Source organism: Natator depressus, chromosome 5 (genome assembly GCF_965152275.1).
Source record: "Natator depressus isolate rNatDep1 chromosome 5, rNatDep2.hap1, whole genome shotgun sequence".
Lineage (NCBI taxonomy): Eukaryota > Metazoa > Chordata > Testudines > Cheloniidae > Natator > Natator depressus.
This window is the reverse complement of record NC_134238.1, coordinates 91,494,264-91,566,352: the sequence shown is the minus strand read 5'-3', so window position 1 is coordinate 91,566,352 and position 72,089 is coordinate 91,494,264. Positions and strand designations below refer to the sequence as shown.

Genomic DNA, 72,089 nt, shown 5'->3' with positions numbered 1-72,089 from the left:
TGAGACTAAGGTTAAAGGACACCATAGATGATCATCATCAAGAGAAGATTGCATCAGAGTCTCTTTACTGGCAAAATGTTCTGAAAAGGCTCATTGCCATTGTGAGAATGCTTGCTCCCCAAAACCTAGCACTGTGTGGCACTTCAGATCAGCTGTATGTGCCAAACGATGGGAACTTCCTTAAAATTGTGGAGCTGATGGCTGAGTTTGATGCTGTACTCCGGGAACATCTAAGAAGAGTCACCACCCAAGAAATGTACACACACCACTACCTTGGAAAAACAAGTCAAAATGAGATCATACAGTTACTGGCACCAAAAGTCAAACAGAAGATTGTGGCAGATTTGAAGTCAGCAAGATATTAGTCTGTTATTCTGGACTGCACACCTGACATCAGCCATATGGAACAAATGACTTTAATGGTGCGTTTTGTAACAACAACAGAACTTAGTGAAAATGTCCCTGCAATGGTGACTGTCAGAGAGCATTTTCTAGAATTTATTGATATTGATGATACTACAGGAGCTGGTATGACAAACGTGCTTCTTAAAAAGCTGGAAGATATGGGAATTGCAATAGCTGACATGAGAGGTCAGGGCTACGATAATGATGCGAACATGAGAGGAAAGAACAGAGGACTGCAGACACGGATCTGAGAGTTAAACCCTCGAGCTTTTTTTGTCCCATGCAGTTCTCATTCATTGAACTTGGTGGTCAGTGATGCAGCATCAGCTTCTAGTGAGACTGCTGAATTTTTTAATGTAATTCAAAGCATCTAAGTCTTTTTCTCTGCATCAACTCATCGATGGCAAATTTTGAAGCAACATCTGGGAACATCCTCTCTGACACTGAAACCACTGAGTGCCACACGATGGGAAAGTCGAGTGGAGGCAATAAAGCCTATCAAACACCAAATTGGGAAGATAGATGATGCCATAGTTGCCATTATGGAGGATAATGCTATGACAGGAACTGTTCATGGGAGAACAGTGGCAGAGGGAAATGGAATCACCAGAAACATACATAACTTCAAATTTCTGTGTGGCTTAGTGTTGTGGCATGACATACTGTTTGAAATAAATGTTGTGAGCAAGAGACTCCAAGGTGAGCACCTTGATATATCTGGAGCAATGGAACAACTGGACAAAGCAAAGTCATACCTACAGTCTTACCGGTCAGATGAGGGATTTCAAAACGTTCTGAAGAGTGCACAGAAGTTCGCAGAGGAACTTCACACTGAAGCTATTTTCCCACCCATTCAAGAATACAAGAGTCACCAAAGAAGACATTTTGATTACGAGGCACAGGATAATCCCATAAGAGACCCCAAACAACAATTCAAAGTTGAATTCTTTAATCAGGTGCTAGATTGTGCAATACAGTCAGTTGAGGAACATTTCATGCAGCTCAAGGAACACAGCAGTGTATTTGGGATGTTGTACGATATTCCAAAACTCCTCACTATACCTGAAGAAGACCTACACCAGCAATGCAGGGCACTACAGACAGCGTTGATACATGATGACATGTGCGTTATTGATGCGAGTGATTTAGGTGATGAACTGAAAGCCCTTTCAGGATACATTTCAGCAGAATCAACTCCAAAGGCTGTTCTGGAATATATGTGCACAAAGAAGATGACCACCCTCTTTCCAAATGCTTTTGTTGCTCTGCGCATACTTCTAACACTTCCTGTAACAGTTGCCAGTGGAGAACGCAGCTTCTCCAAGCTCACGTTAATAAAAACACATCTACGCTCCACAGTGACACATCTCAATAGAGCATGAGCTGGCCCAGACTGTGGACCTTCAGAAGAAAGCAGTTCAGTAACCAAGAAGGCATGGAAAGCACCGCTTTGATTATTCAAACAGATAAAAATGCCAGTGTTTACTATGCAGACAAGAAAAGTTACATTTGCCATTCAGACATTTGAAAGTTAAGTGTTACTTAAAATTTTTGAACAAGGCATTTTAAGTTGTTACTTGTCCTTTATTGGGATAGGTAGCAGAGCAGTACCATGAGAGGAGTAGAACAGGAAAAAGGCAGAATTGAGACCTTTCAAAGTTTTGGCCAAAGCAAGGGGGCATCAGGGCGTCATTTAAGCTCCCCGCCTCAGGTGCCACAATGTTGTGGGCCGGCCCTGGTGCCAGCCGTGATGATGGTTTTCATAATTTGGACTCCTGTTCAGTAGAAACTAGCTGGATATCACCAAGTCATTCCACAGAGACCAAGGGACAGCAATTCTCTCGTAAACACTTTATATCACTAATGACCCTGCCCACATTTGAGCCAGTGGCCTAGAGGTGAAAAAGCTATATACTAATAACTCACTCATGAGCCACCAATTTCCTATCAACTCATTAATTGTTAAAAATAATCAAAACCATGTTTTCATGAATTTTGTGGTCAGTAAACAGTAGCAGCAAGCTCTGATTATGTTAAAGAGATTGTAAATTTTTCCAAATAACTTTCTCAAGTAAATTAAAACTAGTACTGATAAACTAGTATTGACATCATACTAACCATGTTATTGTGTGTAAAGCTAAAATCGAATTTTATCCAGTCAAGTGTCCTGCATACATTCTTCCAGTATGATTGACTATAGTCAGTCATTTTCACTCCTCTGATGTAACAGCATATATTCTGTTGGCATTTAGTTTCTTGTCAATCGCTCTGGTATCTGAGTTCCATACAAAAGACATATAACGACTTTTTAATTTAGGTCACTTAATTCCCAGTCTAATCCCATTGAATTTAATGGAAGCAAGCCCTTAGCAACAAAAGACATTTTTAGAAGCATGGTTAATAAAAAGTAATATTCAGTACAATAAGAATCATAGATAAGCAGCCAAGTGATAAAGTGATGTCAATGGACTAGAATGTTGTTGCGGGATAATGGTTTCCTGCTGCTACATAAATGCTGATGCAAAGCTGAGATGTTTGTTTTCAAAGCAGGGAACATTGTTCCTGTGCCAATATTGTATCACAATGACTTTATTTCTTTCATGCTAAATGACCAATGTACTGTAAATATAATTATTTTATCTGATGGATGTTAGTACAATAACTGTTGCTCACTGTACTATTATTGTCCTCCTGCATTATGATTGGCTTAGAGAACATATCTATTGTGTGCTTCAGGCACTCAGAGACCAGATGATATAGACAAGTAGGGGGTTTTTTGTTTGTTTTTTTTTAAACTGTAAAGTGCTGCTGAAATTTTGTATTATGGAAAATTTGCATGTAAAAAGTACCAAAGCTTAATGTTCACTTACAAATAAGATGATTTGTGATTAGCTGAAGCACTCATTTAATCTTTTGTTAGTAAATAGAGATCAACAGCCCAATTGGATAAGACATGCCAACTAGTGAAACAAGCAAACAAAAAAGCATATACATGTGAATTCAGAGGCAATGGTCCTATGCTTGAGCAGAGGGCCTAATGGGCATAGACTTGTTCCCTTTTGAACCTGGTCCAGAGCATGTCCATCTTCTGGATCCAAGTGGAGAAAACACAAGAGAGAAAAGGAATCAGAACCCAAATGAAAAAGAGAGCCTGAGGCTGCAGCCAACATATAGCCAAGGTCCTTTGAAATCAGTGGGAGAGGATCAAACCCACAACTGGTAAAAGAACAAAACTTAAAACTTTTCAGCAGAACCACACCAAACAATGATGAGTGGCAGTGCTTGTCATTATAAATATCAAGCCTCCAGCCCAAGAAACAGCCAGACAGAAAGTGAACAAGAATATTCTGCCCACCTTTCACCACTGAGCCTACAGTAGCATGAGGGTCTTCAGATCACATGCACAGATGCATGGACAGGACACAACCAATGACTGGAAACAATTATTAGAATAAACCATTGTAATTTACTTTAGAAACCAAACAATGAATTTAGAGGTGCAAATTAACCATCTTTGTCACTCACCCTACAGACAATTCCATGACATGCGATTTAAAGGAATACTTGTTTATAAATATTTTTATACAAATGTATAATAAAATTACAACTATTTGTTGTAATTCTCATTCTTATTCTTATGCACCTGCAAAATATAATACTTTCTTTTTAAAAATACCTGCCCCAGGAAGTGCTAATAGGAGTAATAGTCTAGGAGCATTGGAGTTCAATGCGACATTGGTGCAGACAGGGTAATCTTTCTCAGGAAACCAAGAGTGAAATCCTAGCCCCATTGAAATCAATGGCACAATTCCCACCGACATCACTGGCACCAGGATTTAATTTCAGGTGTGCAGCATGGAAATACTGCACTTTCTAACAGCACCATGGCACAATCAATACTTGCCTGCACCATTTACTCTTGTAACTGTGCATTTGCCTAGTGTAGACAGACTCTGAATTTCACACAGCCCTACTCTTGTCTTTCCTCCCTTCACCAAAAACTAACTTCAATGGGAGTTGCAAGAACTCAGCATGCTCCAGGATCAGGCCCTGAAATTGCTTTTAATTAAATGAATAAATCAATGAATAAAATTGTGGCATGACTATGAGTCATCAAATAGCTAATGCTATTTTTCTTACTCTTTCATAATGTCAGCTCATCATTCAAAGCAAGATAAAAGTAAAATTGCAGAAACTCACACTGTTTGCATCACGCAGAACAATTCAAAAGAAAATAATTCTATGTGCTCCTCAAGAATCTCTATGATTGACACGATTAGTAATAGAAAGGGGTTTTTTTTGCATTTTTTAAAATTTTGGTGAATTTTGTTTAGCATTCTTTTTATTTTTTAATCTATTCAGATCACAAAAGGGTAAAAAAAACCCATAAGAATTACAAAGGAATGCAAAAATATATTTAGAAAAGGAAAGCACCCTGGTGAGTACCCTGTAATGCTATTCCATCCAATTAACACAAAAGCACCCCATCTATGGGAATGATTTCCACAAGTTAACCTGACATTTGGTCAGCTGTAACAAAGAAGAAAAAAAAGTCTGCAGGGCCACGGCTTCTCTAGGAAAAGAAAGGAGATTACCTGAACTAGTTACCCTGCAACCAAGCCAAACAGAAATGTTTAAGGCTGTCAGGGATTCAAATGAGTAAGAAATAGCCTGTAAGATTGCTGGCCCAAAAGACCTTCATGGGCCTCTGGGGCCCCTGTACTGCATACTTCAGAGGAAGACAATTGCAATATTTGGCTGCTATAGAACAGTATATTAAACATTACTCCCATTGACTTCACCTTTGGTCTCTTTACAGTGTGAACTTGCCATACAATATAATCAACCTTTAGATACCACAACTAGATAGCATGGTGATTGACTGATACTTGATAAAAACAGACTAATGGGTAGGCAGAAAATTAGATGCCAATACAGACAGAATAAACTGGTAAAGTAGTTCCACTGATTGCTCAAAAAATATCCTCACCTACAGAAGAGGACTCTTCCCCAGCTGACATGTTCCTTTGATCAGCTACGATAGCTGTATATGCCTAACACCACCCTTCCTCACCTCTCACCTAAAGGCGATGAGTAGCTAGAATCAAATGGCTTGCACAAACTAGACAGTGCTCCCTGGCTAACTTCATAGGAACTGATAATCAATTAGCCAGGGAAGACCATGAAAGGAACTAAAACATAAAGGAAGATTTTGAGGTGGAAATACCACAGATGTCAGGAAACCCTGCAATAGCTAGATTCTACCTTCGCTCCATTCACTGCCCTATACTCAATCTGGCCAGTTCATTTTAAAATTTATTTGTGAGATGGACCACTGAGCCATCTTAGCCATCGCTGGTTATATGATCATACAGTTCAGAGTGCAGCCATGAATGAGGAATTAAGGTGATTGCTGAGTCAGGCACAAAGATCAGGAACACTTTCCTTTCCACGTGAATCAACACAGCCACCTGTATTCTTTCTAAAACAGGTGTCTACTGACCAACCCATGTCTGTTTGCCATGGATCCAACTATGTGCCCTTCAATAATTTGTCTGTCAAGAGGTCACTGTAGATGGGAGTTAGCTTTCTAACTTTTGTGTTGATTGGAGTTTGGATTTGGGCGCACTGGCTCAGGACAGGCAAAATGTAGGCAGGGCAGTTTGAAAGCTACTGCAGAGTTCTGCCAGTGCACATCAGTCCTGAACTTTTATTCCTCTTCTGAGTTTTCCTTGATATGAAACTACCAGTCATACCAGCCCTGTGGTTGTTTTGTGGACATCCATTAGGAGTTAGATGGACAGCATCAAATTCATTCTCACTTATGATGTGCCTGGATTGAACCTTTGTCCCCCAGACGCAAAAGGCTGCATAAACTCCTGAATCCCTATGTGGTAGAAGCTTTTAACAAAAGGACACCTTTTGTCTATTGGGGTTCCCACTTACACATTATCTTTCTTAGTATTACACCCCCTAACACTGTGATCTTCTCCAAACAAAGAAAAATCTGGAGAGTAATTTAAAAAACAAACAAACCTCAAGACAACTGACATATCTTTTAAACAAACATGAAAGGTTCAATTTTGCCAAATACAATCACACACGTTTAAAAACCTTACAGACCTTGACTACGAAAGCTGAAAATTATCATTTTCTTAGGAATAAAAATAAAATTACATACATTTCAACATCAGAAATTGTATTATAGCGAGCAAAATAATTTTCCAATACCAAAGATACAGAAAGCAGCTCACTGGGTTAATGCAGTGTATGTAGCCTTTTACCTCTTGAGCTATAAATAAATTTGACCAGCTTAAGCCACAAAAGCAAATGAAGTTGGAGTTTTTCTTCCTACCCTGTTTGTCCACATCACAAATCAACACATGGTTTGGCATGACTCTATGTCTCCATCAAGACAAGCACTTGACTACAATATCAAAGGTATTCCAATACAATAGGATTGAGGTGCAAAGGCACAGCTTTCCGGGCCATGCTTGTAGAGAACTTTTCTGTGTAACAGGCTCAGAGACACTGAAGGCCTGAAATAGATTCAAGGAGGATTGTGGAGAGGCTATCTTTCACCAGCTCTTTTTGGGGCCTCATGTTTACCAGTCTTCATGGTGCCACACTCTAGCCAGTACTATTGGTTCTTTAATTTCACAAGCATTAAATTTACTTAATATGTTATATATAAAGTCATATAAAGAGGAATCCTTCCTCCCAGGTCTGTGTGAAACTCCCCACTCATAGCCCAAACACTTGTTAGTACTGTAATAATATTCTTGTATTGTACATCATGTTTGTATTGATGTGCATTGAAATTTATATAACAATAAAAATATAGCCCTATCCTGAAGAATTAACAGTATATGGGGCTGAATCTCCGCCCTCAATCACTTTGAGCAGCATCTTACTCTTCAGGTGGTTCCACTGATTTTGCAAAGTAAGGTACCATTCAACTTCATTAAGGGTGGCAGAACAGACATTGAAGTGCTCGATATGGCCTAATTCTACTACCCATATTCCAGTTGGGTAATATGTTACCATGCAAGTAATTCCATTGATTTCATCAGGACTACTAGCTGAGGCTTAGAGACTGCCACCCTTACTTGTGCTGAGCAGTACCTTATTCCAAGAGGCCTCCCATTGATTTCAGTAGGACTCATGTTGGAGTAAAGTGCTACTCAGAATGAATCAGGGTGGTAGAATCTGGCTCAGTGGGATTAGGATTTGCTGCTATGGGGAAACAGAGAACCTATCCAATCCCTTCATCATCATGCTTGTGACAATTATCAAGACCATATATTTTAGCCAGAACACTCCAGCTGACATCACAGTGTCATTTTGACTAGCTCATTTATATCTGGAGCGCATCACTGAATAGTTTCAATTGCTATAGTAACATACTTGGTTTTCTAAATGGATTCATTTCACATGTTGCTCTTGATGGAACTGGCTTTTGGTTTGTCTGCAGAGAAGGAGCTCATTTTATGATAAATAAAGTATCAAGGAAAACATAAAAGGCAATGTAAACCCTGCACAGAAAAGACAGAAAGAGAAAAAAACACTGCCTTTGGTGATGTGCAAGTCCTTCTATGAAAGGACATGCATTCCATTTTCCTTTGCACAATAAACTCAGTAACATAAAAAGGACTAATGTATCTTTAAGAACAGCTCTTCCCTCCCCCTCCACCCGAGCCGCTGCACGTGCAAATACCTTGGCTGTAGTTCTTTTTCCAAGGTGATTTAAATCGCGATAGAGTGCTCCAAGGAGAGATGTCCCTGATACTTCCCATGGTCATTTTGCTGAGCTAGCCAAAGTATATACTCATGCCATATATCACTTTGGCACCATTAAAGAATTACAGGGCATCACATGGTCTCGCAGGAATTAATCACTGCTTAACAGTGGGTGCTCCTGTGTTTATGAAGTCATTTGGAATCTGCATGTAACCACTGGCACTACGAGGAGAGAGTATATGCAGGTAATGAACCATGGCATTACGTTATGGTTGAGCTACATAATTTTCCAATTGGTAATTAATATTTCTGGATGATAGTCTTATATATTTTCTTGCACTGGAATGCTATTTTCAAATGGTGCCTAAACACTACAGTGATGGTTGTATTAAAAATATCCCAGATAGAGAGATGAAACAAACATTGACTGACAGTATGCTAGCTTTTTAAAGTGCCATTATATAAAAATAATTTCCAGACTGTGTTAATTTTAAAATTAACACTATGTGCCAAATTCTCCCCTTGTGTAACCCATACTGAGAACTAAGAGAAGCCTATGGTTCAATAAGTGTAGGTATCTTCATATAGTGACTTGGGTATGTTGTGGAATACTGAATGAAAAGTGCTTTTTAGTGTTATCTGGGTAGTAAGTATGATTTTAGAAATCAGCTTACACAACCTTAGACTTTTATTTCCTTTTTGGTCAAAAATAAACAAATATTACTCAGTTTTTAACACCAGTTTCAAATATCCATCAGAATAAGACAAAAACTGCAAAAAATATTCTGAAGAGATTCTGTAAAATATTAGTTGCATTTGACTAAGTCCCTTTAATGCTAATGGCAGCTGCATGTGTACACTGAGGTGTATTTTGTGTGTAATTCAGGAGCAATAGTCAGTTTTTAGAAAAAGGAGACAGTAGTCAGTTTTTAGAAAAATGTCTGCAAGTGCTATGCTGGATTTCTCAAAGATTACACAATTTCCCACTTATAAATATTTATCTTGCTTGTATGATTCAATGATACACTTGAGCATCAGTTAGCTCTCCCAATAAAAGAGGAGAGAAATGTGAAGGTTTTTGTATTGCTTTAAAGCTAGGTGTTGCTAATTCATTCCGCTTTCAAGTTGTTTATCATTATTGCACCTCATTTTTAAAAGTAGTGAAGAAGTCTTTAAAATAGAAGCATCTGGAATTTGTATATAACAAGTGCCTTAGCATGAGTCTACTTAAGTTTCACTAGAATTCAGGGCCAAGAAGTAATCAACTTGCTAAGAACTGAGATGGTTATTAGAAATAGCTGGCACTGTACTTCTCTGACTCATTTAATTCAGATATACAAGCTGAAGATTTTAATAGATAAGGAGCTATTGAAAGTATAAAGAACAAATGTGTTCCAGAGCTGTTTGCATAAAAGATAATGTACTTATAAAAGATGTGAAATACTCTACCTGACCTGTTGCTTTTATAGTTATTTGAACAGGAGGAAAAATCAACTGAAATCAGAAAAGCTCATTTATTGGGGCATCCTGAGGGGGAAGTGGTGATCCTGTATGCTTGCTGCTAAAGTTTAAAATGTATCAGGTAGTTTGAAATGTTAGCAAGGAATATAAGATATGCTAGAAATAAAAAAAGAACTTTGAGTGGGATATTTCCATACTGGCAAACAGTGAAAGATACAAGTGGCTGACCTTCACATTCAGTTCTTCATTACACCTTTAAGAAGCAATCCATTGTGCTGTCCCAATTGTACTAGTGGAGAGTAATTTGCAGCAGCAGCTTATCAGGATGCAGCATGCTCACCTCCACACCACCAGCCCATTCTGGGGCCTGTAGGTATGTGGAAGAGCCATGGTTTTTCCTATTCCCTACATGTGCCTGCCCCCGTACAAAGAGTTGCTCCCAGGAGTGGGCAACTGGGTAGCAGCAAGAATGGGTCAGGTATTTTTAGTCAGAAAATGCCAATTCATCAAAACCAAAACTTTGTGGGAAAAGATTGGTTCCAGCACATTTTCTAGTTTAGAAAATTTTTGAAAACAAGTTTCAAAATTGATGAAACATGTTGCAACATTTCAAAACTAAAACTTATAGTTCTGCTGTTTGAGATGACTTTTCATTTAAAAATTTGAGCTACTTATAGTAAAAAAATATTTTAAAATGGTCAGAATCTAAACAAAGCATTTTGATGGACCCAAACTGAATTTCTTCCAGATTTTCAGCTTTCAGAAATTTGAAATTTTGACTTTTTATCTCTATTCAGAATGGGATTCCGGCCTATTAAGGTTTCTCATTAGCTAGGTACTTGTATCACTTCCACTATTGTTGTATATAAGCACCTAAAAACATGAAATAATACTTTTTCACAACACCCTTGTAATATTGGCAAGAATTTCTCCCCTTGTACCAATGGGGAATGTAGGCACTTGCCCAAGGTCACACAGGAAGTTTGCGAGTTTTATGACAGACCAGAAATTGGAACAAGATCTGCAGGGTCTCAGTCCTATACCATAACTATGAGACTAAGCAACAAAGCAAACCCTGGCAAGTTTATAGTAGAAATGATGGTCATATCCAAGCTAGAGTATGGAGTTTGGGTCAGAGGCTGACCTATGTTGCTGACAGACTGAACAGTGCTGAAAAGCTAGCAAGCTGTTTTTGTGAGATTTTTGGGCTCCAACTGGTAAAATGTTGCAAGATCTGTTACTCTTACAAGCTTTCCACCATCTTGATCCACACCTATACCAGATCTAGAAAATGTGAATCTTATGAATCTGACCTTCAAACAAAACAAGGATAATTTCAGAGCCACAGATTTTAAATGTAACACATTATTCCCCTCAGCAATTCAGGAAGTGATAAGAATTTGAAGTGCTGTCTCAGGCCTCTCTATAGTTTATTGATTTACGGACCTATCCTCTTGTAGGATACTTATCTAATTCTTTATTGACCCCAGTTATACTATTGGCCTTCACAACATCCCCTGGCAATGAGTTCCAGGGGTTGACAGCACACTGTGTGAACAAGTACTTCCTTTTATTTGCTTGAAACCTGCTGGCTATAAATTTTATTGGATGACCCCTAGTTCTTGTGTTATGTGGAGGGATAAACAATAGTTTCCTATTCATTTTCTCCACACCATTTATGATTTTATAGACCATCATATCCCCCCCTTAGTTGTCTCTTTTCTAAACTGAACAGTCCCAGACTTTTTAATCTCTCCTCATATGGAAGCTGTTCCACACCCCAATAATTTGTGTTGACCTTCTGTGCACCTTTTCCAATTCAAATATATCTTTTTTGAGATGGGGTCACCAGAACTGCATGCAGTATTCAAGGTGTGGTTATACCATGAATTTATATAGTGACATTCGGATATTTTCTGTCTTATTATCGATCCCTTTCCTAATGGTTTCTAACATTCTGTTAGCTTTTTTGACTGCTGCCACCCATTGAGTGGATGTTTCAGAGGACTATCCACAATGCCTCTAATGGTGTGTCTACATGGAGATAAAAGGTCCGCAGTGGTCAGCTGACTCGGGCTCATAGGGCTTGGGCTGTGGGGCTAAAAATTGCTGTGTAGACATTCTGGCTCGGGCTAGAGCCCAAGCTCTGGGACTCTCCTCCCTTGCAGGGTCCCAAAACTTGGGATCCAGCCTGAGCTCAAATGTCTACACAGCAATTTTTCAGCCTCATAGCCTGAGCCCTGCGAGTCTGAGTCAGCTAACCCAGGCCAGCCACAGGGTTTTTATCCCTAAGACCTCGTTCTTGAGTGGAAGCAGCTCATTTAGACCCCCATCATTTTGTTACAAGTGAGTTTCACTCAGATGTTTGGTTTGTTTGAATGCACAACTCAAAGTGAAATCTGGGTGAAATTACATGGATTAAAAATGAACAAAATACTCACATAAAACCTTATGAAATGAAACCACTTTAGTTTCACACAACTCTGCTAGTGAATTTCCATTTCCCCAGAAATTTCAAGACTCCAGTATTAGGCCGAACTGAATTTGGACTAAAATACAAATACAAGGTGGGAAGTGATTTTATAAAAATTATGGACAAATGAGGATCAAATTGGCTGAAGCAAAACATCTCTGGACCTCTCCAAACCAATCATATGTTGATATTAGGCAAAAAGTCTCACAACAACATGCTTTTTAGTGGGATTTCCTTTCCTCTCTGGTTTCAGCTGAATCAGAAATACTGGGGAAAAAGCTACATTTCATAGATTTTTTTTTCTGATTTAGGTACTGGAAGCATTTGGGAACCACAAATCTACATGTATATCTTAAAATGTTAACCAGGCACTTTTCAAACCTCAGAATTAAAAAAAAAAAATAGAGTTCAGGTTTCTGAGTGAAGGTTAGCACTATGTGAAAACTTGCTTGGTTTTTTATGTTTCATTCAAAACCAAAGCAGATTCTCTGAAATGTTCTTTAGCCATTCAAGAGTATCTGGCCCTAGTTTTGGGACCAATTTCTGGGGGGGGTTTATTGTTGAAATCATACGAAATTAGCTGTTTGGTATGGTTTCCAACATTCCCCCTCCACCGCAAACAAACTTGATGATCATGGATAAGCTTTCCTTTGAGAATATGAGTTTACTGGAATCCGTAACTCAACAAGAAACCCAGACAGTATCAACCCACCCAGTTCTAAATGGAAAAAAAAAGTACCAAGTTTTCTGCTGGCAGAACTCCATTGACTTCAATAGAGTAACACTAGTAGAGAATGCAGCCCAATGTTTACACAAATTCTTGTAAAACAAAGCTGACAGATTTGGCACATTTCTAATGAAGGTGCTGGTTGGTTCTTACTCTTTCTAAACCTGTTTTTCCTTTCCTAGTTTATGCTATCCTAATGAAATGCATGTAACATGAGGCTAGCATACATAACAGACTAAAAACTTTTAAGGAAGCCCTTCTCTGGGGCATTTGGTGTCATATCCCAGCCTCATTCTGAATCTGGATGCCACCCTTCTCATCTCCCCACCCGCAAACTGCTGGTGTCCTGCCAGGCACAGGCCTAAATAAAAGAGAATGTAACATCTTTCAGAGAGAGAGCCTTCCCTCCCAAACTCTGACCTTTCCCTTGCTACTTCTACTCCTGTGGCTTCTCCCCTCAGCACTGTGAATTCTTGGGAAGGATTTTAAGAGAGCTGCTTTTAAATAAAGTTTGTCACAGCTGAAGACTGTCCTGTCACGAAGCCTTGAAATAACAATCAGCTGCCTTCAGGCAGCCATATGCTCCTGTCAACCACAGTGGGACTGGAGGCAGTTAATAACTTGGTGGAGGAGAAACAGAAGCCACCATTCTATGTTTTACAGCACCCTTCCTTCATTTTAAACTCTAACAGAAATGTTGCAATGTATTCAAACAAATAAAATCATATTTAATGTTACAGTTTTGACTCTCAGCTTTTAAGTCACTTAAAAAGAGAATGTTTAACAATACCTGATTGCAAAGCAAGCATATCCCAGTAGGAATCAGTTCTCTCCCAGGAAATAGCCATGAAGGATTTTACAGGACTACATCAACACTGTTAGGAAGCCAGGTGAAGCATGGAGTCAGGACTGATGGATCCCAACAGACCCGGCCCAGGGAGGAGTTGAGATGTGGTCCAGGTTGGCAGATGAATGAAAGTTCAAGCCAGTTCTGAGTGCACTCAGACAAGTTTCCAACTCCTTAGTTATATAACCACATAACCTGTTGCAAAGGCTGGGTTGTGGTTGAGTCAGAAGATGGGGACTCAGGAGACCTGAGTTAGTTCCTAGCTCTCTCAAAGACTCCGTGTGTGATGGGACAAGACATTTTGTGCCTCCATTTCCTATCTGTGTATGGGGATTGAAACACTTCAAAGGGGTTGTGAGGATACCTGTGTTAACACATATTCAGTGCTTATAAACTGATAAAGGAGGAGTATAGTATATAGTATATACTATAGTAGAGTGCATTCACTGCAGGCATGTCCTCTTATGGTATAACGGGATCTCCTTCCCAAACACTCCCAGGTGATGGTTTCTCCCGTCACATGGTAATCCACCTCTTCTCATGACTGGCCCTGTGGCAAGCTCACATTTAGTTCCACCCCTTCCAAGGTAAAGAGTACAACAGACTAATCTCAAACATACATAACTCTTTGCACCAGGCTCACTCGTCCCCAGACTATTGACTCCTTCCTGAGCTCTGTAGGATTGCTCTCCAACTCTTCTGCAAAGCAATGCCTCCCAGGCCTTTCTCCTTGGAGGCCCAGTTCCAAACCCATTAGTCCTCTCCATTGTGTCAGGGTGTTTCCACTCCACTTTTCTGGTGGCCCAGTAGGGGAACCCAGGCCCTCCCACATCACTGGGTTCTAGTCCCGGGACCCTAGGATGAGTAGCCAAGATAGGCTCCATCAGAGCCCTCACTGCTGCCTCCCTAGACTTCTTCCTACTGTGGCCTTTCTTCAGGCTGCTTCCCTTAGCTCCTCCCTGGGCTCACTATAGACCTGCCTCTCTCTAGACCCTCCTTCACTCAGCACTAGCAAGCAAAGATGGACTGCAGAGTTCTTTCTCTCTCTCCCCACAGCCTCCTTCTCATCTGGGCTTCCCTCCTTTTATGCTCACCACCTAGCTCCTCCCTCAGGTGGATGTTCTCTTCTGTTGGGTCTGGCCCACCGTCTCGGTGCAACCAAGTGCCTTAATTGAGCTCTCTTACTCCTGTTAATCTTTTTTAGTGCCAGTGCAGGGTTTATGCCACATCATAGGGCAATATAAGCTATTAGTAGGCCCTGGGTTGTAAAAATATATATGTTGTACAAAGAGAAAAAGGCACACAAGTGTAATATGAAAGAACCACATGGGCACAGAGGGGTCCAAATAATTGTGTTTATTAATTATATAAACCTGCAAGGCCAAGCTACATATACAAACTGCTAATGTTGTAGGATTCTGGTGGCTTCTGAAACACAGAAGACAGTGAGAGCCACTAGAGGGCTCAAAAACGATTTAGAGTGATACTACCCTATATTGTATACAATATTGAATACTACAATATAGTAAGAGACAGTTCATGTCCCCAAGAGCTTGAAGTCTAAATAGATAAGACAAAGGGTGAGGCGAAATGAAGCATCTCCGTGCTACAGATAAGAAACTGAGGCACAGATATATTGATGTTTTTTCAATGTTCTATAACATAGGGTAAAAGTTGTGTACCATACTGAGGTGAGTTCTCCTTCTAGACAGTGTCATAATGATCTTTTCTGCCTTGTGCTCTATTTCTGTATCCCAGTGTTTGTGTTTGATGATTTTCTCACAGCTGCCAGACAACAATGCATACCTATCTGAAATAGTAAAGTAAGGTGGGAAATAATTTCCTTGTGCTATTTTTGTATTTCTTGTGAAGCAGAATCTTCCATACTACATACCTTGCTGAATAAAATGGAAGTTAATGTAACTTCATATACAGTCATTTCACACCTCAGTTCTGCTTGATTTTTCATGCTCTTTGAACCCTAATTTGGGTTTGAAGTTCAGTTAATTTGAATTTGGCCTTTGTGGGCAACATTTAAAAATTGCTTGTGTTTTGATTTGCAACTTAATCCTTTCTTCCAAGGCTAAAGAAGAAAATTAGGACCAAGCTGAATGGCCAACCTTCAATAAAAGGCGCTGGGTGCTATTTCATTCCACATTGCCCTCAGCCTTTGTTAGTTACACTGTAATCTTGCTTGTATGTGGAGGTATAGCCCCCTTGTTATTATCTACATTCCATCCACTAGCCTTATGGGTTGAGGGCCCAATCCTGAGAATTGAATGTATCCTTTCAGTGGAATTTATAACTCAGGGCCTGCTGATGTATCTTTAAATCTGACTGCATCATACTGTGAACAAGAACTTAATCGTCCTACATACCATCCCACAGTATTATACCCATACTAAAGAACACTAGAATACATTAGTTAGTAAGCTAATAATAATGCTGTTATGTTAGATTCTTTTTCAGTGCAAGGGTAAATAAAAGTTATATGCCTATCAGAAAATCAAGAGTTTTGGAATAAATGCAAGTTCTCTCATCATCTCTAATTGTCACTTGCTGTAGATGTCAAACTAACAGAGTAGCAGAATCTAATTTCCTTGTTTGATTCACCATGAAATTAAACTGAACTGACAATTTTTATTTTCACCTGGCAAATTCGCCCAACACTATTTAAATCTAGCTAATCAAGTACAGTTATCTGCTGCACACACTCATCTCTCCTACCACACCTCTGATTTGTAGTATCCCACATCCAGCTCCCTCTGACAGTCTGGCATTGGATTACATTTACAGTTTTGCAAGGTGTAAAGGAATGCATGGACATAGTTAGCTGAGTTCCCAGCAAGTGTCTCATGTCACAGAATTACTGCTGAAAGATGAAGGAGGCAGAGGAGGGGAAATCCACCCATAGTATGAAAAATGAGAACTCCCCAACAGCACCTTCAAATGAAAATACAATTGGGTGAAGCTCTTTCTTTAGAAAACTTGACTGTATACCTCTCTTCTCATTTGGAAACTCACCCCAAAAAAATCTTTATTGGGAATAGAATACCCTAGTTTAGAAATTACTGAGAAAATTAGAGTTAGCATTATCTGCTAAAAGATTTCTCCTGAATCAAATATACTTTAGAGTCAGTGCTGACAAGACCATTTTAGGAACGTTATCACTTCAACGTGGTGCGGGGGGAGGGGGCGGGGTAAATGGGAGACAATATTTGCTGAATATCCAAAGTGCATGTATTTTTTGCACCATGTGGCAGCAGTGGGTCTCATAGCATTATGTTCTGTCAGGTTCAATACAGTCATAAGCGCAATGTGTCAATAAGCAGCAGCAACACGCTATGGTGTGATGAAGTTCTGTAGTTCAGATCACCTGAATTTCTGAGGGTGGTTTGCAAGTAAGGTCCCAAAGCTTTTCTTCGCACCTTACAAAGAATTTGGAACGTTCCACAGCTATGTAGTCTGTGGGCGAATCCTCCACAGAACCACAAACAATCCACAAGATACAAAAGTGTAATTGTGCCCAATGTGCAAGCTACTTGAATCCTCTCCTTTAAGCTCTTACATTCCCTCTACAATTAAACTTTGATCTCTCCCTTTGATCCAAATACAGCGAAGTAGACTATGGACTTGCACTGGGGAGTAAAAGATAGTAGGAACCACACACACCCCCCTCTGGACACACTTCTAGCTGAGAGCTGAGTGCCCACTTACTCTATTCCCCAGAACAAGTGGACAGGGAATGAACATGCATGTGCGTGGCTGGGAGGGGAGAACAGAGTAGATTACTGCTGCAATAGGCCAGCAGCAAATTACTATCCCTCTTGAGCAATATAGGTGGAGGGGACAGACATGAGGGTGGGAATTATCTCTCTGAGCACAATGTTTCCCTGGAATTCTTCTGTGGCGGAGCAGCTTATTATAGGCAGTGTCCTAAGGACACAGTCTAGCCCAGTGATATTATTTCACTGTGTATCTTCTTAGTCGTCTCTTCCAAGGACAAACCATTTTTCTGTGGAAGAGTTATATTACATACTCAGATTTTATTTTTATTTTTTAAGTATAGCTCTCTCATTTGTGTTTGCCCAAACAAAGAGTTAAAGGGTATGCCTACACTGGAATAAAGAGACCCATACTACAGCCGGGGCTGTGGGGGTAAAATTTGCTGTGTAGATGTTCAGGCTTAGGCTGGAGCCCTGGCTGTAGGGTCCTTACCCCTCTCACTGCTGCAAGCCTGAGCCAGCTAACCTGGGCCAGCAGCAGGTGTTTAATTTCTCTGTAGATGTACCTATTTGACCCATTCCCTCCATTACTGTAATGCTTCAGCTCAGTTACACGTCGTTTTAGTTTTTTCTAAATGTCCTTTGCTGGAAACAGCCCAGCTTTCTCTAGCTTTCCTCATTAATGACATAAATCAGGCAAAATGTTAAGAGTCACCGCTGTAATGGTATTTGATAGAGAACTTAAATTAGACCACAGAGAAAAATGACAGTGCTCCTCTAAGACTGCATGATTCAGGTCTTGGTATCAAACCAGAAGTCTCAAATGGAATGCAATTCCATAACAAAGAGAAGCATAGTGTTTAGTCATCACACAGTTCCCAAAAGAGCTGGTTCCAAAACACAGTCTGGCTCCATGTATTGGGCATTCCACCAGGGGGGTGACCCCTCACCATTTTTCTAGATACACTCTCTCCCCCATCCACTCAATGTCTCATTAAGTTTTCACACACCCCTTCATCCTTGGTGCCATTTTAGCTTTCTTTTTCTCTCTCTCTCAATACCCCAGCAACTCCTAATGCACTTCTGGCTGCTCAGGCAAAGCAAGTAGTGTTTTCCTCCTCCAAGCCTGTCAAATTGTTTCATGGATCATTCAGCACAGGTCATGAAAGTCAGGAATGATGGCTTGCAGCTTGGCCTGGGATCACCTAGCTAACTGCAGCTGGAATCCTTAATTGGCTAGATCACCTGATTGGATGAGCAGCATTATCAGGACTGCTCTCAAGCCCAGCAGCAGCACTTGGCCAATGGCTGCTCAACACTTATACCCACAGTAGTTATCACTCCGGGTCCTGTCTTGTTCCCAGCCTTGCTCAGTTTCTGACTCCAGATTCCTGACCCTCAGCTCTGACTCCTGGATCTTGATGCTGGCTCCCACCCCTAGTCCTGACTGCCCATGCTCTGGTCCTTGTCAATGAGAGTGTGTTGCTTCCATGAACTTATCCAACCCCTAACAATTTCTTCATTCCCTGGCAGAGAGGGTGTGTCCCAGATCTTCCCAGATCCAATTTTCCCTATAACAACATAATGCAAGGAGCTGTCAGCCCTGCTAATTTTGAATGTTTAAATTACTTGTTTGAGGTTACTTAACATAAAACTTCCTGAAGTATCTCAGCTTTACACTCCATTATTAAACCTATTCATATTGTACAGGATGAATGATGAATTTGGCTTGAAGTATTCAAATTTTTAAAAGGATTTTGTTAAAGAAATAAAGAAGACAGCATATTGGTTTCAAAAGAAACAGGACCAGTGTATTCCTATGAACCACTACAGAAATATGGCTTTCTTTAGTATATCTAGCATGTCAATACACATTAACTATACAGCTGTGAGGATAAAACACATGTGAACAGAAGTTATTATAGATTTAAAATTTTTTCTACTGAAGTCACTTTGTAGTTACTGCATTACCACCTCACAATAAATCACCTCATTTCATGATAACCATGACAATTAGCTCATACCACCATTGCATGTCCACTTAAATCAACAATGAACTCAGTGTTCTTCCCCCTTTCCCTCCCTCCCCCCCCATACTCGTGAGTCATCACATTGTCTCTCTTTGGAAGTGACATATCTGAACTAACACAGGAAACATGCAGGTTATTTTCATATTTTTTTTCTATTGAGTAAATGAATTCAGTACCTTGGAAACAGAATACATTCTGGGCCAAAATCATTCCTGATGTATCTTATGTTGAAGGCAATGAAGTTAACCCAGGGATGTATTTGGTCCTGTATGTGCACATAACAGAATGTCAGACAGTCAAACAAGCAAATATATTTTACGGTAAAGCCAAGATCAGCTAATGAAAAAAAGACAATGAATGCTTTTGGAAAAAATGTTCTTGGTATTTTTTTTTCGTATTCTCCTGTGAATTAACTGCATTATATTTTCCTTCTGCAAAATTAAAATTTTGGAAGCTATTAGGAGTCAGGTTGTAGTGTATGTCTGAAGAAAAAAGGCATCCAAACAACACAAACAAAGTTTGGTACCCTGCACTACATATATTACAGGAACAGGCTTTCCTTTTAGAGAACCCATTTTGCAAGAGGCTACAGCTGTACAATTCCAATGGAGGCTGATGATATCTGAAAGTGGGCAGGCAATACTGACACGTAAATATAGGTTCAAAACAGGTAAAGGACACGACTCAAAAAAAGGGTAGACAGAGCCTGCCCTCATTTAACTCAATGCTTCAGAAAGGAGAATAGTTAATCAAAATCTTAGGACCAACTCATGCTCGTATTACCCACCCTAAAAGTCCCAACTAATTCAACTGGACAATTTTGTGAGCATTATTAGCAGGCTTTGGTCTGTACTCCTCCTACACATTTGAATAATGATGATACACAAATTGCTTTTATCAGCAATGAAATGGATTTTAGACCTTAAGGCCTGATCCTGCAACTTGTTGCTTGCAGTTTAGCCTCTGCATGAAGCCCAAGCACAAGTTGCAAGAGCAGGCCCTAAACAAGTAAGAGGCGACATATTATCACTCAGCTCATACCCATGAATACCTAAGCACATCTGTGGCTGGAATTTCATGTTCAGTGACTTTCTACAGCTGCTAATTTCTAGCCATCACTGATAATGAGAATAGGGGTGTTTAGTGGAGCTGACTGATTTCCAATACTGAAAATTAATTAGGCAGAACAGATGATTAAAAGCCTGTAGGAGATATATTTTAATGCTTCCCCTGATTTACCAAGAATCACAGAGCCAAATTAATCTCTGGTGCAATTCCATAGACATCAATGTTTTTACACCAGGGATGAATTTAACTGGAGTTTAATTTAATGTAGAGTACTCACATATCTTACTAATCAAGAAACAAAACAAAAAAGAATTGTCCCCTCTTCCCAATGAGAAATAAAATTGACAATGATTAGATAAAGGGGTGGGGGAAAGTTCTTAGGTCCAGCTGTACTCAAAGTCCGTGTGCAAAATTCAACTTTTCTCCATTTTTCCCTAAAAATCCTTTTAAAGGTCTATTTTTCATTTTAAAAATATTTATTTTTAACATTCACTGAGGTTATTTTTGGATGCAGAGCTTGTGTTGGATCAGACCCAGTTCCCAATCATTATGTTGTAACAGCACTAGAAGGATTTTTAAAGGAGGCCGGGGGGGGCCCTAATCAAACAGGAGAGCAATGTTCTTTATGTGTAAAATTGTAATGAAAATGTGTGTTGGCCGCTTTAAGGAAAAGCTAATAACATTTTACATAACCCCTCCTGAGAGATCGAGTAAGGTCAGGCTGATTCTGTTCCCTTCTTGGAGGATAAAAATCAACAATAAGCCTAGTGTTCTGAAGGTGAGAAGCAAAAAGACCTGTGGATTGTCACTTTTTCCTTTGGGAGTGTATTCCTACCTGCACAGAAAGAGTTTGAATGCCATCTGTAAAGCAAAGCAATCACAGTCAGATATGCAGACTTATCTCTCCATTATACATAACCCAAGGAATTAATTAAGTTAATTACAAAACGCCAGCCTATAAACATCATTCACAGCCTTGCTGCTCAAGTGAGAGCTGGTGGAAAGGTGCTCAGGATGAGCGTATGTATCATATTCCGTTTTCTTGGTTTTTACTACTGTCTCCCTCTCTCTCTCTGTCTTTTGATACTGGAATAAGAGTGGCAGCTTTAGAAGAATCCAGTACATACAAGCCATGGTGTACAGAATCTCAAAGTGTAGGATTTATGAATGGGACTGACCTATTTTTTTTAAAGTTATTTAAAATTGATATGTACAGTGTTCTCCTACATACTCTGAAGCACCCGTAACTTACTTTTACTCTTATTAGAGAATAGACTTTTGACCATTAAAATGGTAATTATAATAGCCTTTAATTTTGCAACATTGTGGTGTTTAGATGTTGCTTGTAATTATTAGAATTGGGAGCACTGGCTGTTGGGAGTCTGAAAGGACAGAAAACAGGAAGGAGGGGGAAGGAGTTGAAGAGGCTGAGGGAGAGCTACTGAGGGTGCAGCAGCAGCTTGGAAAAGAGGTTTCCACTTTAAAAAATAAAGTCCTGTTGAAGTTTGCTAGTACCTTGCCTGGCTACTACAACAAACATATATACAAAATTGCCAGTTGCATGTGCACCAAAATATGGGTACAAATAAAAAAGCCATTTATGAAAAATTAAGCTTTAAAAAGAAGTGTTTAATAGATGTGGTATGTTAAAGAGTAGAAGGACACCTGATCTAAAAAATGTCCAGTCCTCTTGGTATGAAAGCGTTCTAGACATTTTGGATTTTTTTCTTGTAATTTTGGTACATCCTTCATTATAACAAAAAGTCAATAAAAAGGTGAAAGGGTTTATAAACCCTTCTTTGGGGTGTCTTGTCACATGGAAAAGGGGAAGGGCACATTTCCCAATCACCCCAGAGATAATGCTCATAAAAAGAATAAATAAGCTCTTCACCACATCATAGGTGGCTGCTTTTGCCTTGGGCTAGAAAGGATAACTGTCAGGCTATGTTTCAGAGTAGCAGCCATGTTAGTCTGTATCCGCAAAAAGAACAGGAGTACTTGTGGCACCTTAGAGACTAACACATTTATTAGAGCATAAGCTTTCGTGGGCTACAGCCCACTTCATTGGATGCATAGAATGGAACATATAGTAAGATAGATAGATAGATATACATACAGAGAAGTTGGAAGTTGCCATACAAACTGTAAGAGGCTAATTAATTAAGATGAGCTATTGTCAGCAGGAGAAAAAAACTTTTGTAGTGATAATCAAGATGGCCCATTTAAACAGTTGACAAGAAGGTGTGAGGATACTTAACTTAGGGAAATAGATTCAATATGTGTAATGACCCAGCCACTCCCAGTCTCTGTTCAAACCCAAGTCAATGGTATCTAGTTTGCATATTAATTCAAGCTCAGCAGTTTCGCATTGGAGTCTGTTTTTGAAGCTTTTCTGTTGCAAAATTGCCACCCTTAAATCTTTTACTGAGTGGCCAGAGAGGTTGAAGTGTTCTTCTACCGGTTTTTGAATGTTATGATTCCTGATGTCAGATTTGTGTCCATTTATTCTTTTGCATAGAGACTGTCCAGTTTGGCCAATGTCCATGGCAGAGGGGCATTGCTGGCACATGATGGCATATATCACATTGGTAGATGTGCAGGTGAACGAGCCCCTGATGGCGTGGCTAATGTGATTAGGTCCTATGATGGTGTCCCTTAAATAAATATGTGGACAGAGTTGGCATTGGGCTTTGTTGCAAGGATAGGTTCCTGGGTTAGTGGTTTTGTTGTGTGGTTGCTGGAGAGTATTTGCTTCGGTTGGGGGGCTGTCTGTAAGCAAGGACTAGTCTGTCTCCCAAGATCTGTGAGAGTGAGGGATCATTTTTCAGGATAGGTTGTAAATCTTTGATGATGCGCTGGAGAGGTTTTACTTGGGGGCTGAAGGTGACAGCTAGTGGCGTTCTGTTATTTTCTTTGTTGGGCCTGTCCTGTAGTAGGTGACTTCTGGGTACTCTTCTGACTCTGTCAATCTGTTTTTTCACTTCAGCAGGTGGGTATTGTAGATTTAAGAATGCTTGATAGACATCTTGTAGGTGTGTGTCTCTGTCTGAGGGATTGGAGCAAATGCGGTTGTATCTTAGACAGGGCCGGTGCAACCACTAGGCGAACTAGGCGGTCGCCTAGGGCGCCAAGTGGTTGGTGGCGGCGCTGGAGCGGAGGTGAGCTGGGGCAGGGGGGCGTGGGGAGTGCCACCTGCAGCAAGTAACGAGGGGTGGGGGGCGGCGCACAGGGGAACCGCTCCCTGCCCCAGCTCACCTCTGCTTCGCCTCCTCCCCTGAGCACCGCCCCGCTCTGCTTCTCTCCTTCCCAGGCTTGCGCGCCAAATAGCTGATTGGCGCTGCAAGCCTGGGAGGCGGGAGAAGCAGCGGCGTGCTCGGGGAGGAGGCGGAGCAGAGGTGAGCTGGGGTGGGGAGCTGCCGTACACGGCTCCCCGGGCCAAGGGGAGGGAGGGGGCGGTGGGGAGCTGCCATGGGGGGGCGAAAGTCCTTGCATGGGCCCTGATCTTAGAGCTTGTCTGTAGACAATGGATCGTTTGGTGTGTCCTGGATGGAAGCTGGAGGCATGTAGGTAAGTATAGCGGTTAGTAGGTTTCCGGTATAGGGTGGTGTTTATGTGACCATCGCTTATTAGGACAGTAGTGGCCAGGAAATGGACCGCTTGTGTGGATTGGTCCACGCTGAGGTTGATGGTGGGATGGAAATTGTTGAAATCATGGTGGAATTCCTGAAGGGCTTCTTTTCTATGGGTCCAGATGATGAAGATGTCATCAATGTAGCGCAAGTAGAGTAGGAGTGTTAGGGGATGAGAGCTAAGGAAGCGTTGTTCTAAGTCAGCCATAAAAATGTTAGCATACTGTGGGGCCATGCGGTGCCGCTGACTTGAAGGTATATATTGTCCCCAAATGTGAAATAGTTGTGGGTGAGGACAAAGTCACAAAGGTCAGCCACCAGGTTTGCTGTGACATTATCGGGGATACTGTTCCTAACTGTTCCTAACGGCTTGTAGTCCATCTTTGTGTGGAATGTTGGTGTAGAGGGCTTCTACATCCATAGTGGCCAGGATGGTGTTTTCAGGAAGATCACCTGGATCTTGGATTGTAGTTTCCTCAGGAAGCCAGTGGTGTCTCGAAGATAGCTGGGAATGCTGGTAGCGTAGGGCCTGAGGAGAGAGTCCACATAGCCAGACAATCCTGCTGTCAGAGTGCCAATGCTTGAGATGATGGGGCGTCCAGGATTCCCAGGTTTATGGATCTTGGGTAGCAGACAGAATACCCCTGGTCGGGATTCTAGGCATGTGTCTGCACAGATCTGTTCCTGTGCTTTTTCAGGGAGTTTCTTGAGCAGATCGTGTAGTTTCTTTTGGTAATCCTCAGTGGGATCAGAGGATAATGGCCTGTAGAATGTGGACTTAGAGAGCTGCCTAGCAGCCTCTTGTTCATATTCCAACTTATTCATGATGATGACAGCACCTCCTTTGTCAGCCTTTTTGATTATGATGTCAGAGTTGTTTCTGGGGCTGTTGATGGTGTTGTGTTCAGCACAGCTGAGGTTATGGGGCAAGTGATGCTGCTTTTCCACAATTTCAGCCCTTGCACGTTGACAGAAGCAATCTATGTAGAAGTGCAGTCTGTTGTTTTGACCTGCAGGAGGAGTCCACACAGAATCCTTCTTTTTGTAGTGTTGGTAGGAAGGATTCTGTGGGTTAGTATGTTGTTCAGAGGTGTGTTAGAAATATTCTTTGAGTCGGAGATGTCGAAAGTAGGATTCTAGGTCACCACAGAACTGTATCATGTTCGTGGGCCTGGAGGGACAAAAAGAGAGGCCCCGAGATAGGACAGACTCTTCTGCCGGGCTAAGAGTATAGCTGGAAAGATTAACAATATTGTTGGGTGGGTTAAGGGAACGATTGTTGTGGCTCCTTGTCAGGCTATGGCATAGACTTTTAAATGAAGCTTAGTATTCTCAAACATGCAGAGACATGTCATACTGTGTTTCTATTTAATGAGTGTTATTGTAGATAAAGACATTACAGCAATGTTTGTGAAGCTGAGCTTATGGATATACACCCATTGAAATGGCAATTAAATTACCTGAATGATCAGAAATACTATTTCACTAGAGAGAGTCAGGAGGGGTGCTTGTGCAGGGATTCAAGAACCCTCAAACCTGAAGGGATGTGTCTGACCTGCTAATAAAGAAATATTTTGGTGCTTTCGCCACCCTGCTGGTAGATTGGGGCTTATCTTTTTTCCTCTTGGTATTCCTGCAAGCTACAATCTCCCAAAGTCATATTTTCTGGAAAGAAGGTGCTGAATGATGACTTCCAGAAATAGTGCTTTTTGCTAGAAAATGTCTGTAATTCATTCAGACACTAAAAGAGTTACGAGTGTCCTACTGCTGTCTTGTAACCTGATCCCTGACACAGAGAGAGGTTTGCTCCCTGCCATATCTAGCCTGGATTGGAGCAGACAAAGCAAGTACCTCTCAGTGGCTTTGAATCCAGTTATTCCTGTGCTATAAATACGACAGCAGACACCACAATTCACAGCATGGCAGGTCAGTGCACCCCAAGCCAGTTGCGTGTTTTCACAATACGCACGGACAATGCCATGACAAGGAGTCTGAAAAAACTTAACAGTAATACTAATATTACTTTGCATTTAACAAGGTGCCCTTGGTACCCTGATGTCACAAAAAATACTGACACTCATTTTCAGCTTTAAAACTGCTTACGGATGATGAAAAGCTGTACACAAACTTGTAAATGATTAACAACAAGACAAAGACCTTTTAAATGAACATTTTATGTGAGCTAAGTGGGGGATGAAGCTTGCAGTAATTGTTCATATTTCATGGGGACTTGGCTTTTCATGAATTCATCTCAGTGTCATCTTTCATACATATTACACTATCGGTTCATTAAAATTCTTGATGCAGTGCTGAACCTGGTCAGACTGAAATGGGGCTGACAAACCTCATGTCTGCCGCACAGATAACCAGACCTTATGAAGGTGAAATTAGTTTTCAGGAGCTGTACTGTTCACTTGATTGATTCCGTCTTAGAAGTCATATGACTTCATGTTTCCTGCAGGGCTGCCACTGTCATGCAAACATGACCTGATAACACATTGTCAGGAGCACTCCAGAGAGCTAACAGCAATCGAACATCTTTCTACTGAGTGTGAAGTTTCCTCTGAAATGTGCATATTTGATAAGCAGTTCTTCTATCTGTCCTTTTTCATTTTCAGAAAGTTAATCTTCTCTGCTCCAGTGAGCACTGTGTAGAAATGAGCTGGCTCAGAAATGCAGCAGGTGGCCCCAAACTACAGTACATGGGCACTCTAAACCTCCAGGGGCAGGCATGTTTTGACATCATTCCTGGAAGGTGGCACAGCTGGGACTGACAATGCAGTCCCTTTTGAGCAGATGGACTTTCAGCAATTTAGGGTAAGAATGCTCTCTTGCATTTTATGCTCAGTTTTATTATTGTTTGCTACCCAGTTTCAGTAACAGATAACACAAACCATTTTCCTCCTGGAGAGGCTAGGTACTCACTGCAGTCATGTGAACCATACTAAATACAAAGACTTACACAAAGGATCATCATTAGTTTCAGAATGATTTTGATGGTTATAGCATCCATGGACTGCCAACCACCTTCTTTAATATGCCTTTTTTAGAACCTTTATCCCTCAGAATCCTCCTTTCCTGTCCCAGTATCATTTGAAAGATAAGCAGAAAACACAATGTTCAATTCTGCATAATAATACCAGTTCCCTCTACTCTGTGTATTTAATAAATATAAGTAAAATAGCAGGCTACTGCATTAATCTCTAGTTTCATTTACTCTGGTGTCAATGCAGAGTAACTCAAATGAATCCAGTGGATCCATGGTAACCCCATGTGGCTTCACTGGAGTTACTCTGGATTGACACCAGTGTAAATTAAACTGGGAGTAAATGCAATAGGCTGATACTTTATCATAGAATATCAGGGTTGGAAGAGACCTCAGGAGGTCATCTAGTCCAACCCCCTGCTCAAAGCAGGACCAATCCCCAATTTTTGCCCCAGATCCCAAATGGCCCCCTCAAGGATTGAATTCACAACCCTGGGTTTAGCAGGCCAATGCTCAAACCACTGAGCTATCCCTTCCCCCCCCCCCAATATACATATATTTATGTATATATTAAATATGCATGAGAGAGGTATAGTGATATAGGAAATTGGTCACAAAATTCAGTATGGGCCAGAACTTTTCCCTTGTGCTATCCTCTGTGCACCAGCATAAAGAACCAACTGGGGACTCCCCTTGCATAGGGGTATCACTGGCTCTAACCAAGGGGTTCTTAACCTTTTTCTTTCTGAGGCCCCCCAAACATACTGTAAAAACTCCACAGCCCACCTGTGCCATAATAAAAGGTTTTCTGCATATAAAAGCCAGGGCTGGCATTCAGGGGTAGCAAGCAGGGTAATTGCCCAGGATCTCATGCCATAGGGGGCACTGTGAAGCTAAGTTGCTCAGGGCCCCAGACTTCAGCCCCATGCAGTGGGACTTCAGCTTTCTGCCCTGGGCTCTAGCAAGTCTAACACTGGTCCTGCTTGGCAGACTCCCTGAAACCTGCTCGTGGCCCCCCAGAGGGCCCCAGACCCCTGTTTGAGAACCACTGCTCTAAGCCACCTGTTTCTGCCCCCACCTGAAACGGACTGCTACACTCGAAACATTCTGGGCCAGCAGAGGAAATTCCATGAAGCCTTTCAAGCCATCACAAGTTAGAGCAGCCTTGAGGTATTTTGGAGACATCTGAGGCTTTGGTCATATGGTTTTCATAAACTGAGAACACTTCCCTGCCAAGATTGTGTATTTACTTTCAGGTTTTGCAGGTGATTAAAATAAACGTTCATCTTACCTTGTATTTTCTTGGCATATGGAAGAGTAAAATATGAACATTTTGTATTCTTTGGGGCTGCCTTCAAGAAACATTCTTATGGGAATGGCAGCACAGTTTAAGCCAGTCAGCTGACTCCTCTCGATGAGAGCCCTCTGTTGAAATATGATGCAATACAAGAATATCAGTTCAGGTATATTGGCCTCTCTTATCCCATTGTTTAAATTATATTTTTTATTTTATGAAATAAATTATACCAATTAGCACCATGAAAACATTGTCTGTTTTTATCATGTAGTGCAGTTAACGTTCCCTAAAGGTATGCTCTTGAAAAAGGGTAAAATGAGGAAGAGAAGGAAATCAAAGATTCCTTCCCTTGTCTGTTCTCCCCACATCTGTTTCTTGCTATTATGCAATGGCATTGAAGCAAGTGAACAAGTTTTCCGCCTTGTGAACTATACACTTCCAAACAAGAATGGATGCATCTTTATGAATCTTTTCAAACATCTGGTCCCAGTGTTCTGTTTGCTTCAGCACTGCCACACACCTCTCTGTAACAAACAACTGGAAAGTTTCTCTTCCTTAAATCTCAGAAAGGGGCAACCTCCTAGTGGACTGACTCACCAACATTCAGTGACACAGAAGTATTTGTGCAACTTGGCTAGATGTCAGAAGCATGCATAGCATGCACTGCACCAAATCCTCTCCTGGCTGAATGTTTAATACTAGTTGTGTTGCATTATGACAAGACCAGTTGGTATGTCACAAGAAGCAGAAGGGACTTGAAGCTGCCATGAAGCAAACAGAACAACAGGATGGAACAGTGGAGCACAAAAGTGAAACAAATTCTACAGCAGAAGATCCACCTCCCAACCAAATCACTTCAGCCTGAGGAATCATACCACTGTCCCTCCAGCAAGACGCATCCACCCGTTCCTTCAACCGCACAGCATAATACTCCCAGGCTAGCTCAGTAACCAGGCCTCATATGCTTCACAACCATATTGGTCATGCTTTCTTTCCTTCACAACCTAAGGACTTTGCTGAAGTGGGGCCAGAGTGCTGAGCACCTTGTAAAATTGAACCCTTGGTTAGTACTCTACTTTTCATCTCCTCCGGCACAGCTGTACCGCCCCCAGCCCTTCCACGCAGCTCCATCTAGTGTCTCCTGTAGGCAGGGGTCTGTAGGCAGCTGCACCGGAGGACAGGGCTGGGGATGGGGCTGGGGGCAGTACAGCCGCACTGGAAGAGCTGCCGGCATGGGGCCATCTGGTGGCCCCACATTCTGCTCCTTTCGCCACCGTGGTTCCGGAGAGCCCTGCGGTTCAGAAGTCTCAGGCGCACCAAGAGGAGGACAGAGCCTCCCTCCCCAGGTAACATGGAGTGGATCATGGGGCATGCCCTCGCTCCTTTAGCTGGTGCAGTGTACCGGTAAGAAATGAATTCTCCACTGATGACAGGTCAGGAATGACATGTGCTGGCAAAAGCAGCCTGGAGAAGTCTATACTGTACAGCGCATGTTTCAACAACCTCTGATCAAGCTGATGCTATGAGTCCTTCACTTCATGAACAATACATTTACTCAACTTTGTTTCAAATGGATGTACTGCTTCAGAATAGTTTGGATACCTCTGAACACAGGATTAATAGTATTTTAATTGCCTGACCTGTCTTTGAACTGATGGCTGCTAACATCTAAAATGTCTTAATTCCCAGAAGTACTGCTGCTGAAATATGGCTGTAGGTTTGGCTTTCAACAGCATTTAGCCTATTGCAGTGACACTTTTAGCTTTCCCTTGTTATTAAAATAGTTGAATCTCAGTAGCCTTTAGCCATTCTTTCCTTTATCACTCGGGGGGTAGGAGTTTAAATTTTCCTCTCAATTCTTCACTTCTTGGGCTATTGGGAGATGAGAGGACAACTGGTCAAATAGTAATAGAATTTGTTCACAAATAATTGTTCAATATAAAAATGCCCTAATACCTAGATAATGTTTCACAACATATCAACCAGCAATGGTTGGGAGTATTACTGAAGTGAAGTATCTCCACTGGGGGGGTGGGGAGGGCAGCAAAGCATGTCATTCCTGACCTGCCATGCTATTCAAAACCCTAGCGTCTCCTGAGAGAATGCTGATTGTGTGGTGATTTGTAACTAGACCAAGCCCATTTTCATTTATGACTTAATCCAGAATTTGAATTCATTTCCCAGAGATGGAAAGTCTGGGAACTAACCAAAGGCTCAATTCTACAAGGTGCTCAGCACTCTGGCCCCACTTCAGCAAAGCCCTTAAAACACATGGGTAACATTAAACAAAAGTAGTCCCATTGAAGCTAAGGGGATTACTCACCTGCTTAAAGTTAAGATTGTACTTAAGTGCTTTTCTGGATCAAGGCAGAGTGCTCATCACTTGAGGAATTAAGCCCCAACCGTACTCACCAACTGTGCCATGCTTATTACATTTCTGATAACACTATCTCATTATAACATTCCATTGTTTTCAAGAATGAGTGTAAGACATTTCAAAGCACAGTTTCATAAGAAGGGTACTGCTGAGTTTTAAATTAACCCTCTTTATTGTCTGTCCCAAATTTCCTCTCTTTATTTTTCCCGTTGAAAACAAATTTTGCTAATCCTTCCTTCCCTTTCACACCAAAAATATTTTCCCTCATCTTAAAATGTGCATACATGTTTGTTTTTTCCTTTCCTTCTTCAGGTTTCAGAGTAACAGCCGTGTTAGTCTGTATTCGCAAAAAGAAAAGGAGCACTTGTGGCACCTTAGAGACTAACCAATTTATTTGAGCATAAGCTTTCGTGAGCTACAGCTCACTTCATCGGATGCATACTGTGGAAAATACAGAAGATGTTTTTATACATACAAACCATGAAAAAATGGGTGTTTATCACTACAAAAGGTTTTCTCTCCCCCCACCCGACTCTCCTGCTGGTAATAGCTTATCTAAAGTGATCACTCTCCTTAGAGAAAACCTGGATTTGTGCTGGAAATGGCCCACCTTGATTATCATACACATTGTAAGGAGAGTGATCACTTTAGATAAGCTATTACCAGCAGGCGAGTGGGGTGGGGGGAAAGAAAACCTTTTGTAGTGATAAACACCCATTTTGTCATGGTTTGTGTGTATAAAAACATCTTCTGTATTTTCCACAGTATGCATCCGATGAAGTGAGCTGTAGCTCACGAAAGCTTATGCTCAAATAAACTGGTTAGTCTCTAAGGTGCCACAAGTCCTCCTTTTCTTCTTCAGGTTGCATTTTTCAAATCAGCCACCGGATGACTAGATGCGAAACTACTACTATCACAGCTTCCTGAGCGCAGTATTGGAGGCTTCCTAGTTTAGGAATTACATTTCACCCATACATATCCTCAAGGGAGCCTCTATAATGCTTTGTTATATTAGGGTGGGGGAAGGTAGCATGGGGAGCTAGTGGAGAGCTGTTTTGTTTGGTTGTCTTTTTGTTTTCTACAGATGGATTCCGTGGAGACTTCCACTTTACCAGAAGAGGTTCTTAAGCTACTTTAGATACACGTGTATTAAGAACTACTGGAAATAAGCAAAGCTCAGAAAATGTCAAATATTTCACTCAGAATGCAAAGCTTCAAAAATTAATAAATAAATAAATAAATAAATAAATAAATAAAAAGTGAGAGAACCTTAATGTGAGAGCTGCAGAAGTGATTTCAAGCTGATTTCACTAGCAGCCTCACTTCATAACAAACTGTGGCTTTGCATATTAGACACACACAACTGCCAGTTTGAGTATCCCAACTCTGGACTGAGCTATAGTGTCAACATATGAAAACAGGGTCCTCTATAGAGAAACTAACACAGGCAAGTGCAGATTGTCATATATATCATCATCAGGTGCAGAAACTGCCCTTGTCAAGTGTCAGTATTTTAATTTACTTTGGTTTTATACAGGATATTTGTTAATGCAGGTGAATTTGGTCCTCATGAAAGTGAGGCAGACAACATTACCTTGAGCCAGGCATAGCAAGGCCATGTCTGTGTAATCTCCTCTATATAGGACTCCTGAGGGCATTCTGCACGCGCGCATACACACATAAATTCTGCGCACAATATTTTAAAATTCTGCAAGTTTTATTTGTCAATAAATAAATGCAGAGGCTCCAGCAAGGCAGTGGGGAGCACAGGCCACTGGCTCCATGAAGATGATGAGATCACCGTGCAGCCCCCCATCCTACCCCGGGACACAGACTCAGCAGTGAGGCTGCACCTGACCCTGACACAGCACATGGCCTGGGCCTGCCCCAGAAACACCCTGGGGCCGTACCTCTCTGCACCAGGTGCACCAGGTGTGGGGCAGGCAGGCTCAACCAGGCAGGGTCCAAGTGTGAAGGGGCTCAGTGTGGGGGATCCAGGTGTGGGATGAGAGGGTTCTGCGTGGGACAATCTCAGTGCAGGCAGCTCAGTGGGGGATCTAGATGTAGGGGCTTCTGGATGCACAGAGGTCCATTGCAGGGGTGGGTGGGTCGGTGGGAGTTCCAGGTACAGGGGCAATGGGACTCTGCAGGGGCTTCCAGGTGAAGGTGGTTGGGGCTCAGCTGAGGGGTCTGGATGTGGGGGTCTCAGTGGGGGAATCTGGGTGCTGTGGGAGTGGGGCTTGGTGGGGTCTTGGTGCAGCTTGTGGGGGGGTCAGTGGCCTGGGTGTCTAGATGTGGGAGCTCAGGGTGGTGCGAGAAGTGTGGGTTTGAGTGCAGGGAGCTCAGTTGGGGTGGTATGGGGTGCAGTGGTGGGTGTCTGGAGGCAGGGCGTCTGGGTGCAGAGGGGTTGAGGTTTGGGTATGGAGTGCTAGGAAGGTTCTGGCTGTACATGGTAAGGCTTGGCAGGAGTGTCTGGGTATGGAAGGTCCAGATGCACAGATGGGATGATGGGGGAGCAGCTCCCAATACAGTGACCCCTCTCCCCCTGCAGCTAAGGAGTGATGGGTTCAGGAAGCAGGGGGGGATGCTGAGATTCCTGTAGCTGGGGGAGGTTTTTACCTCTCCACCAGCTGTTCTGGGTGCCTGAAACAACGTACCTGTGCTGCTAGGGAGTGGTGTGTTACTGCTCTTGCAGCTTCCCTTCACTTCCCTATCAGAAAGTCATTTTTCTGTGGGGAAGCAAAGAAATCTGCAGGAGACATGAATTCTATGCACACGCAGTGGCTCAGAATTCCCCCAGGAGTAGGGAGAGGTTGTGCACAAATGAGAACTGAGCTCCGTAAGGCTCCTGCATTTAGATATTTGGTATATTACATTTTCAAGGAATGTTAAATGCTACGTCTTGTATGATGCAAATCAGATGTAACTGGAAGTAAAATTGGAGCATGGGGGGAGAAGGAATATTTCAAATTCCCTTTTTAAAAAAAAAAAAAAAAAAAAGAAAACACCAGTCAACCTAAACCTTTTCGAAAGGCACAAATGAGAGTGAGGTACCTAACTCCCATTGACTTTCAATGGCAGTTAGGAATCCAACTTCCATTTGTGCCTTCGAAAGCCTTCCCTTTAATCTACTGCAGCTGTGAGTTAGAGAGAGAAATCCCTTGCTGTTGTTGAATTGTTTGCTATCTCCCTACAAACAGCAATGAACAACTTCTGACAAGTTAACTGGAGCAATAAAGTGTGCAAAAATCACGTTACTTTTGCACTGGCTGGGAAGGAGAAGATAACAGGCATTGCCAATGAAGCTCCTTAACTGGAGTAAAATAAGCCTGTGCACCCCTTTTCCCCGCCACCAACCTTTACTTCATTGCTGTGGTTCAGATGACTAAACCAGCCTTTAGTCTTAATGGTAAGAGATAGCATGGCCTACTTTCTAGAGATGTGGTGTTATGAATGTTCTAGGGGTTTATGGAACTTCCACAAAGGAATGTGCACTCTTATCAGTCTTAAGAAACCCAAATAAGTAGGGACATCGTCTGTGAAGCTAAAGCCCTGGTCACTGTATTACATTCCTGCTAAACGCCTTTGCAAACTCTTCTCCTGTGCAGTTGGGTTTAGTCAGATAAGCACTTGCTTTATCAGAGTAAGAGAGCTACACAGAAAGCAAAATATGCTGTCTCCCTCCCTTTTCTTATTAGTGCTACTGGGGTTGTGTAGCTGACTAATAAAATACTTGACCTTGGTTCAATTTAACCCTTTGTGCTCCAGGCTCTCAGAATGCCCACAGCTACGTTGTTTCGCATAGCACTATTATGCTTAGAAGATTAACAGCCGCTGAATGGTGTCACCTGGCAGTATGCCCTCACTTTGGCCACTTCACCAGCCTGCTGTACATGAGGACTACAGGAGTATTGCTATGCTGGCTGCATATTGGGTGCCCTGAGGCACTCAAGGGATTAATGAGTAGTTTTGTAGCCAGCCCTGCCCAAGAATCCTATGAATAATCAATGGTACTTGAGGCTCCTCAGGTAATTGAATTGCAAACCCAGTAATAACTAGAGATGTATCAGTAGCAGAATTACACCTATGCCTGCTTCTAAATATATATAATAATGAAACAAAAAAGCCACTGGTTGTGAGAATTATTTACCTACATCTATACTTATATTTAAAAAGGAATCTCTATAAGTTTGTGATTCAGATTAACACGTATCCTGCCTGACACATAGTTTAGGGAATATTAGGCAATGTGTCAGCAATTCTATGCACCCGGTGCAAGCAATGGGAAAGCATTAAAAAGGTACTTAATTTTTTTTTTTAAGACTAGATGCTAAAGCATGCAATATAAAGTAGATCTCACTCATACCCTCACATTTGCAACTGTAAGTAACCTCATCTGATTTAAAGTTTGTTTTATATATATAAAAAACTTTAAAAAATAGTGAACTTTATTTTTTTTGAATGACATACTGAAAGATATTCTTTTGTTTTCTGAGAGGGTGGGCTGGGCAACAGTGCTAGGAGATTTTTTGGTAATCTAATTTCATTACTGTCTACAGAATATGTAGATGCTGTGGGTTGATGACTGGAGTGAGGAGTTTGTATTTTTTTTTTAATTTCTTTTACTGTATTTATTAAATCAGTGGTGAGGGAACCAGTGCTTATTTTTCCAGCAGTAAGATCAAGAGGGCTGCTGTTTTAATTTAAATAGTGTGTGCTTTGATAATGCGAGCAATTCTTTGCAAGGATAATAAGCACCACAATTATCTGTGCATTTTTAATTACTGAATGCATAGACAGGCCTTTAAAAAAATGGCATGTAGGTATGCCTGTTGGTAACCATAGTACATGCTGTGCTAAGATGCGTTAGGAGTGAATGCTTGAGGCAAACATGTTTGCTATTGTATTGCCGAGCTGACCACAGTTCTCTCCAGTGACCGTTTAGTAGAGGATTCATACCAACAGACATCAACAGTGGAGTGGTGACTGTCTGTGATAAACTGTTGTGAGAGTGTGACATAAAACAGAGACCAGTGGCTTCAGTCCATCCTCTCAGCAAATAGACAACACAGAGTGATGTATATGGGATGGACGAATACAGCTCTCCAAACACGCTTGCTGGAGCCCTGACAGTCTAGCAATCAAACAAGATGGACAAGACTTAGATCTCAGTGTATGCAAATAGCACACACAATTACTTTGTGTGGATATGATAAGAGACAGCTGAATGTGAGGTCCACTAAACAACCAATAAATCTGCTTTAGTCAGAAAAGAACTCAGGTATTTTTAAATTTTGGGGTCGCAAATCTAGCCAAATTGTTCAAACAAGGACTCCAAAACAATTTAAATGGACTAGAATTCTCTAGGCCTACTTATCTTTCTTTCACCACTGTCCTTTCCAATCCTTCCTCTTTCTGAAAGAATCAAAATACCAATAGTTTCTTCAGCCATATCTGCTGTTTATAAGTCTTAGATCATCCAATCAGGTAACAGCAACAATACCATGTAGCACAGGAGACCAATCACATATCCTGAATATTAAATTTCAAGTACTCCACTGAATAACCACAGCAAAACAGGCTGTGTAAATCATTCACACCCTGAAACGTGTTTCAAAAAGTAATAATTTCAAACAGATCACAATTTTTACAAATGTATCCATTAAAAAGACAATTCACCAGATAAATTATTTTCAGTGAATAATTCAACATCCTATATGAACATTCATGAATTGAGATGCATAAGAGGTAGCAGTAAGTGTATGTAAATACAAACCCATTTTATAGACAAACTATGGCTCACTGACTAAAGCCAACTACACCTACCACTCTGCTCCCATAACTAGACACCTTTCTTTCAACACACAAATCTGCATGCTTCACTCTCTCTCTCTCTGTGCCTACAAAGACTACACACACACACACCGGTGTATACTTATAAGTTAATGATACCAAGTTAATCCTCCCACCAGAAAATTGTTTCTCTGCTCTTGATATGTGAGCTCACACATCACTATTCAACTGCCCCGCCAAACATAAAATTTGTAAAGCATAATATATTAATAAGTCAAATGGTTTCATCTGTCAGATATCAAAAGAATCTGATGGAGCTGCTGATATCTTTAAGCTTCCTTATGCTTTTAGGGCATGGTAAGTTTTGCCTTTAATTTAAGATGTAGATTTCATCACAATGAACCTCCTGACATTAACACAGGGCTTTCTTTTTAAACTTCACTTTAATTGCTATTCTCATTATTTTGCAAGCTTTTGCCCTAACATATCCCAGGGGTCTTGACAACACGCTTTTTCTCTTTTTAAAAAACTGAAGTCCTGATTGTGATAAATTGTTAGGGGCTGTGAATAAACACTAGTTAAATTACAGTATCTAAAATAGCTAATAAGGGAACAATTTATGATGTGGAATTTAAAAGGAATCCCTAATTGCACTTCAGTTTGCAGTGAGGATGCTCCTTCTATAACATTAACAGCTATTTTGTTTTGTGAGCTGGCTTCTCGCCAAGGTTTGAGAGCTAATTGGAATTAGAATAACATTTCTCACAGGCCATTCATTTGCTCAGGCTGAGTACAAATTACTATGCAAGGGAGGATGAGGGTTCCTAATGATACAGGATAATGATGTTTTATTCAGATTTTAACGAGGTGTAATCATTCTGGTTGAGAGAGAAAAAGATTAAGAGGGTGCAACAATTACCAATTTTTACAACTGATTAATCGCAAGCCATTACTTGTTCTTGGTCAAATAGGCATTATAATGACTATTACCATTTTCAGCTATTTTTAATGCAAATTGCATTAGCTTGTAAAACCTTGCCAACTATGCCACATAAATGATGTGCCTGAATGAACAAGAGCAATGAAAGCATTATCAAAAATTCACGCTGACAATGTACAGAGGAAGGTTTGAGTGATGAGCACATATTTCCGAAATGTTCAGCCAGTACAGAGGCTTTTCCTTTAGTCAACACATTTTCTGTCTCTCTCCCTCTCTCTCTCTCCTTGTGTACTTCTTGAACTCCAAGTATACACCATCATTAGGAAAACAACACAACAATGCCTCTATTGAGATGTTCCTTAGAAATCATAACACTCTGCTGACATCCAAACCATTCCAACTACCAAGCTTGGTATACAGGAACTTAACTTGGACAACATCACAAGCAGAGGGCTCTGTTCAGATCATACACTGACTGTAAATGTACTTTCCCTGAATAGGACACTCATGTTGTTTTTTTGTTTTATTTTGTCCTTCAAGCCCTTATGGTAAGAGGACTGGGCTCTTGTATAGAGTATCATGTAAGAACTCCACCCAAAAGGGAATTGATAGGGCACTTTGAAATGAAAGGAAAAAATGGGGGCTGTTGTCACAAGAGGGGGAAGTTTCACCACCAAGCTAAAATGATTAGCAGAACACAAAGGAAATGATTATAAGAGGGAAAGCCAAAGAAACGTAGTATCTGTGAAACTGCAGAGATAGGAAGCGAAATTACCATCTGCTAAATACAAATGTTAGCCCCTGAAAATACTCTGGGAATCACTAGCAAAATGACACTCATATGGATGTTAAACATGTGCCCTGAACTGTCATTGTCATTTGAAATCGCTAGTAGTGAGTGTAGAATCCAAAGAGTTAATTGAAGATATGACAACAGTGTTTATAACTACCTAACAGTTTGCAAGTTTGTCAAAAAACCAAGCATTTTTCACAAGAATTCAGAGACTGCTACAGAAAAATGTATGCCATTATATGAGGTCATATAGAGGGGTCATCATTAAAAAGTCTGAGTTATCACTGTGTGCTGAATGATGATTACCACATTTTCTCCCTATACTTATAAAAGGAGATCTGTTGTAACATTGTAGTAATAGTTAGCATTAAGAAGTCATCACTGCCATCACACCATAAAACAGGAGTTCGTGTGTGGTCAGATTTATGCTTGTGATATTATGGAAGGCACTGAGACAAAAAGACATGCCATCTTAGAAGCAGTCACACTCCTTATGAAAGGAGGACCGGGGTGGGGGGTCAGGGGTGGGGGGGACCACTCTTTCTACTTTTAAGAAAGGGTGGTATTTCTTAGTCCTCCTAAATTCCCTGTGATCTTGTTTGATTTTGTGAGGCTCAGTATATGACTTTTTTCCTCCCTTTGGCTTTTTGAGTTGTACATTTCCATCCAGGCCCAGTGCTATCCTTAAGCACTTAAGTCAGCCAGATAGGGCACCAAAAGTTAAGATTTGCACATCAGCAACCTCAGCTATGTAGTGAATAGCAATGGTCACTATTACAGGATGCTGTGATAGAGAGAGAAATATGAGGCGTGTTTATGACTAATTTGTGATGTGTCACATGACTTCACAAAGACATTCTGGAGATTCATTCAGTCCTGAAATACACACACTGAAAGTTGTTTAGGTGCCTTGCCTCCAACTACTATAACTTACTAGGGGTTATTCTGCCATTCAAGGGTCAAATTTTACTCTCAGTAGCCCATCTGCATAACTCCATTGAAGTCAATACGGTTAACAAGGAGATACTGTAGGGCTGAATTTTCCTAAATGTACTTTTCTAATCTACTTCTTTCTATTATCTCTCAAATAGTTATTTTATTAACAACAATAATAAATAACCCTACCTCCTTTTATAATGTATGGTCCCACAGTATGAATATGTGTGTGTTTGTGTCTGTCTCTCTTTCCACATATACAGCCTACAGATATCACTTCACCTCTTCATCATTTACCCACATCTGGTGCAGGAAGTGGCAACTTGTTCAGTGCTCAACAACACTACGTGACAGACAAGTTTAGAACAGGAAGTGAAGAAGAGCTCTGCATAAAATTGAAATTACAGGGAATGAGGCACTGGATAAAGAGATTGACATTTTCTGTGTCAGAACGGTATAAGAAAAAACATAGTTGTATTCGATTGGAACATACCTATCAACTCAGAGACAATTCAGGAACATTTAAGGTGTAAGACACTTTCTGAATAAATATGCTAATCTTTTAAAAATATATAGATTAAATAAATGATATAGTAAATGGAGAACTGTAAGTCATCATTAAAACAATCATCATTTAGTTCACAGTGGTATCTGAGATTACCACACTTTCTCCTATACTTATAAAAGGAAATATCTGTGATAACCTTGTGGTAATAGTTGGCAAGGATGACTTTTTAGTGCTATCACACCATTAAATAGGACTTTATGTGCGGTCAGGGTTCATGCTCATGTGATACCATGGAAGGTAAAGAAACACTGAAAGCCATGTAGTCTTTGAAGCAGTTCAAATTACCTCATTGACAGAGGAGAGGAAAGGTGTCTTTTTGTTCTTTTAAGGGAGGGTCGTATTTCTTGCTCCTCCTAAATTTTAATAAATGATATCATAAATGGGAGACTGAAGGATTTCAACTAAGCATTAGTATTGTTTTATTTTGGGATTTCACAATATATTTTAGGTATGCTTATTTAAGCAAACACATTTGGAAAAGGAACGTCAGGGGTATTAAGATGGGAGGAATACAGTTACCCAAACTTGAATTATTTTTCCAGATACTTAAAGATATGCAAATTACCTTATAGTACAATAAGCTGTATGATGTATGATCTCAGTCACTGTGACAAATTTCTATTCTTTCATTAGATAAATTCTGTGTACAGGAATTTGTTAAAGAGGGCTCTCATTTTAGGAAATATAACAATAAGCCACTCCAAGGTAGGCATTAATGGACAGACCAAAAGCCCGTTGGGGAAATATTCTCATGGACTTTAATGGGTTTTGGTTCAGGCCCTAATAGACTATTGGTGTACATTGCAGGTTAGTTGGGACTGCAATGTGACATTGAGACAATGTTAGAGAATCCCAAAACTGAGGAATTTCAGCATGAAAGATTATTCACTTGAAATTTCATCCTGCATTTCAGAGTTCCTAACTCCAAGTCCTTTAGTTAGATCACTAGCACATCACTATACCATGTTCCTAGAGCATATTCCAAAATTTGTGTGGGAATAAGGGGGTGGGAATTACACAGCTCTTTCAAGAGTCTTTCAAGAGACATGCACACAATTTGTTTCTAGAGCAGAGGCACATAAATACATCCGATGAAGTGAGCTGTAGCTCACGGAAGCTTATGCTCAAATAAATGTGTTAGTCTCTAAGGCGCCACAAGTCCTCCTTTTCTCTTTGCATAAAGGTAAGTGTAGCAATTTCTGATCTGCAGAGCATGCTTTTTAAAAGCAACACATTGCTAGCTATTATCCAGATCATAATTGATGGAGTTTGCTCCTTACACTCAAGATTTTGTTGTTTGTGGTTCTGCATTTTATTTCCAAAGATATGTGCCTTGGAAGTGTCATTCCTGTCATAAGCCAGGCTCCATAACGGAGCAAACAGCCTAGAGCAGTGGAAGGAGGAGGAGCAGAAGAGAAGAAGGAGAATAGACCACTTCCCTTTTCAAAAAGAGACCCAACTGACTTTTCTGCAAGTCTTTCAATACAGTTCTATACCAGCTGTATTATTATTTGTGGTATTTTGGTAGTGCCTAGAAGCCCCAGTCAGTGACAAAGACATCTCTGTGCTAGTTGCTTTATAAAATATAGTACAAAAAGCCAGTCCCTACCTCAAGGAGTATAGAATCTGTAGCTATCTTTTGTTTATTTTTGTTTCTTTAAAGCTTCCTTGTTAAAAAAACAAAACAAAACAAAAACAAAAAATCCTAAGAAAACCAAGACGATAACTAATAATTCACCAAAGGAGTTTGAAGATCTGTTGTTCTTTTGCAGAAATAACTTTCTCAGAGATCATACCTCTATTTTTTTCCTCTTTATGCCAACCAACCCTCCCCCCATTTGCTCCTGAAAACCAAACATGAGCATCAATCCACTAAAAAGAAAAAAAAAAGAAAAAAAAACACTTCAGTCATGTGTGTCAATATTTAAGAGCAAAACAGATCCTTTCAGTCTAAAATATTGTTCTTCTTAATTTATCATACTCGAAATAAGAATGAACAAAGGTCAAGACTCATGAAAAAGAGTATTGTGTATGTATCTCCAAAACAGGCTGCAGCAACACTAAGGGGAAAAATGGGTGCTATCTCAAAAACTGGAAAGGAGCAGTATGCAATAAATAGAGATGTATGGGTTTCAAGTTGCAGTAACCATCTTAGTTAAATGGTATAATGCCTGTACTTCTCAGGGTTTACTAAAGCTATGGGTCATCTTCATAGTTGTAATGAGGGGCTTCATCCACTGAATTACTGCTGAACATGTCAAGTGAGTCCAGCTATTATCACTTGCTAATTTTGGTGCGGAGTACAATCTCACATAGAGGATAACAAAATGTTTATGGAAAATGGTTGAAGGTCACATAGAAAAAAAACCCAGCAGCAAAGGGTTAAATAAAACTCTAAGTAACCCCTAAAGCATCGTAAGCATTGCAATTTTGCTGTCTGAGTGGCTGTTTTATTACCTTGGGGGGGGGGGGTGCTACGGGGAGGGGAAGAGACCTTCAATTATATGAGGGAGGATGACCATTATTAGACCTTTCTTTTGCCCTTTTCCACTAATTCTAAATGTATCAGCAACTAATCTCTCCTCTGAGGAAAGACAGGAAAGGCTAAAGGTTAAATAAAAAGCTTTTTGATGAGCAAGAGATACATTTTAATTTCTAATAAATCAAGTGGGTTTCAAGTGGTTTGTTATTAAACAGTAACAATTCCCTGTGGGTTTTCTCCCCCCCTTTGGTTTGAAAAGCAGGTTGCCTTTTTGTTTTATGCAAAATGAAGGACATTACTCTTTCAGCAGCCTGACGAGTTTTGCTTTATTCAACCTGCCCTTGGAAACGTGGAAGTGAAAAGGTCAGACGTCAAAAGATTTATGCTTTGTTTTATAAGATCTTCCAGTAAGACACTCCTCACTCTCCCCACTCTCCTTCTTTTTTGTTGTGCATGTGTGGTTTGTTGTCCTCAGAGACACTACTAAAGAAAGGAAAACTCTCCGCAATCAGAAGCAAGCAGTTTACTTGCCTTACAGATTGCAGGATATGTGAAACAGTTGGGGTAGCTTCCCATGGCTAGCAGCCAAAATCTACTCTGAGAGGGGCACATGCATCAGTGAGCCTTGTAAATCTTTTTTAACCTCAGTCTCAGGCCTGGATTTATTTGTTTTTCTAGGCAGACAGATCTGGCTCCCTCCAGGCCCCACAAAATGATCTGTCACTGTCTCCCCTGATAACCCGAGGCAGCCGGTAATGAAGTCAGCTTGCCAGGCCTTATAAATGGGCCTGGTATCTCAGATCATGTTAGACCTTTTCATTTATTAGATTTCCATCTCAGGGCCTCCTATGCCTCTCTACCTTCCCCTTACATACACACATGAATACAGAGCATGGTATACCCCAGGAGATCTCTAAGAAAGCATGAGATTAATTAGGGAATTTGAAATTGCAAGAAATTGGTGTGTTTTTTAATTAGTGAGAGAGCTCAACATTCTGGGGTGCTCTTATATTGATGCTAGTGCACTTGGAACGGCCTTTGAGGTTGACATGTAATAATCTCATCAGACCTGATAAAGAAACAAATGGCCGGGGGCCGGGGGCGGGGGGGAGGTTGGGGAGGAGATACTGTACATTACCTTAAAGCAATTCCTGCAGTAAAACCAAAAAAACAAAAAGATTTCTCTAGATTAGGAGTGGGTGATCCTGAAGAAATTTGGAATGGAGTACTTATGATAAAGCATAGGCGTAACAGCTGGGAAGGGAAAGAGAGAGATAGCATCCACCAGCTTTTAGCTTTCCTGTTGATTTCCCTCTCAAAACAGCTGCAGGACTCATGAGTTCTCATTTCTGGTCTCAGTCAACATTTTTAATGTGGTTGCACAGACCTGTAAGCACTAGATTATGTGTTCAGATATGGGTGTGACTGTAGTATTTAAGAAGGAATAATATGCAGAATATATCTTTTGGCAGAATACAGCTCTTACTTTGGTGCCTCCCCCATCTCAAACCCAGGCTCTTCCCCAAGTTCCAGAGGCCAGCAGCATGATTCACTGACATTTGCTTTGCAACACAACATTATGATCCAACATAACACTGTCTGCCAAACCCACAAAAATTAGGGAATGGCTCAAATGTTTGTTGGACAGAGTTGGAGATAGTTTCCCCCTCTATCTTATCTAATGAACTGAGCACATGGTTGGAGCCAGGGAGTCCTGAATTCTATCCCCATTGTGACATTGCACCCCATATTCTTCAGAGTGATATTATTATGATATGTTTATAGCATAATTATGATGTATTTTATGCAAGATGGGTCATGGAAGGTGTCATTGGAAAAGTTATGGTTATGATTTGCTGACTATGATTATGCTATTTGTTTGCATGTATCAGTTTTGTATCTGAAGTTCTGAATATTGACTAGGGATCTGTAATTCAAATGGGCTTACTCTGGAAAATACCCACAGCCAGCTTTTCAGTTACAACAATGAAGAAGTCCATCAGCAAAGACAATGGACTGTGGAATAGCTTAACCTTCCTGTGGGCATTTTGGCCAGCCTGTAAGCAATGGCTGCTATAACTCTAAGAGGACATATGACCAGACCACATGTCTCTGGCCTCCAACTTTGGATGTAAGTATTTTTCCACAGACTGGTCTGGGAACTAAGTTTTGAAACAAAGGGTTCCTACCCTATGCTAAAGCTATATAAGGCAGGGAGTGCCATCATCTGGAGTTCTTCACTCCCCACAAGAGAAAACTCCTGGAAACACCTGAGGAACAAAGATTGAACTGGGGGAAGTGCTGAACCCAGGCTAAAGGGATTTCTAGCCAGTGTATGAAAGACCTGGGGATTCCAAGCTGCAAAGCAAGTGTAGCTTTTAGCTTAAGAATCTGCAGCCCCTTTGTATCATCAGTTAGGGTGAAAGAAAGAAAGAAAGAAAGAAAGAAAGAAAGAAAGAAATTGGGACATCCAGGAAAGGGCTTAAAAAGGGGACTGTCCTGGCCAAAACGGGACATATGGTCAACCTATACTGATCACAACGGCAGTGCAAATTACAGTTACAAGTGGACTCTAGAAACCTTGGTGGAATTTCTGGAAAGCAATCCCAGTTGGAGTGTCCTGTAGGTAAAGGCTCAGAATGAAATATGAAATGGTGTATGCTGTGTAAGCGTAAAGTTTAATCCATTAAAAATCATGGTTATGATTTTCAAAGCCGAGCTGGAGATTTAGCCACATAACTCATTAATTCAATGGGAATTCTGTATATAAATACCCTTGCTGGCTTTGACAAATCTCAATCATGAATTGTAACTGAGGCCAAAATACAAGCAAATCAAATAGATCCCAATGAATGTAGACACTGCCAAATAGATAATAGGCACTTTTGAACAAAAAAGTATAGGAAAAAAAACACTCTTCTGAGAGAAAAATGTCAGATAGCAGCAATGAATCTATTTGTGTTTTCATTGCTACAATAACTACAATGATTGTTTGTAATATTTCCTCTTTTGTATTTTCTAACAAGCAAATTCATTGGGATATTGCAACTTTCCAAAGTTACCAACCAGACTTGAAAGTTAAGTGTTAACTTGCTCAGTTGGGAATCTAGCTTGGCTGAACTGAATAAACAATTTGACCCATTCTCTAACTTTCTAGGAGACTGGGGCATAAAAAATTGGGGCATGATTCTAATCTCACTTTCAGTGTAAATCAAGAATAACTTAGTTGAAGTCAATGGAATTGAAGCAGCATAAAATTGGTACAAATCAGAGGAGAATTAGACCCTGGTTATCCAAAAATATCAAATGGTAATTAGGCATCACAGCAAAATATGCATGTGGTGTGTGGTTTTCAGCAAAGGGATAATTCACTTACAAATCTCTCGTCTGAAGAAAAACATATTCAGATGTAGGAGCTACAAATAAAATACTTGAATTAGGGGAAATGATATTTCTCCAGGGATCTGACATTCTCTTCCAAAGCCCTCGTTCTGAAAAAAAAAAAGTTTCCATCCTTCCTGTCCCCTTTATAAAGAATGGCAGCAATTTTGTCTAGATAATTTTCTTGCAGCCTCCATTAGGCAATACATTTTTGCCATCAAGGTACTGTAAGGAAATAACTGCAAAACAAAAATCAGAGAGAGAAAAAGAAGAAAAAAATTGTATGTTGGTTATACAACTTTTTTTCTCCCCCCCACCCTTTTCCCCTGGAGTTATATTCATGTTCCTGGGACTTGAGAGTGATAATCAGACATTATATAGAAGACTGTGCATTAGGAAGTGGGAACTAGACTTTGACAGAATTTAAAACCAGCTGCTAATAGCCTTATTTTCAGATAAAGCTTCCTAACAGAAGGCTTTGTGGTGACAGTTTATGCTGTATGAAGTTGACTGGCAGACATTAAAAGATCAATACTACTTAGAGATGATGCTGATTAGTGTCAGCACACAAGCAAGTTATTAGGACAGTATGGAAAGAACGGTGAGACTTTAACCAGAGTTCCACTGACTCAGAGCCACATGCACTTGAGGTAAAGTTACAGCTCCTCTAGCTAACTTGTTGGGAGATTTTAGTGTATGCATCCTGGATCACTACAGCAGCATCTTATAAATATAATATTAGCCTGACATGGGCAATGCCTAATGTCCATCTGTTCATGTGACAGTGTAATCCCCAGTTTACACTAATTGTGCAGTCTCTTCACAGGAGAACCCTGGAGTGAAAATTGTGGATACAGTTTACCTGGATAAAGTGCGTGACAGGAACATGAAAAAGGGTTTATTCTCCTGCCTTGGGAACAATTAGCACTGGCCTAGCAGAAACTGCATTAAACATTTTTTCTTTCTTCAGTGCTCTGGACCACAGGAGGATTTAAATAAACACATATGTGCTCTGCAGCCTTTTTACTTCCTCCAGTCGAATGGTAAAGATGGTGCAAGAGGTTGGCAGAGACTGTCATTCTTTCTTCCCCACATTAAGCCAGAAACAGATAGCTGAAATGAATTGCTCTCTTGGTTCAGGATTTCATCTTTCCCCCTTCCTTTGGTTGACCCTATTTCTAAGTCCATTGTGTCAACAAACCTGGTTACAGCCACGACCTGTCACTCTGGGTATCACTTACACCTGTTACTTTGCCTCATGTCTTCAGACACACCCCTATCGGTGGCATCTGGTTTGAAAAAATAAGTGGTACTAAAAAAAGATTTTAAGGTCCAGCCTAAGGGCTTACAGATGGTGCACTATCCTTCCCCAGCTTACACGCCTTTTCCTGAGTTAATGCCTCCTAACAACTCACCTTCAACATGTTACCTACAAGAAAGGCGTTCAGACTTAAAAAAACAAAACAAAAAAACCAAAACCCACACTCCAAATGTGCATGTGACTGAACTAAGGAATCAACTCTCTTTGCCTATTACCATCACTTGCTGTCATGTCTATATTCCAGACTATGAGCACTTCAGGGAAGGCATTTATCCTTTACTGCTTGTGTAAAACACTTAGCACATCTGAGGATGCTGTAAAATAGAGCAGATTTTATATACAGAGGGGTACTCGGCATTGATGTCAATGCTTGCACTATGGCAGTTATCTTCAGCACCGAGCTCACTGATCTGGATGCCAGGAACTTAGTGCCACCAATAATGAGGGCCTTGCTGCAGCTGGTGTCAATGCTTGTTGACAGAGATGTTCCTGACTCACACATTGATGGGCTATGAGGCGCTGCATGAGTGGGGTCAGGAGAATGGAGGCCATTACTTAGTCACTGATGGGACAAATGCTTCCTCAGGAGGACAGTGAAGATGACAAGGAGGATGGCTCTGCTTTCTTTGTCCTGATTAACCTGGTTACGTCATCTGGATGTGACCTAGTTACTATCCAGGAATCTTCAAAAGCTAAGACCAGTAGATATAGCACCAGTAGTCTCCTCTGAATATAAATGCTGTACTTTGAAGGTGTGATCTTTGCCTCAACACCTCTCTCCATCTTCCATGCAGTAGTAAAGAGATAAAAATCCTCAGCTACACCAGGTTTTCACAAGGCTACAGGTCCTACAACCAGGAAAAATAAGCAGAGCCATGAACCCAAGCAATATTCCCTAACAATGTTTAAAACAAAATCCAGCCAGGGGACCACTGGGCAATTCTAGCTACCATGGACCTCATGACACAGACGATATGAGAATGCAACAGAATTCTCATTTTTTCTTCATGTAACTGCTACAATTACTGTCCAGAATGAAAGAACATTCTCTGCTTAAGGAGAGCACCTCTTCTGCATGTATTGGCTTACCCTCCAACCCAATGCTGCTCCACTGTACCACCAAATGGTACTGCATCAATGTCCTCATTATTGGTGGCATCAAGATCAATGGGTTCTGTGCTGAAGAAGGCAACTGCGATAGTGCCAGCATTGGCATCAATACATGGTCAGATAAACCATAAATTCAAAAGAGCTTCATCTAGTGCAGAAAAGGGCATAGCACGAATATTAAAATTAACAGTAACATCTACAAGCAGGGGTGGGGGAGAGATGAAAAAAATAAAATAAAAAACCAGGAGAAATAAAACCAGTAAGAGAATGACAGTATGGTAGAGTTCAAGAGGATTCCAAAGGGAAGGCTAAACTTGCTCCTCCCCTCTCCCTGCAGGACACATGCACAAAATGCAGGAGAGAGAAAGAGCAGGGAGAGGAATCAAGCGGCAACACCCAATACAACAAAGAAACAGCAGCAACAAAACACTGAAGGTATGTCTACACTGCCATTAAAAACCTGTGACTGGCCCATGGCAGAAGACTCAGACTCAGACAACGTGGCTGTTTAATTGTGGTGTAGACATTTGGGCTGGGCTGGACCCCAAGCTCTGGGACACTGCAAGGTGAAAGGGTCCCAGAGCTGAGGCTGCAGCCCAACCCTGAAAATCTACACCACAATTAAACAGCCCCTTAGTCAGAGCCCTGTGAGCCTGAGTCAGCTGGCATGAGCCAGCCATGGGTTTCTAATCGCAGTGTAGACATATCTTAAGGATGGAATTTTCAAAAGTGCCTAAGATAGTTAGTCATTAAAGTCAATGGGAGTTGGATGACTAACCTCCGTAAGCACTTTTGAAAGCACACCCCCACAAGGTTACAAGACCAATAGTTAAAAGAAGGCACAAAAAAGGCAACAGCCAATCAAGAGAACAAAATCATGATGGACCAACACACTCTGCAACAAGCCACATATGCAGTAGCACAGAGCAGTAGATTACTCTACACTTCGGACCGGATACAAAGTCCATTGAAGTCACTGGAAAGAATCCCATGGGCTTCACTGGGCTTTTAGTCAGGCCTTTAATAAGCTTGGCCAATAAACTTTGTAGTAATTGTGCAAACCAGCAGCATCTGTCTGAAATAGACAAAATCGACAGAAAAGATGCAGGAAGAATTTCTCCTAGATATCCTTCCGTTAAAAAAACCAAATGAGACATCTACCACCAAAACCAGTGGGTAAAATGGATTCACATATCTGAAGTTTTGTCCTAGAATAGCAAAATATTCAGAATGTGATTTAAGAAGCTTCTACAATAGGAAATAAATATTCTTGAATATTTTCACACACGCAAAAGCACCTGATTCAGTTCACTATATTTTGTAGGGCCAGAATACTCATTAAGTTTGAGTATTCAGATAATTGCCATGTATTGGTGAAAATATCTGCAGATCTCCAAGGTGCCACAAATTGTGGCATGAGTGATTATTCATCTGAACATTTCTACTGCAAGAGCAAAAAGAAAAGGAGTACTTGTGGCACCTTAGAGACTAACAAATTTATTTGAGCATAAGCTTTCTTGAGCTACAGCTCACTTCATCAGATGCATTCAGTGGGATGAAGTGAGCTGTAGCTCACGAAAGCTTATGCTCAAATAAATTTGTTAGTCTCTAAGGTGCCACAAGTACTCCTTTTCTTTTTGCGGATACAGACTAACACGGCTGCTACTCTGAATACTGCAAGAGCATGATTCATTATTCTCCTGTTTTAAAACTTTCAGTAACCTAGTCAAGGTTCTCTCTGTCTGTGTGATGCTTTTGCCGGGAACAGAAAAGGAATGGAGTCTTAGAACTTAGTAAGTAATCTAGCTAGATATGTGTTAGCTTCTGTTTTGTTTTAATGGCTGATAAAATAGCTGTGCTGAATGGAATGTATATTCCTGTTTTTGTGTCTTTTTGTAACTTAAGGTTTTGCCTAGAGGGATTCTCTATGTTTTGAATCTGATTACCCTGTAAGGTATTTACCATCCTGATTTTACAGAGATGATTCTTTTATTTTTTTTTCTTCAATTAAAATTCTTCTTTTAAGAACCTGATTGTTTTTTCATTGTTCTTAAGATCCAAGGGTTTGGGTCTGTGTTCACTATGCAAATTGGTGAGGATTTTTATCAAGCCTTCCCCAGGAAAGGGGGTGTAGGATTTGGGGAGGATTTTAGGGGGAAAGACGTTTCCAAGCGTTTCCCGGTTATATATCTGTTAGACGCTTGGTGGTGGCAGCAATGAAGTACAAGGGCAAAAGGTAAAATAGTTTGTACCTTGGGGAAGTTTTAACCTAAGCTGGTAAAAATAAGCTTAGGGGGTTTTCATGCAGGTCCCCACAATTGTACCCTAGAGTTCAGAGTGGGGAAGGAACAATGAAGTGAGCTGTAGCTCATGAAAGCTTATGCTCAAATAAATTTGTTAGTCTCTAAGGTGCCACAAGTACTCCTTTTCTTTTAACCAATACTATGTGACTTAGGTAACCAACTACACTATGTGAATAGCAAATAGTCAAAAAGAAAAATTTGTGAACAACCCATAGTTAGCTGAACTGTTTAGATGATTGTTACAAATAATAAACATATCAAAAGGATCAATATGTTAACAATTAACTAACCAAAATGAGGCAAACATTTTTATTTATAATGTTGACCAACGTTATTTATAATGAATAGTGATTGCACAAATCAGATTTTGGCCAGAACACAAGGGTTAACCTCCCCTTCTTACAAAAAGGGGCATATTCTTTAATGAGAAGAAGTGGTCAGAACTTTGGTTTATGTTTCATTCTATCTGTGTTGCAATGTATGCCCATAAAACTATTTCTTCATGCTCTGGGCAGAAATGATTTGAAGCAGGTGTTAGCAGATTCTCTGCCTGTTAATGTTCTTAGCCTCAGGCTTAAGCCTGGATCTTTTCAGGCACTAGAAATATCCCTGCTTGTAATGTTTATGGGCAATGTGCGTGTTTTCTCCCCATCATCTCCTGGCAAACCAAAACCTCCCTGTAAGTTGATTTCCAAAATGCAGATCATTATCAGAGGTGCATAGGCAGCTTTTGCAGGAGTGCTCTTGAACAACAGTTGTTTCACAAGTCTTAGCTTTGCAGAGGAAATGCTTTAAAAGTCTATTTTTATCAGACAAAAAGACGAGACATTTTAAAACCTTCAAATAGAATGGATCTTTCATCTGTAGCTTGTTATTTTCAATGTGCATTAACTGCTGTGTGTAAGAAAATGGGATTGGTGTTTAAGGATACCAGATTTGACCTGCAGCCTCATTACAAGATCAGAATATTTCAGCTACTATGGCAGTGGCACAGCAGGCCTCAGACTCTTGCATGACAACAACAACTTGCCACCAAGGGAAAAAGAGGAGGTGCGCGCAGTAGAGTAATCATTAACCTGGAATCCAAACACACAATAGATGTTTTATTTCTACACGTCAAAAGGTCAGTGTTTATTCCAAGCTCATCATCTGTCATTCATCAGTCTGATCGACATTCGTTTATTGGGATTATGGCCGGTATCCTATGGTGATGGGATCCTAATGACCTTAACACTGGCAAGCTGCTAGCAGGTACTTAATATCCTCCATATGCAAATTAGGACACAAAATATGTGCAAATGCTGCCATCAGAATAGACAGTTTAAAGGAAATAATCATACAGAAGACAAAATAAAGAAAGGAGGGCCACTGCCACAGGCACATTTTCGCCTCAAGTGGCTCTTCTCCTTCCTGATCTTGTAGCGCTACACATCAAAATGTGTAATGTTCATTTTTGTGTTCTGATGCACCATAATACTAATAGAAGTTATAGATCTGATTTTTAAAAATGCTGAGCACAACTCCTCCAAATGAAATCAGTGTGGGGTCTCGGTGCTCAGCACCTCTGATAAGCAGGCACTAGTTGTATAGAATATATTTTGCAAAGCCAAACAAACTAAAAGCAATTAAACTTTAAAAATAAAATGTAAATATCACTAAGGCCACTAACCATCTCAGCACTGCATTAACTGTGTCATTTTTAGATATGGTGGTACCAATAGTCCCACAATTTTGCATATATTTCACATCATAATGAAAAGTAAACTTCTTAGTGCCAAAAGGCTAGTGATGTAATACTTACTAATGGCACTCATCCTCCAGAGCTTCTCAAAGCCCTTTAAAGAAATCTGAAAGAATACAATGAATTCTGTGTTCCCTGAAAAAGACAAAAGCTAGTTGTTCGATCATCAGCTGGGAGGGGACCACTGACCAGGCTTTTTGACAGCTGATTTGCATATTTAAGAAGTCACATGATTTACGGGTGGGAGACATAATTTTGAAAACTTTCTCAAGCTGGCATGTTTAAATTAGTCCATTTCAGATGCACTTATGGACCATGCACTTTTATTTATTTATTATTCTGCATCATTGAAACTCGTGGTGATAACTGAACAATGCAAATACCATACATTCTGCTGGCAGAGCGTACTCTCATGCAAGCTAGCAAATTAAATGAGACAACTTGATAAATATTTTATTAATAAATAATATATTGTTTTCCATTGAAGAAGACCCCCAACCACCAGGGACTCATTACAACTTTCATTATACACCTAAGCTCTGTCTGGCGTGAGTTAGTCAAACGTGCTTTTCAGCTCCTTTTACTTGGCATCTCAGTAGGAGCTGCCACACTGTGAACATTACTGTCTGTGAAACTCAGCCCATTGCAAAGAATTTAGCAGCTTAGCATCAGATGCAAGCTGAGCAGGAAGCTTCCCATGTAAAGTGAAATTGGCGGGTACTGGCTTTCCCATCAGTTTTCTGAAAAGACCAAACAAAAACACTTTTTGGCTAGCTTGGTTTGCAAGCTGGAGCCTTGCATAAAATGCAGTTTTCGCCCGTGACAACTTTGCACTGAGGAGCTTCTATATTCATCAAGAAAGTGAAAAATGTCACAATCATGATCTATAGAAATACAGAAAGGGTAGCTCACATACTAGGGTGACGAAGCCCTTATAAGTAACTGGATAGAAAGAGGGGTATTATTCTATTACAGTAATGTATAAAAGCATCAACTGAGCCCAATTGTCCTAGGCACTGTGTACACATGGAGTAAGAGACTGTCCCTACCTGGAAGAGCTAAATGGACAAGACAAAGAAACAGTTGGGAACCGGGTTATCTTGGTTTCCTGAATAGAGCACTGCTGGAACAAGCAACTTGCCCAAAATCACACAGCAAGCCTGTGGCAGCACTGGGAATTGAATCCAGGTTTCCTGAGTCCCAGCCATGAGACCAACCCTCCTCTCTGGACAAATAGTCCAACAAAACTTGTATGTATGAGTATTGTTTTTTCCATCATTACCCCTCCAGGTCTGCACTATGACCCCAGTGTGCCCAGAAGAGAAAGAAGGGTTTAATTTTCCTAGTTCTGCATCAAATAATCAAACCACTCATTTTTGTGAAGGAAAAAAAATTGTCCTTTCCCCAAAATGAAAATAATAGCACAGAACATGAATTGATGATTGAAAAGCTACCACGGATGCCCACAGGATGTCATACATCTCCTTTTCAGGAAATTATAGCAGTAAGGAGAGCAGACAGAGACAGTAAAATGGCAATAAAAATGTATTTTAATTAAATTATTCTATAATAAAGCTCAAAGGAATCTAAAACCAAAGGCTGATTATTATCTTTCTCATGCTTGTTGAATAGCCTGAGCACCAAATCATTTCAAGATGAGTGCTGAGCTAGTTGCAAATAATGTCACGTGTCTCATCTCTCCTTTTCTCTCCCCTTCCTCCTATTTCATTTCATGTTAAGCTACGACAACATGAGTGGAACTCATATTATAGCATGCAAGCAGAAAGAATCTCACTCTTGAATCAATACACTTCATTCTACAAATATGAAATTAGTGGTTGTTATAGCACTGCCGATGAAAAGCTAGCACAAAAGTAAACTGTTACCTCCTACTCTCGCATGTTTGCATTAGACTTTCTTTTTTGTATGTCTGAAAGAAGGATCATTTCCTAAGAAATCCAAACACAAGACGGCTTGATTGCAAGGAGAGACCTCTCTCTCATTCCCTCAAGTATGTGAAACAGGGATTCAGTATTAACCACTATAACACACATGTCATACTGGATCCCCATGCACCTCAGTGTGTTATGAAGGGATCTTTTTTTTAAAATCACTTTATTGTTGCCCCTTCTATCTTGTTGGATTTTTCTGTTCTTCGGCTAGAATTTGCTACAAATGGAACAATTTGATTAGTGGATAAAACAATAAATCCACTGTCTATATTCTTGCAAATAAAAATGATGGGCCAAAGTCTGTCCTCACCCAATAAACACATATGTAACCTCTTACATGAGTGGAATTAAATCGGTTTAAACGGAGGCATAATTTGGCCCTATTGTTTAAAGTGAGTTGCTTGCTCTCTCTTTAGGTGGCTTATATGTCCTCCATCATCATAATATATGAGGGTCTAACACATACACACTATATAAAATGCATGCATGTGTGTAAAAATAATCGCAAATTTAATCTTTTTTTGCTCTTTTTCTTTCTTACCAGTTAATAGGAGAAATAGCTTGATTGGTATGGGGAGTGGGAGGTTGCATGTCTAAATGTGCATATAAAGAATGTATTGGTTGGAAAATGGTGCAGTCCATAGGTATTCTTATTTCTTGTGGTAGTGAGTGCCATAGCCTAGGTCAAGCTCCTCTGAAAGTCTGTCTCCTGCTCTCACAAGCCTCCCTGCTACTCATCTAGAGCTCCATTGTACCTGGGAAGTATAGCGGTGATTGGAGGTCACCGAGCTCTCTGAAATGTTTTGCAGATAAAGCCGAACTGATACATTTAATCTTTTCACCAAGAATCCAAAAATAAAAAATAAGCCTAATTTACCCTGCTGCATTTTTGTTTGGTTTCTGAAAGCTCAAAGATAATCTCCGCTTGCAATCTACAGCATCTCTTTTTGAGCTGGATCTTATTTACATCATCTGCAATGCTCATGCTCATAAAGTAAAGAGCTTATAAAAGAAATTAGATTGTTTTGGTGTGGGAGAGAGAAATAAAGGAGATTTTAGAGGGCTGTGACTGAAGAGAAGGGTGATATTTTAGGACTGATGTGGGGTTGGAAGCAGTTAGAGAAAGATACATCCTCCAGAAGTATCCTGGATTGACTGAAGTAACAAGGAAGGAGAAAACGGTCCATTAAAATCCTCCTAAGTTTCCCTTAAAAGAAAGACATTTCCCCATAAATTTCATATCACTTTTGGGAAAAGTCTGGGAGAAATCAGAAAAGGAGTTTTAAAGTTATGGTATTTCAAAAATGTAACAGCTTTCATATATAAAACCCATCATATATGCAGAATGTTTTAGCTTATATACTCTAAGTTTGTTCTTTGGCGTTTAGTGCTTTTGCAGAGGACTGCTGGGGAATTTTTAAAACTATGAAGAGCTGTTTTTCTTCATATAGAACAGTGATTAAATCACTTCATATAGAACAGTGATTAAATCGCAGAGAACAGTGATTAAAATATAATTGTTTATAAATATCAAACTGACCTGTTGCTGAATCAAGATTTTGCTGCAGCAGCTGCTGCACCACAGGTGATATGTGGTGGGAGGGCAGGAGGAGGGTGGAGCAGGCTGGGAGGGATAGAGCGGGAGCAGAAGCCCTCAAGAATGTGAACTGGGGACATGGGCTAAGGAGGTACATGGAGGCCTGACATGGAATGGGGGCTCTGGGTAAGCAGGTCGTTAGGCTGGAGACATAGGTAGTGTGGAGGTTGCTGGGGAAGATGGGGGACAGACACAGGCTGAGAAGGCACAAAAAAAAAGAGTACTGGTTTGGGAGGGCAAGGTAAGTGGTGGGGAAATGTAGATGAAGGAAGAGAGAAGTAGATATGGAAAGAGGGATCATAGAAAAAGGGGAGTCAAAGACAGGGGCGTGCAGAGGCCATGGAAGGTGGAATGAACCAGAGAAGATGTAGAGGAAGGGTTCAGGGGGTTGAGGAAGACAGACAGGGGCATAGAAAGGTGCCAGGAGAAAAAAGGTGCCTTTTGTCCAGGAAAAAAAAAGTACTTTAAATGCTTAAAATATTCTAGGTATAAAACTTTAGAGCGAACCATTGAGCTGGCATCCCACCAAGACATAACACCCCCTCGTGCCTCTATGTTACTTTCCATCCTATTATACAACCATACTGTGTGTTGCCTTCTTTGACCACTGCCACATATTGAGGGTTTAGTTGTTGACTCCATGATTCCCCTTACTAAGTGCAAGTATTTAAATATACCACATCCTCCCCCCTCCCATCTGTTGTACTGTCTCTGTCTCCAAAGTAGCTTTTTTTGGGGGGGGGGGGTCTTTGAGATTAGAATTATACAAAGACTGTGCAATGATGCAAGTGAGCAACTGCAGACCTGAGAAGAATTTGGGCAGTGGTGTGAGATGTAAAGGATCAAGGAAGCAATCAGGCTCAGCAAGATGAAATGAACAAAAAGTACTGGCAGTGGTGCAGCTGGGTGACATGCTTGAAGAAAATAAAAGTGCGGACACCACAGTTTCAACATTTGTCTGCAGAGGTTTTTTTCAGAATTTGAAGTCTTATTACTCAGAAAGATGTAGTGATTTAATGCTAAACAGGTCACAAATCAGAGAGTGCTTCCCTTGGGAAAAAAATATGTGCATCTAATCAGACACCCCAGTCAGAGGCAAAGAAAATGAAACGAGCCAACAAATGGTTTTATATACCAAACTATTAATTATTGGAATGACCCAGCCGAATCACAGAATAACAGCATCAACTTGGATGACAGGGTTCCTATTTAAGCATCCCAGGTCAAATTCAGTCCTAGTATACATGGGTAGAAGTCCTAATGACTTGAGTGGAAGTTGCCCCTGCTTAGAGCTGGTCCACTGCATTCAATTATCAGATACATTTCACAATAATAAAAGTTCCACAGTGCAGTAATAAAACAGCAGCAGCTTCTTAAATGGTGACTTTCATCCTGAAGAATTCCCAAGTCTTTTACAACATATCAAACCGATCCATAAGTCACTGTGTACCAAGGCAGTGGTGGATAAATGCAGGAACCTTAGAACACCAAGTTGAAAAGGAACAACAGAGCACTTGGCTCAGAGGATCCACCATCCTTGGTGTGGGAGCTCATTCTGAAGGTCTCTGGTCAGTGCTCAATTCCCTTTCAGGGCTTGATTAAGGCACAGGCAGTAATGGCCAATACTTAGGGTCCCAGCTCTGGGATTCATGTGATTACATGAGAATCTCTGCTTTCGTCAAAACAATATTTTAAAAATATGTTTCTAACCTACACAGTTGCAAAGAAAACCTTGAAAGCATGACCTAGGTGTAGCCAATGCAGAAACTGCTACCTGAATCTGCATATAGCATGCAACAAGTAACTCTGAGATATGCAAACTACCACATTTGCTTAAATGGGGTGTTAGCTCCAAACACCACTCCTTTTGGGAGTCCAACCGTCACTCCAGCCTAGAGGCCTCTGTGTGGAGCAGCAGAAGAAATGTGCGGCTGGTCTAGCTCTTTTAATAACCCAGCACAGTCGCTGTACCCCAGCTGCTGGGGTAAGTACTGGGGGCCCACTGTTCCCATCTTCAGGAGCAGAGGGAATGCTTGTTACAATCCTTTTTGCTCCTGGTGTATGTATATTCTTGAGTTGTTGGAAGAAATATCTCATAAAGGAGTTGATGTTCAAATAAATGGTCTCCCTGAATGTTGTCTGTAGCCTATGAAAACTTCTGAAAGCACCTAGAGTCTGAACTATAGCCAGGGAAAACAAGAAGAGTGCAAATGTAACCAATCACTAAAGTTTACTCAATGTAATCACTTTGGCAAGTTCCTAAAGAGAGATTTTCTGGAAACAACAGTATTACAACAACAACATAATGTAGCAGAAAATAGCCCATTCTAGATTCACTCAGCAGTGGCCCTCAAAGATGTTAGTAGTATTTTTGTCAACCTATCAATTTTGCATAAAAATTCCCCTTTTTAGGTATTTCTTTCTAGCATCCCAGGCTATTAATTAATTAATTAATTTAAAAAAAAGAGGAGCCTAAATAGGCTCCTGAATACATAGCCTCAGTTTCAGAAATGCTCAGCACTTAGCTTCCTTTGGCTTCTGTCAGAGCAACTAGATGCTCAAAGCTTTCATACACCATGCCATTCTTTTAGAAGCCCAAATATTAACTTTAGGCTCCTATTTTTTTTTTCATTTTGTCCCCAGTAACTGCTCATTCCAGCCCCACCAGAACTGCTGGACCATGTCAGATTTGGGCTTTACAGAATTAAAGCATCCTGCTTTATTGAAACACAGTAGGAGGATAATTATATTAAATACTGAAGGTAAGTTCAATTAAGGTCCCAGTCCTATAAGATATCTGTGCTCAGAACTCCTATTGACGTCAAAGGGAGTTTCAGGCACAAAGCACTAAGAGCAGCAGGTCCTATGGTCATTCACATTGTTAGTAAATATTTCCAAGGAAAAGTAGTGTTATTATAGGTACAGGGCTTTATTATTTTCAACACACATGTAAAATATTGCTATGCTTATTGTTCTAGAGCCTGATCTAGTGAGGTGTTGAGTGTCCACAACTTCCTTTGAGGTGCTGAACAACCATAGGATCAAGACCTCGGATGCTGTGAATGCACAGTTGTAGATTTTTGAGGGCTGGGATACAGAATGAGAGCTTAGAGTATTTTAATCAAAGGTCTGGCTCCTGCTTCCACTGAATCAAATCACCAAAATACCATTGACTTCTGTGAGAGCAGACTGAGGCTCTAAATGCTTTTCTTTATTTCTCCTCAATCATTCCATGTTGTGCCTCTAGGAGGGCAGTTGAGGGGACTCAGCACCTTGTACATCAGGTTCATTAGAGCTTAACAACTTAAAAAATGCAATTTCAGTGCAATATACTATCTTTTCCCACCGGTTTAATGGATTTTGAGTGTAAATAGTATGCATTGATTTGTTAGAAGTGTTGTAACCTTTAACCTTCTTGGTGACCACTGGATGTACAAACACAAAGAAAGGATTTTAAGATATAGAATAAACATGCTACTCTGGAAAATAATCTACCTGTAAACTAGGGGGGGCTTTATCTACATGGCACTGCAGTAGCTAACACAGAATCCTGTGGGGGAGGGTTAGTAGCAACAGTCGTACTATTACATATAATGTTTATTTATTTTCTAATTATATATATTAATCATTATGTTCTTGACAAACATAGTAGCTATAACTGACTATATAACAGATAATCAGTATGTAAATTGTACAGCTATTTTAGCCTGTTGAAAATCTGAGCCAAGGGATGCATACAAGAGATTGAAGTACAAGGATAAAAATGAAGGGAGGAATCAATAGATACAGTTATACTGACAGATATTTACACCCACCCTATTGTTTCCTTGAACTACAGCAATGTTTAGAGCTGTTTAAATGGACAGCATTATAACTGAAGGAGGATTTCCCTGCCCCTGACACAGTTAATATTACATCCTGCTAAATCATCCCTGTCCAGGATGATTTTTATCCTTGGTTCATATTTTTGAGTAACAAATATTTTGCCTTTGGAATGATCCAGACTGCACCAAATGGCATATATTAATAAAAAAGGAAGCAAAATCCCAGGGTCAGTATCCAGGGCCTTTTGTTTATCCAACTCCCTCTCCATACAAACACTAGCAAATTGCTTTGCTTGAGCATTGTCATAGTTTATGTTATTAAGGAAGGTCTGCTTATCACCAAGGATGGTGAATGGAAGGTAAACCCAAACAAACACGTTCAAAATCTATTAAAATGCAGGAAGAAAACTATTATTCATCCAGATGATACATTTTCAGGATAATTGTTCCATAAACATTCCCAAAATATACTCATGTGGGGCTAGGATAGGTACTGGGGGGAGAGGCAGAGAGACAAGGCGAGACAAGAAGGGACAGAGTGAAATTCTTCTGCTCAGACATTGGTATTGGAAAATTGTTGCAAGTGACACAGCATGGTTCAAACATTTCTCTCCCGGGGAGGAATTAATAGTTCTGTCTCCCACAAAATTGAATGCAATCCTGAAATTCCTGAATGTTATTAACATGGCTACAATCTCCGTGCATAAACATAAATCTTGCCCGAACAGTTTCCTGCACTTTGGGGCAAAAATAACTCACCTCAATATTTTTTTTATTAGATCCCAGCCTGAGGGGAACTAAACAATAATCATGCAACTGGGGAAAATATGCAGGGAGTCAATACTAAGGAGTAACTAGGAAGCGGAAGAAGACCAGGTTGTTGTTTGTTTTGTTTGTTTGTTTTTTATGCAGCTACATGGAAGAGACTGTTATATTATTAACAGTACTCTAGCATGCCTTGGTTCTGATGTTATTTGAACAAACTCTGCTTGCTACTGTATTATATAGTGATACACAGCTCTGCAGGAGACAGGATGCCTTGAACAATTCCCATTTTAGAATAGGTCTAGAAATTGCATGTTTAAAGCTGAATTTACATGTTGAATGCAAATCTTCGTGACTGAGCTAGCATATCAAACTGGTGCAGCTGTACACAATTAGAATAACATGCGGCTGCTATTCGAAAGAGTCTTTCTTTACACTGGTGTACAGTATGTTTGGTTTGTTTGGCAATATATCCCTGCTCTTCTGCATGTGGGATTGTTTGTGAATTAAGACTTGTTAATTTAGAAGGATTTTTATAAACCTTGAAAATCACCTTAGATCTTATGGCAATTTGTTGGAACAGAAGCTGCAGTTTGGGTCAGGAGATTAATAATAATTATTATTATTATTATTATTTTAAATAACACGTGGATTTTAGTAGCAATTTTTTTTAAGATGACATTTCATTAGGCTTCAAATCCTGCAACACACACACACACACACACACACACGTGTGTTTTAATCAATGGCTAAATGATGCCTTTCCATTTTCTAATCTTAGAAGGTGTCGAAGCTCTGCTAAGGATTCCCATTCAAATGAAGCAGAAGAGAGCATCACAGATGGAATACAAATACACAGTAGAGAAGTGGAACAGGCTTAGTGAAGTGTGCAGTTGGCGAGATTGATGTTGATACCCTTCACTGCCAAGTGAAATGCCAATAATGCTTGTATAGCATTTTGTGAGGGCAATGGGAGTATTGATTTTGAGCAATAATAAAGAATGAAGCAGCTCTCTCAGGTATAAAAATATTGGCAACTGTTACAAAGAATTGACTCATAGAGACCTGAGTGCCTGCCTATCTTAATACAAATAATTCAGGCTTCAGAAAGATTTCAGGAGCAGCCAGGCATGGTCCTCAGGCACATTCTCTGCTATTAATTTACCTGCAGCTTTCACAAGCCTCTCAAGTCTACCAGCCAATTGGTCTGTGAGGCACAGGGACAAAATGGATTTCTTGCAACAAGCCTTCAGACAATATGAAAAACTAGTGGGGCCATGAAATTTTAACATATAAAAAATAAAATTAAAAAATTATTTTTTCTTGCCATTTTTACCAGATAATACATATCGCTTCCATGCATAATGAACACATTTCATTGGGAGCTGGAATTTTGAAGGCCAACATTTCTATCATACTATTTAAAATATTTTTACTCCCTGAAAAACAAAGCAAAACTCCCAGAACACAAAGGTATTTCAGGTAACAGTAAGTCCTATGAATTCTCTGAGTTAGAATATATTACCTTTAAGCAACAAAATCAGGCCTCGGTAGGATGTTGTAAGGTGAACACTCAAAAACGAAGGTACCTAAAATTACTTGTCACTTTTGAAATTGTAGGGCACATATACATTTCATTTAGCACCGAGCACAATGGGGCCCTGATCCATGACTGGAGCTTTTATATGCTACTGCAATATTATACATACACATTCATGTGCAGTGATGAAATCCATATAATAAACAGTAGAGCCCAGGGATTCATTACATTTATACCGTATTGGTGACCACCTCACCTACAGCTAGCCCACTAATCCATCTCAGTTAGGACTACTTTTAACATTCCAAACCTCTGAGCAGCTTTCAACATGCATTAAAAATCAAAATCTCTCTTCCCCTCTGTGACTGGTTCGGTCACAGAGACCCCCTTGGGATTGTCACCTGACATGCTGAAGTTACTTCTGAGCCTGTTTTCCCCACCAGCTTGGGACTCCAGAACCCTGCCTTGTTGAGCCAGACACACTAGCCTGCTGCAACCAAGACCCAGGGTCTGGACCATGCCCCAAAAGCTGCAGGCTTTAAGTGAAAACAGCTCAGGAGATTACTTGCCTCCAGCACCCAGACACCCCGTTCCCAATGGGATCCAAACCCCAAATAAATTAGTTTTACCCTGTATAAAGCGTATACAGGGTAAACTCATTTATTGTCCGCCCTCTGTAATACGGATAGAGAGATATGCACAGCTATTTGCTAACTTACTCTGGGTTCACTCATAAACAAAAGTGATTTTTTTAAGTATAAAAAGTAGGATTTAAGTGGTTTCAAGTAATAACAGACAGAACAAAGTAAGTCACCAAGCAAAATAAAGCAAAACACGCAAGTCTAAACCTAATACATTAAGAAACTGATTACAGAGAATATCTCACCCTCAGAGATGTTCCAGTAAGCTTCTTTCACAGACTAGACTCCTTCCTAGTCTAGGCCCAATCCTTTCCGTTGGTACAGTCCTTGTTAGTTCCAGCAGACACCTTAGGTGGAAACTCAGTTTTCTCATGTCTGGCCGCCCCCTTTGTCCTGTTCCGCTCCCTTTTATAGCTTTGGCACAAGGCGGGAATCTTTCATCTCTCTGGGTTCCCAGCCTTCCTTCTAAATGGAAAAGTACCAGATTTAAGATGGATTCTAGTATCAAGTGACATGGTCACATGTCCTGTGAGTCCCCAGCCTCCATTCTCCTTGGGCTGGCCCACACATACACAGGAAGGTTTGCAAGTAAACAGAGCCATTTACAGTTCACTGATTCTGAAGCACACTTAATAGCTTCCACTTAATGTGTTTACATCAGTAATAAAAGTTTATATCTTATTATCCTAACTCCAGACATAGAAATAATACATGCAAACAAACAGGATGAATGCACTCAGTATATTATAAGCTTATTCCAGTTACATCATATTCACATTCATAAGCATATTTTCATAAAGCATATGGAGTGCAGTGTCACATCCTCCAATGTAATTTTGGGAAGGGAATTCTACATTGGATGGAGGTACAGGATTGGCAATAAATCAGACCTGAACTAATGTCAGATTTAATTCAAGGAAATCATCAATTGTTCACAAACAAAGCATGAGCCGAAAGATGCAAAATTATTACAAGTAGTTTCCAGTTGTACTAATGCAGCACGATCCATTCACGAAAAGAGTTTATTATTTTCTAAAATAAATAAAGAGAAATAAAATTTCAAATGACTGGCAAAATGGTGACCTACACTGTACAACTACACAGGACTCTGCTCTTTCACCTTCTTGTATCCAACTCACCAGTTGAAGATCCATCATCAATTCCCTAGTCACAGTTCTGTCTTGTTCCAATGCCAGTGAGCTAAAGCACATACTGAATTCTCTAACTTTCCTCCCTGCTTAGCAACCTGCACTTCGGTTCACTTCTGGCTTCATAAAGTCAAACAAACAGTTACAGAGCACCCACACACTCACTAGCCTTCTGGAAACATGAACTGATTTCTGCTTAGTACACATGCTCCGAAGAGGAGCAGCCATACTAGATCAGAATAGTGGTCCATCTCCTCCAGCATTCTGATTCACACAATGGCCTGTGCTAGATGATTCAGAGGAAACTCTGTAGTAGATTGTGAAGGGATAGTACCAAGGAAAGCTTCCCTCCAATCCCCAATAGTAAGATTTTGGTTCATGCTTGGATGCATGAGGGTTTATAGCTCTTCCAAAGATCTTTTGTTTTTAAAGAAGTTACTTTTACAAATCTGGATATTCTTATTAGCCATATAAAGATCTAGTTTTTCTGAATCCTACTGAGCACTTGATCTCAATGTTATATGGTGTCATTGAGTTCCACAGGCTAATTGTGCCTTGTGTGTGAAAAAGTGTTTTCTCTTATCAGTTCTGAATTTGTCACCTTTCAGTTCAATGTCCTCTTGATTCTATATTATGAGACCTTTTCTAGACCATTTATTCTTTTATATAAACTTTTATCATATCCCCTCATTCATCTTATCTCCAAGATAAAGAATCCCAATCTTTTCCAAATCTCTTCACAGGAGCATTTTTTCCATGCACCCAACCACTCTTGTCTCCCATCTCTGAACCTCTCTCTATTCCTGCTGTATCTTTTTTGATATGGGGTTACCAAAACTGAACAGTGCATCAGTTGAGGATGTACCTTTGATTTATAAAATGGCATTAAGGGGGAGATTTTCACAGGGACAAATAGCAGTTAGGCATCTAACTCCCACTGAAAGTCAATGACAGCTAATGCTTTTCATTTGAGGCTTTGATATTCTGCCCCATATTTTTTTTTCTATATTATCCATCACATTCTTTATACATTCTAACATCATTTACTTTTTGACCACTGTTGCACACTGAAGTTTTCATTAAGTTGTCCACAATGATACCCAGGTCTTTTCCTTAAGCCGATACAGTTAATTTGGAGCTCAGGAAGGTACATGTGTAGATCAAATATGCCCTCCAGTCTACATTGCTTTGCATTTGTCAACATTGAATTTCATTTGCTATTGTGTCACCCATTCATTTAGCTTGCTTAAGTCCCTCTGCGGTTCCTCAGCGTCTTCTCTGGTCTTAAGTAACCTAAATAATTTGGTATTGTCTTCAAGTTTTGCCATCTTGCCACATACCTTCTTTTCTAGATCATTAATAAATATGTAAATGGTACAAGTCCTAGTATGGAAAGGGAGAGAAGTAGCAAAGAAGATATGAAAGTGGCACTACACCATACAGTACATACTGCGTGTGAAGGTTTGCATGCTTGGATGAAAGCATAGGTGTGGAAACCTCTTTGTAAATGAGTCTGGGGAGAGTCATTTCTTGAGGCTCCCAGTTCCAAAGCCCTCTGTTTAAGTTCCACACAACAGAAGCTCAATTGCAGAATTAAGATTAGTCCCTACTTGGGCGCTAAGACAAGGAAGCCTGGCAGACTCTGCTATGGTAAAATCCACAATGGCTGACTTTTTAGGAGAACACATCTCTGAATTGATATAAAGATGCTGAGCTTCGCTCTCTGAATCTCACAGGCTATTCCTGTTGATTAGACAGTGGAGGATCATAAAGCCATCAGACATCAAAACTGTCTCAGCTCTGCTACTAGGTCTCGAGTCTTAACCCTGCTACCATGTTTTTGTTCTTTTACTTGCCAAGGTCAGGATCTAGTTACTCAAGCATATCCCTGAGGGGATTTCAGTGCATTTCCAACGTTGATCTTTTTATTGTTTTCTTTCCCCCGCATTCTTGAACATCCTTTCCAATGAACTTACAGAAGACAGCCAAAAGGTAGGGGAAATTGTTACTTGCTCTTTTTACAAAAGTATATACAGTATTTCAAATTACATGTCTGGCTACTGTCGTGTATTAAGGAGAGCTTTCCTTCTACAGTTTGCTGAGCAAAGCTATTAGTGATAGGCTGACAATTCTCAAATTCTAGCTATAAATTCTTTTATAAATTGAATTTGATCATCTTGAAAGGTACCCGACTGAACACCTGGAGACTGAACTCATTTACTTATTCACAGAACTGGCACAACAGAGTCAAATAGTGCAAGGTTTTTACACCCGGCCCCACTGACGTGCTTCAAACCTAACCTGGAGAGACTGACCTCTGAGGTGAAAGACTAGTACAGCCTCCATGTTCACTTAGGGGCCCAATCCTTCTCTCACGGATATCACTGCCAAAACTTCTACTGAATTCAGTGAGAGAAGAATCAGACTATTGATCCTCCTCTTATCTGCAGAGATTGCCAACATGTGTTCCAAATAGTATTAGTTTTGATAGTGACATCTGTCCTCTAGGAATGATTTTCAAAATACCAGAAACCTAAAGACACAGGCAGAAATACATGTGCAATTATTGAAATTGTGCATGCAGGTCAAGTATCTGCTTGTGCAAAATGTCCAGCTCAGTGTGAACTACTAATCATGTGACCTTTTCAGATCTCCTATAAATCCTTTTTTTTTTTAAACCTAGAGTTTAAAGTACATTTATATAATTTGCACTTTCTTGAGGAAGATAGTGATTTCTGTTAGGCTATCTAGTTGTTATAAACAGGGATTGGATCTCTGAGTTCTATGTTTGGCTCTCTCACTGACTGTGTAACCACTTAACTTCTCTGTGTCTCCATTTATCCATCTGTAAAATGAGGAGAATAACATGTGCCACAGAAGTGTGTAATGAAGCTTAGGACTTAGTGTTTGTAAAGTGATTTCATTTCAAATACTTGGATGAAAGATGCTACAGATGTTCAAAGTATTGAGGCACCTTATCTAGCCAATATTGTGATGATTGTGTCTACCAACGCATTATTACCCCCTTTTAAACTCTAACATTTGTGTGCATTCATGGCTTTTTACGATGCATGTGACAAAAACATAAGAGCCTATGTTCTACCTTAAAATGTTCCACATTGCTAAGCAGAACATTCTGCTGCCAAGTGCAGTGATAGCTAATTCACATCGCATGAGGCCCGCTGCTGAATTTTCAACCTCCCTGAGCCCTGCTGAATTTTCATCACAAGCAGTAGCCTGCAAGCCCCAAGTCATTAAGCATGGTTATGGAAGAAATCTGGAGGTGGAAACCTTGTCAATCACTGACAATGGGGCCTTGCTCAGCTGATAATAGAACTACTGCTGCTGCCTATGAGAGATTACTGTTAGCATTTTGGAAAGGCAGCAGGATGACCTTTCTTTCTGACAGCCAAAGACCCAAAGTGTCTGACAACTTCGCTGTAGGGCTTTTCTGGTTTTGTTTGTTTGTTTCCTGCCCCCCCCCCCCAGCATTTGAGAGATTTTCAAATACTTTAAAATGAAAGAAGTTAAACTGACATCCCCATATATTTCTGCATTGCACTCTCCATAGCACTTCACTCTTAATTTAACTGTTTTATTTATTTACTTATCTATTACTACTGCTGGTCTGACCCTTTCTCCTGGATTTTAAATGATTCTCCTTCAGTCATATGAGTTTATTACCATAGTGCTTTTATGCAACTCAGAATGCAGTAAAGTACCGTGGGTCTGATTCTGCACCTTGGAAGCTTTACCATTGACTTTAGTGGCAACCCTATACATATATGCAGGAATTTATAGCAGGTTCATTTCCATTGCAATTAAGAAAACACAATATAGATATTTCTTTTCCTTGTGTAAATTGCATCTCAGTCTAGCCTGATATCGGCTTTGAATAAAGCTAGATTTTCAACAGTGGCTGCTGATCACACCTCCTGCTTCAGACTTGAAGCGATGAGCTCTCATTCCCTTAAGACAAGCTCAAGAGCTGTATCTGAAGATCCAGGTCACTTCCAGCATCTCTCTGAGTAGAGAAAAGAAGTGTTCAAATAAAAGGGAAGAAAAGAAGGGAAATGGGAGCCCCTCTCCATGCAGCTTTAGGTACATGAATCAAACAGGCAGGGATATTAGTGGCTGCGCATTTTAAGTCCAAGGTAGCACACAATTTGAGGAACAGCACTCAGAAAAGGCTTGCAGCACTTTAACAAAATATGCTGAGCTGCTAATAGCTGAATAGCAGACGGTGATCCACTACTACCCTGTCTGACCACCTTCTGAAGGCAATGGAAGACTCTGCGTTAACACTAAGGTTCAGGACTATTGCAATGACCTTTTGAATTTCACAAATCACTAATCAAGAATTGATGCTGGCATCCATGCACACAGCAGCACCTTATAGTGACTTTAGAGGGGACCTGGCAAATCATGAAGTTCTTCCAATTTCAAGTAATATTTGGGTTTGGTCATCAGGACATAAGGGACAGTTATGAATGTAATGAAGCTTTTCATACAGAGTAATAAATAATAATAATAATATGTGGAATATATAATAAAGCAAATCTCAGCTGGATGCATACTGAAATTCATACCTGAAGTGTTTTCAGTAATTCACTTTTATCACCCTGTACACAGCACTGAAGACAAAATAGCCCTCCATAATAAAAAGATTACTGAACAAACAAACTCACCTTCAAAATGTAGATACATAGATTATAATTGTAAAGCCCCAGCAACTCTGTGGCACGTATGGCACTTCACAAGTGCATAGATCTTAAGTTTACAGCACTTTACAATCAAAGAAGAAGAACATGCCCCTGCCTCAAAGATCTTATGATCTAATTAGACAAAATACAGAGCAAAGGAGCAGCAGCAGGGTGGAAAGAGAATCGATTGAAGCAATGCAAATAACGGGTAAAGTTAAGCACAGATCTTGTTAGCTCCATAATTTGTGTGTGCTCTCTCTCTCTCACACACACACACCCCTTAGAATATGTACGAGTAGGACAAAGTTTATAGGCCTCCTTGGTCAAAAACTAGTGTGTTTTCAGGAGGGATTTAAAGAGGAGAGCATGAAGGGTTGTTGGACTGGTTCAGAGAGTAAGTTCCAGACAAATGAGGCCACATGGAGTAAGGCCCTGAAATGATAGAGGTAGAAGCACACAAAGGAACTTGTTAGCTGTGCATTTTGAGTTGAACAAAGAGTGTGAAAGACAGATTAAAGGGACAAAAGCAGACAGGTATGAAGAGCCAGGATGTGTAAGGTTTTGAAAGTGAAGCCAAGGAGTTGATCCTGACAGCGAGGAAGAGCTAGTGGAAGGATCTGAAAAAGAGCTAAAGATAGTCAGTATGGTGGATTAGGGACATAGCTTTATGCTTGTATTTTGGACCGATTGAAGATCAAGGATGCTGATGTTCAGGAGCCACAGAAGAGAAGATTCTGGTCATGAAAGCAGGAGATAGTGAAGGCATGACAGCACTGTAGTCATTTCAGAGTAACTACGATGATATGATGCCTTTGTATATACAGTTCAGAACTGCATTGGCCTTCTTTGCTGCCATGTTACACTGCAAACTCATATCTCAATTGCTATCCATTATCATTCTGAGGTTTCTCCCTTTCATTAAATATATCTCCTGATATATCAACTTGCATTTTCCCAAGTTTAATCTCCTTTTATTTGCTGCCAGTTAGGGCTGTTGATTAATCGCGGTTAACTCATGCAATTAACTGAAAACAAAGTAAGTTCTTCGGGGTTGAGCCTTTAAAGCAGAGGTGTGGAAACTACGGCCCGCAGGACCCTCCTGCCCGGCTCCTGAACTCCTGGCCCGGGAGGCTAGTCCCCAGCCCTTCCCCTGCTGTCCCCACTCCCCCACAGCCTCAGTGCGCCACACCACGCTCTGGGCAGCCGGGCAGCGCAGTTGCAGAGCCACAGCCTGACCCGCTGCTCTGGGAGACACAGCTGTAGCGCTGCCAGCCACCGGTGCTCCAGGCAGCATGGTAAGAGGACAGGGGGGGTTGGATAGAGGGCAGGGGAGTTTGGGGGTGTGGTCAGAGATCGGGGGTGTGGATAGGGGTTGGAGGTGACAGAGGGTGGGGAAACAGGGGGGTTGGATGGGACAGGGGTCCTTGGGGGGGTAGTCAGCAATGAGAGGGGAGGGTTGGATGGGGCAGCAGGGGGCAGTCAGGGGTGGGGGGGGGGTCCGGGGGTGGTTGGGGACAGGGAACAGGGGGTAGTGGATGGGGCAGGAGTCCCGGGGGAGCCATCGGGGGGCGACAAGAAGGGGGGTCAGATAGGAGGCAGGGGCCGGGCCACACCTGGCTGTTTGGGGAGACACAGCCTCCCCTAACCAGCCCTCCAGACAATTTTGGAAACCGGATGTGGGCCCTCAGGCCAAAAAGTTTGCCCGCCCCTGCTTTAAAGCTTAGATATGGTAACTTTATTCTCAACAGAAGGAGAGCGGTTATGAATACCTTATCTTGAAATCAATGAGGTTGTGCAGACATAACCCAAGAATCTGGACCAACATATAAAGAATTATTACACTATTACACATGAGCAGATGGTAAAAGTTGTGTATAATGTTTAATGAATGCACAATGTATATACAAAGGGACAGAAAAGGTTAAGTGAGAATTATTGAAAACCAAACTACAAGAGATGCCATAGCAGGCCCTACAGCTATACACATTAACACTAGTTAATAGTAGTATAAAAAGGAGTCAGACGAATGTTATGTGAGCCAACTTACTAACTATGACCAAAATGAGCACTGAAATATAAAATGTTATAGTTATATCTGAAGATGGCGAGATAATTGTGGTGGTACTTGCACCGAGATTTTGGAAGATGAAAGCAAAAATAAATGAGATCAAATGGTAGGTGATATGCTGTGGAAGGTGGGTCAACTGACATGAAGAGCAGAAATCAAACGGTTAAACAATGACTGTACTTTAATGTATTGCATTCATTATCACAGTCATTCTTTTAACACCTTATCCACTATTCAAGTAAGTCCACTTTCATAGCCAGTACTCTACGTAGATTTGGAAGCTGTTCATGCGCTCATTTTCATTGAATGAGTTCATTAATAGTTTAAAGATGCTTTTATTCCAAGCATTTGTTGCAAATGAATCAGGCAGCACCCTTTCCAAACAGCAACAGAACAGTAGATAAAACCAAGGAAAATGGCTAAAGAAGAGCTTAAATGACATGAAACGTTGGAGTGTTATGAAAAATGCCACTTCTGAAAGTGATGTTTACAATGAGTGTGTATATACTAATTTCCTGCTTCACTGTTACACTGCCAGCTATTTGATCCACACAACTTTAATGGAGTCCTGAGAGCTATTAACACAGAGCACCATAAAGACAGATCATCCTGACATTACTTTACAAACCTAATTGGGCTGTCTGGTCAATAAAATGTCTCTAGAAAGGATCTTAAATGCAACATAGCCCATTACAAGCCAAAGTGCTTGCTTTAAACAGCAGGTAGTTTTCATAAAATTTAAACTAATGAATTGTATGGTTCATGCTATGTGTAGGACTGAAGGTACCAGAGCTTAAAGCCGGCTTTTTATCCCCAGAGTAGGTATATTGTAGGTTAAGCCAATGGATTTCTCCTCTCAACATTATTTTACCAATCATTTTAATCCTCCATTGTATTATGATGCATTTCAAGGTAAAGATCATTTAGCCACAACGGTAGAAACAAAAAATCCAAGAACAATTGTTTATTGGTTTGTGCTACGAGTAGTTTCATATGAACAAAATAAAATATTCTTTTGGAGACAAAGCTGCTTTAAAAAAATACAAACTTAGGAGCCTATTTTCAAAAGTGACTTAGGAGCCTACCTCTCACTGAAAGTTAATGGGACTTAGGCTTCTCAATGCCTAAGCACTTAAGTCATTTTGATAATTGGATGCAGGTTCCTAAGCCACTTAGGCACTTTTGAAACTGTTACCCACAGTTTGGGCATAAACAGAATCATAATATGAACTCCAACATACAGCTCTTCAAATTAAAGTAATGATCTTGGACACATTCATAAAATTTGTCCCAAAACCAAACACCAATGATAAATCACAATATAGTAAGTATAGCAAAGAAATTATCTACTTTTTTTGTCTCATTCTTAATTTCCAAATGAATGAATTCTAAAATTTGTATACACACCTAGCAGTATATTTTACACTTTATCCACACGTGGAGTGAGTATAGAACTAGTAGCATAATTTTTATGTTACAAAACACTTTCCAGGGACAGACTTGTCAAGGATATAAAAGTTAGAAAACACTGCGCAGGAGTGAGATCTAATTCACTGATATAGTTAAAACTCAAAAATAATTCAAGCATAATATAGGCAAATAAAATGTCCCATTAGTGTTTTGATTAGAAAAAGCCGAGAAGAGATTCATACTGGTAGCATCTTCTGACCAAGTAGCTTGCTGGAGACTTGCAGGTATCCTCAATATTGTAAATACCG

The 72,089-nt window shown here is 40.4% G+C and overlaps 1 long non-coding RNA gene across 1 annotated transcript; it reads right to left on the bottom strand.

The window, feature by feature from the left end:
* Positions 1-15,379: 15,379 nt before the first annotated feature.
* Positions 15,380-62,838, bottom strand: LOC141988235 (uncharacterized). The gene is made up of 3 exons (XR_012639706.1): positions 62,698-62,838; positions 28,383-28,516; positions 15,380-15,463 (listed from the first exon to the last, which is right to left on the bottom strand). It is a non-coding gene; the product is annotated as an uncharacterized LOC141988235 (long non-coding RNA).
* Between the last annotated feature and the right edge of the window lie 9,251 nt (positions 62,839-72,089).